Source organism: Choloepus didactylus, chromosome 9 (assembly GCF_015220235.1).
Source record: "Choloepus didactylus isolate mChoDid1 chromosome 9, mChoDid1.pri, whole genome shotgun sequence".
In the NCBI taxonomy this organism is placed as follows: domain Eukaryota; kingdom Metazoa; phylum Chordata; class Mammalia; order Pilosa; family Megalonychidae; genus Choloepus; species Choloepus didactylus.
This window is the reverse complement of record NC_051315.1, coordinates 134,328,725-134,391,385: the sequence shown is the minus strand read 5'-3', so window position 1 is coordinate 134,391,385 and position 62,661 is coordinate 134,328,725. Positions and strand designations below refer to the sequence as shown.

The 62,661-nt window shown below is 58.1% G+C and overlaps 2 protein-coding genes across 4 annotated transcripts; one reads left to right on the top strand and one right to left on the bottom strand.

Annotated features, from left to right (window-relative positions):
- Positions 1-3,748: 3,748 nt before the first annotated feature.
- MAB21L4 (mab-21 like 4) lies at positions 3,749-14,996 on the top strand. 3 transcript variants are annotated; one of them, XM_037849922.1, is made up of 6 exons: positions 3,749-3,855; positions 4,501-5,018; positions 10,060-10,282; positions 11,926-12,079; positions 13,546-13,902; positions 14,572-14,996. In XM_037849922.1, the coding sequence occupies exons 2-6, from the start codon at positions 4,550-4,552 to the stop codon at positions 14,662-14,664; spliced, it is 1,296 nt and encodes a 431-aa protein (XP_037705850.1). In that variant the 5' UTR covers positions 3,749-3,855; positions 4,501-4,549; the 3' UTR covers positions 14,665-14,996. The 3 variants fall into 3 exon arrangements, with proteins under 3 accessions (XP_037705850.1, XP_037705848.1, XP_037705849.1); XM_037849920.1 differs by having other exon boundaries at positions 3,804-3,855; positions 4,387-5,018; XM_037849921.1 differs by lacking the exon at positions 3,749-3,855 and having other exon boundaries at positions 3,934-5,018.
- Positions 14,997-24,542: 9,546 nt separating this feature from the next.
- Positions 24,543-33,642, bottom strand: AGXT (alanine--glyoxylate and serine--pyruvate aminotransferase). Its single transcript, XM_037850410.1, has 11 exons — positions 33,316-33,642; positions 33,046-33,238; positions 31,703-31,767; positions 31,062-31,162; positions 30,027-30,097; positions 28,924-29,008; positions 27,908-28,003; positions 27,203-27,272; positions 25,699-25,794; positions 25,283-25,411; positions 24,543-24,791 (listed from the first exon to the last, which is right to left on the bottom strand). The coding sequence occupies exons 1-11, from the start codon at positions 33,544-33,546 to the stop codon at positions 24,684-24,686; spliced, it is 1,245 nt and encodes a 414-aa protein (XP_037706338.1). The 5' UTR covers positions 33,547-33,642; the 3' UTR covers positions 24,543-24,683.
- Between the last annotated feature and the right edge of the window lie 29,019 nt (positions 33,643-62,661).

The window sequence follows — 62,661 nt, the reverse complement described above, 5'->3', positions numbered from 1 at the left end:
AGGTGTCCTCCTCCGATAGTTATTTTTAACCGTCCCTTTGCTCGCTCCCCCGGTCCTCTGAGGCGGCCTTCCAGGGTGCCAGGGACTCCTGACTTCCCCATGAAGCTGCCCAGGGGGAGCTGGCCCCGTGTGAGGGAGGTGACCGTGTCCTGTCCCACAAGCCACTGTGGCTACAGCTGCCCGTCCACCCAGGTCTGCTCCCGCCTTGGCCGCCCACCCGCCCTTCCCAGCAGCTCACGGCCTCTCCCGCAGCTGCCCCACCACTCCCGGCTGGTCATGGTTTTCTGAGCACGTTCCCAGCCTCGGGGCTTCCTGCCGTGTCCTCCCCTCCAACGCCCGCCCATCCACGGACGACAGGGTCAGCAAGGCCCGCACACGCCCCCCCAAGGGGCAGCAGGGAGAGCAATCAGGCACTGCTCAGCAGGCGGCTCCTGTGGGCCCCGGACTGCACTGGTGATGAAGTCACAACTCGGCAGCGAGTGTCACCCCGAAGGCACGGGGTCCTCCTCGCCTCAGCCTTCCAGGTGATGTCTGCTTCCAAAGGGCACGGTCCTGACCCCCGGAGGAGAGGGCTCCCAGTGGGAACTGAAGTCCAGGCGAGCAAGCGTGATGTTCGGCATGAGCACGTTTCACGGAACCTGCATTTGGGTTTCAGATGAATTTCCATAAAGTCCCATTTCACTGGCTGTCATGTGTCCATCCGGCCACCCTACTGCCGAGTTAGGCGGCCACCAGGCTTCCCACAGGGATGGCTGCAGGGTCCGCGACGAGTCTGGGCTCAGGGTGTGGGCTCGTCCAGGGTCAGGCGGTGTTCTAGTTTCCTAATGCTGCAGAATGCAAAACACCGGAGATGGATTGGCTTTTATAAAAAGGGGGTTTATTTGGCTACACAGTTACAGTCTTAAGGCCATAAAGTGTCCAAGGTAACACATCAGCAATCGGGTACCTTCACTGGAGGATGGCCAATGGCGTCCGGAAAACCTCTGTTAGCCGGGAAGGCACGTGGCTGGCGTCTGCTCCAAAGTTCTGGTTTCCAAATGGCTTTCTCCCAGGACATTCCTCTCTAGCAAGCTTGCTCCTCTTCAAAACGTCACTCACAGCTGCACTCCCTTCCAGTCTCTTTGAGTCAGCTCATTTATATGGCTCCACTGATCAAGGCCCACTCTGAATGGGTGGGGTCACGCCTCCATGGGAGTATCCCACCAAAGTCACCACCCACAGCTGGGTGGGGCACATTCCAAGCAAATCTAACCAGCACCAAAACGTCTGTCCCACAAGACCACAAAGATAATGGCATTTGGGGGACACAATACATTCAAACCGGCACAGGCGGCCTGGGCCCTGCCGTCCAGTCCACGGCCAGTGGAGCCACACGCAGGAGGACGTGGTGCCCACGAGCGTGGCCCTGCCCGGTTCAGCAGCAGTGCCCTCCGGCGGGGCGGGAAACGCTCCCGGGTGGCTGCCGTCTCTGTCGGAGCTGGAGGCGTCTTGGCATCTCGGGCGACCGCCTCCTTTCTCCGTCCTGAACTTTGTGCGACCGTGACTTCAGCGATCAGCGTCTGGACCTGGGCCTCCTGTCTGGGCCTGGCCCTCTGCTTCTGCCCCTGAACGCCGACAGCCACGCGGGCGGTGGCACCAGGCACAGGGCCCAGCCGAGGCCTGCAGGACCCAGTGACAGGGACAAGCGTTAGGACCCCGGGGCCGGGGGCCAGTCGACACCTGCGGGACTCGGGGAGGCCGACTTGGAACCACACCTGGGTGCTGTCCCTGGCGGCTCCCACCCTATCCGGATTTCCCCACAGTTACCTTCTTGGAGTCTGTTCAAGCTTCTCCTGGTGCATCTGGGGATTCCGGAAATACAGGCTCTGTGCTCTCACCCCTGAGTGGCCTGAAGAGGCTCAATGCACAGAATCGTGCGTTTTGTGGTGGTGTGCGTGGCCGAAACCCCTCGTGGTGCAGCCGTGCCCCCTGAGGGGCTCTGTCAGACCTGCCTGCGATGGCTGACCACGTGTGGCCTCTCCGCGCCTCCCAGCGCTGGCCACACTGCCCCTGCCGCTCCCTCTGGCCTCCTGGGGTCTCCTGGATGCCCCTTGCCTGGCAGTGCCAGCCCCTCTGCCAGCAGCTCCTCCTTCTCCCCACTCCCCCTGCTCCCCCTGACTCCCTTGCAGGTTCAGGGGGGCACACGTCCACTTCCCATGGGGCCTCTCCTCACCCACGACTGTGTGGTGCTCTCCAGGGGCCCCCGTGCTGGCTCTGAGGACACACCAAGCAGCCAACCCCGGACCACCTCACAGAGTCACCACCTGGTGAGGTCACGGACCACCGGCACACAGGGCCATGGGGCAGAGGTCAGGGGTTCAGATCTGAGCTGCCATCTAGGAGGGCACAGGGTCAATCAGGCAAAAGGGGCTCATGGGGCTGGGTCAGGCGCAGGACAGGGCAGGGCCAGCTCGGTGGCAGGCGGCCAGCATCCCGGAGCAGCACGGGGGCTGTGGGGGTCCCTGCAGGGGCTGGAAGGGTGGGCTGGTACTCAGCCAGGCAGGGTTGGGGGATGTGGGGAAAGCAGTGGATGCCTGGGTGGGGTGAGGCTGAGGGGAGCATGGGGAGACCCCATCTCTGCGTGGTGAGCGCCGTGGGAGGGGAGGGGCGGGGACCAGCTGACTGGCGGGAGGCGGAGGGAGGGGCCTGGGTCCCGGGCGTCCAGGAGGGGAGGCGGGTGGGCTTGGGGGGAGGGGCGGGTGACTCGGAGGTGGGGACTGGGGGTGCCCGCTGTGCCCTCACCGGGTTTGGGAGCCTGTGAGGTGTCTGGGTGGAGACGCACCTTGCAGTGGGGTCCCAGGGTGGGGGGCACAGCAGAGGTGAAATGGGGAGGGCAAGAGAGGCAGGCGCCGGCCTCAGCGCCCCGGTCCAGTGTTCGAGGCTGGGGTGCCGCCCAGGTGCGGGAGGGGTCTCGGGAGAGGGAGGAGCAGATGCTGGGTGTGGAGATGGGCAGCAGTTTCCTCCACCTCGGAGCCCCCGGGTGCCTGGGCTAGACTGCGGCTTACCTGGTGTCCTGGGAAAATTCAGGAGACAGCTGTGGGGTTCCGGAAGGAGCTGACTGCATCCTCCTGCCTGGGCTTCACGGACAGCCAAGCCAAGGCTCGGGTGGGGTAGTGGCCGCCTGGGCCCCCAGGGCCGAGATGCCAGGCGGGGTGGTCCTGGGCAGCAGGGCCCTGACCCCTCCAGGGGACGGCGGAGGTGACAGCTCCGTCCTCCTCCCTGCAGGTCAGCTCTGCAGACATGAAGGGGCTGTGGTGAGGGACCAAGGATGGGCGGGGGCTGCCATTACCTGAGCAGCTGCCTGCGAGGGTGACCCCAGAGCACGGGCCGGGGTTGGGTTTAGGAAGGGAAAGCAGTCTCCCTGGTGTGGTGGTGAGCTCCCCGTGCTGCCCACGGAGGCTTCGGAGGACCTGCCCTGCCCGGCTCTGACGCAGGCGCGGCTCCCGGGCACCCGAGTTCCCCGGCGTGGGTGGGGGCTGGCGGCTCCCTGGAGAGCCGCAGGGGCGGGGAGGGGGCGGATCCGGGGCCGTCGCCCGGGATCCTGGTGTCATCTGCGCTCACTGTTGACAGAGCCTCCCGCGGAGCCCACGGCCGCCCAGCGGGGCCAAGGGTCGAAGTGGGGGCCGAGGGTGGACGTGGGGGCTGCCCCTCCACCTGCCGGCTGGGACTTGCCCAGAGCCGGGAAGGGCGGGTGGGCGGGCAGGGTGCCCGGCACAGGTGCTGAGGGGCCGGCAGGGGCGGCTTTCCAGCCTGGCGAGGCGGAGCCCAGGAACCCGGCTTCTCCTGCGACCAGACGTGCTCCTCTCCCGGGCCCAGGTGGGTGCCCACTGCCCCCGGGCCGGGAGGGGCAGGGGTGGGCAGCCGAGGGCCCCGGGGGGCAGCGGCATGGGCAGGAGGCAGCGGGCTCCATGCCTGGGGCTGTGCACCCAGGGGTGAGGCTCCCCCAGAGGCCAGTTCAGGTTCTGTAACCGCGGCCCTTGGTGCTGGTTGCTCCTTGGCTGCCTGAGAGGGGCCGCGGGGCGGAGGGGCCGTGGCGGCTCCTGCATCCCGAGATCTGGGGCGTCACCTCCCTGCCTCACCCCGCCCATCCGAGCAGTGGGGGTGCCCTGCACCCCTCCAGCTCCACAGAGACCCTGCCGCCCTTCCTCTGCTGGGGTGAGCTGGGAGGAGGGTCAGACGCACCCACCCCCACGTCCGGGGACAGCCCAGGCCGGCGGCCAAACCCGGGGAGCGTGGGTGTCCTGAGGGGCATGTCCCAGGGGCGTCCTGAGCTGGACCTGGGGGGCGGAGGAGCCCAACTAGGCCCGACTAGGACCCGCCTGCCCCTGAGTCACCCCCGCTTCAAAGGCTTGGCCCCCGTTCAGGTATTTAACGGCGGCACCACGCCTGCCGGCCTCCACACTGGAATCTGCTCTGCGGGGAGCAGGTGCCCCACCTGTGACCTGCTCCTCACCTGGGCAGGTGCGTCCCCAGCAGCCAGGAGCACTCCTCAAGCCCCCGAGGCCCGGCCATGGCCGTGCAGGTGTCCCCGTGGCACCACTACCTGCAGGCCATCCGCTCGCGGCAGACGGCCCGGGTGCAGGACTTCCAGCGAGCGGAGGACGTGCTGCTGACCGTGCTGGAGCAGGTGCACGCGCTGGACGCCCGCTTCCTCGTGGATTACTCCCGTGACCTGGGGGCCTTCCAGTCCGCCCTGCGCACCTCGGAGGAGGCCCTGGACGTGGAGGTGCCCCTGTGGGTGGACGCCGAGGCCCTGATCACTGAGGAGCCCACCGAGGGCCCTGCGACCTGCCGCCTGGGCGTCCCCAGGGCCGCAGCCGGCCTGGAGCGGTGGACAACTGATGACGTCTTCAGTGCCTGCTCAGAGGGTGACACCAAGTGCCAGGGCTACATTGTGCCCAGCAAGGTCCTGCACGTACTCAGGGACCTCCTGGTGGCGGCCACTGTCCACTGCAAGCACCACGGCCTCATCACGCCAGGTAGCGGCACGCAGATGCTCTGCAAGTGTGCTAGGTGCACATGTGCTCGCTATGTGTGGGTGTGCAAGGTGAGATTGCTCACTGTGTGTGTGCAGGTGTGTTGCTCAGTGTGTGTCTTGGTGCATGCCAAGTAGGAAACACTGCTCTGAGGTTCTTTCTAGTACTAAACACTTCTAAGAAAGTTCATGCGTTTTGTGTTTTCTAATTTTTACCTGGTGATTTTTGTAACGAAGATTTAGTGGGTGTCACTTTTTAAATGGCAAGAAACATGCCAGTGTGTTGCCTGCCTGGCTACATTGCTTAGCGAGGGCCCCTGACACAGCCCTGGGCAGGGGGCTCCGTGACCCCATGGCCCACCCTCATGATCCTCTCAGCTGCCCCCACTTCTGGCATCTAGTAATGGATTCTGGGAGGAGTGTGTGAGTGTGTGTGGATGTGTGCATTGCACATGGGGCTATGTACACCCATGCACACGCATGCAGATTGTGTGTGGATGTGTGCATGGGTAAGTGTGCAACTGTCGGCTTTAATTTATGGCCAAGTTGTAATTAGTGTCTCGGGCCCAGAGCCGGCAACTCGGGACTCAGCCCCAATCTGGGGCACCTCACTGATGTGATCGAGGGGCTGGGTGGGCCCCAGGGTGGACATCCCCCGCAGGGCAGCCTGGCTGTGGGGTGGCTGGAAGGCGGGCGCTGCCTGTGTGGGGGCCAGGACGGGTGGAGGGGTGTCTGAGGGTCAAAGATTGTCCTGCTGGGGGGCTGGGGAAAGACCTCCCGTTGGCCTGGCTGGAGCAGGGACTCGGGGACCAGAGCGGAGCATCCTGCTTCCCCCGGGAGAGGCCAGGTAGCAATGGCCCTTCCTTACCCGATTTGTGCTCGAGTCACGGGGCACCTGCCCTGGCATTTGCCGTCTGACCTCCGGGAGGTAAGCAGGGGTGGTCGGCCCACCTCAGAGGGGCAGGGACCACTCGGGCTGACCCAGGCTTGGGGAGCCAGGCCCGACCACTCCCAGGCTCTGTCTGCCTTCCTGGTGGCTTGGGGGGCTTCAGCCACATGGCGACTGGGTGCTCCCTGGGCCCAGAGGCTAGTGGGGATGGGGAGGCTGAAGGCTCGGGCTCCTGGGACAGACTCCTCACCTTGGCTCCCTGGTCCAGACTGTGACCAGGGCAGGTGGCCGGGGCAGGTGGCTGGGGCGGGTGGCCAGCCTCCTGGGGCTGATGACACATAGCACCTTTGGGGGGTGGCAAGGCTTGTCATTAGGTGTCTGGGCCTGGCAGGGTCCCCTCAGGGGCACCTTATCTGGCTGTCTTCTCAGCCTTCTAATTACCAGGGGTGGCTAGGTGGCCCCGTCCCCACAGCCCCACCTGGAAGCGCGCTCCCTGTGGGGTGACCAGGAGGCCCTGCCCGCCCTGGGGTCATTCGGGTAAATCCCAGCCACCCTCGATTCACTGTTCCCAGGCTGCTCCCCAGCCCAGAAGGCAGATCCGGGGCTGGCGGGTGCACCCGTGGGAGCTGGAAGCCGGGTTGGGCCTGGAGAGAAACCCCGGCCTCGCCCTCTGACGTGAACCTCGAACGGGATGTGGGGCGGCCCCGGGACAGGGCTCAGGTCCCTGCTGGGGCTGCGCTGGGACGCTGGGGTGGGGCGGGGTGGCTGGCTCTCAGGCCGCCGATCCAGGAAACAAAAGTGCGGCTGGTGGCAGATCCAGAGACGAGGCCACCCATGGCGGCTCTGGATGACAAGACCCTCAAGAGCCTCCAATGTGGAGTTGGGGGGCCTGGGGTCACTGCACCCTCCACCCTCACTGTTGGGGAAACTGAGGCCCACGTGCAGGATGTAGCGGCCCAGGTGGCAGGGCCGGGACCTGCTCTGGGTGGGTGCTGGGAGGTGGGTGATTCTGGGGTGACGGGGTCTGCACAGCGGGGCCGGCTCGCCCCTGCAGGGTCTCCGGGCCATGGGTGCCCACCGTGGAGGCCTTTCTCCAGGCCACGTGCTTTGGGCCATCCTGGGCCGCGCTCCCAGCTGGCCGGCCTGACCTCTGTCCTGGCAGTTGGGACAACTGGGCCCACCCGAGCGGCCCCTCCCCAGACCCATCCCTGCATGCACTGGCCCCCCCCGGGTGGTCTGGGGGTTCGTTAATTCAAGGCCAGCCCCATGGGTCTCAGTGGGGGCAGGGCAGCCACAGGACGGTGCGCTGGGGAAGGGGCTTCCGGGCGGCTCCGTGAACACGTCTCGGGCAGAATGTGGCATCGCGACAGGGCTGCAGGTGATGAGGGTCTCAAATATGGAATTCGGGGTGTCGAGCAGGACCAGGCCTCATGGTGCAGAACGGCCGGGCCTGCTGGGGCCAGACGGTGCCTCCTCCTCCGGCCCCCGAGGGCTGGGTGGGCACCGCGTCTTCCCCACCCCGACCCCAGCCTGGCCCCAGCCCCGTCCTGGGCTTCCCCAGCCCACCGTGAGGCCGTTGTGTCTGAGAAGGGGTGAGTGGCAGATTGAGGGGGGCTCTCGGGGTGGCTGTGAGGGAGCAGAATGGGCAGGGGAAGAGGGCCGGGGGTGGTGAGTGGATGTTCCATGTCCACCAGAGGAAAAGCGCCAGAGTGGGGTACGATTGGGGCCCCCAGAGGCTACCCCTCTCCGGAGCCTGTCCTTGTCTGCAGGGCCCCTGGTCCAGGGATGCCCGGGGGGTTCTATCTCCCCTCGCCTCTGGGGGCTCCTCTGTGGTGCAGCCACCCAGGCTTGGCCATACCAGGCTCAGAGGGCAGAGGTCAGCTGTGAGGGGCCTGGGGTTCAAGGCTGGCCTCTGGGGTCTCTAGCAGCATGCCCACCCAGTGGCCATTGCTGAGGCTGTGATCTGGGGTCTCTGTGACTCAGTTTCTCCTTTGGGAGATGGACAGTCACAGCCTCATCGTGTAGGGCAGCCATGAGTTTGGATGAGCTAATTTATGGAAGGGGCTTGGAGCAGGGCCCTGCAGGGCAAGTCCCCCAAAACGTTAGCTCCTGGTGCTGCATCCTGTGGGATGTGGTGTGAAGAAGGAAAAGGGGCTGGAAAGACTGAGTAGGAGAGGCCCCCGCACGAGTCGGGGGTGAGCCCTGGGCAGGGGGCAGTTGGGAAAGTCTTGGGGTCGCGGGGTTCAGGGAAAGGGTCCTCGCTGCCCCTGGCCTCTGTGTGTGGGGGGGAGGCATCTGGGAGGGAAAGGTCAAAGGTCTCTCTTTAGGGCAGACCCCCGTGCCCCCAGGGCTGGGCCAGGGAGCTCTGCCCCGGCTTCCAGAACTTCTGCTTTTAGTGCACCCTAGAGGCAGCGTAACTGCTCTGCCCACATCTTCTGGGGGAGAGTGTAACAGGGGAGCATTTCCAAGCGATCACGTGTCCCGTGGCTTGTGCCACCCCTTGCCGAGGGCGGGGGCAGCTGGGCACTGGGTTGGCTTCTGTGCTTTGGTTCTTTCCCTTGTTCAGTAGATGGACGTCGGGTGGGGGCTGGCTCTGTGCGCGGCACCGACAGGGCTGTGGAGAAACGCTGCCTGCCAACCTTCCCGGAGACGGGCCAGCCTGCTCGCTGCTGGGTGGGGGCCCCGGGGACAGGGCAGCGGAGGGCACCCCCGGGTCTGGCCGCCTTCATCCCCTACAGAATCGGAAGCTCTCGCACTCCTGCCACCCTGGTTCTCGGCCTCGCATCGGGTGCACTCGGGCCCTGGTGTCCTGGCTCAGCTCGGGGTGCAGGGTGAGCTCCGACCATGTTCGCTGGGACACTGGGGAGGCCTGAGGGGACCAGGTCGTGGGGAGCTGAGGGCAAGGCGTGCTCAGGGGTGGCTCAGGGTGGAGGCTGCTTCCCCCGAGAGCCCAGTGCTCGCATCAGGGCCACCGTTATTTTTAAAGCTCCTTCCAAGGAAGAGGAAAAATTTAACCAGACCGGAGGGGGCATGTCCACTCAGCCACTATCAGGAATTAAAGCACTTCATTCAAATTATATCAGCACCTTCCAGAATGTTCTTGGGAAAGTGGCACACACAAAGACAGCCCAACGCGGGGGCCTCGACTGCGGTGGTGTGGGGCACGGGCACGGGGGGCTGAGGGAGTCCAGAGGCAGCGGCCCCGTCTGGGGGTCAGGCAGTTCTGAGGGGAGGGGTGTGTGTGGATCTGCTGGGGGCCCTGGGCAGTGGCAGGGGTGGGGGCTGCGGCCGGTGTGCACCCTGCTGGGGAGACTGCACTTCACCCTGGGCAGGGCAGAGCCACGGAGGGCTCGGGAGCTGGCACAAGAGCACCGTTGGGTTTCCTGGGATGCTGCCCTGGGCAGGCCCTCGGGGCCCTGGGGACGCTGGGCATCCAGAGCTCTAGATGGCAGCCCACCGCCCAGGCTGCAGGCAGGGGGCCTCGGAGGCACCTGGGCACCTTGGACCGCTGGCCGGGGCTCTAACTGCCCCTTGAGCCCTGCCGTCGCTCTGGCTCAGGCTGTCAGCTGGGCGGCACCAGGAGCACGGTCCCAGGGACGGGGCAGAGAGGACGGGCCCAGGGACCCCGGGTGTGGGCGAGCGAGACGGGACAGACAAACCTCACAGGCAGAGGTGGCTGTTGGACGTCACTGAGTTGACCGTTGAGCTGTGACAGGTATCATTGCGTAGGCAAGGCTGGCTGCTCGCTTGGCTGAGGTCCCGGGGCGGGGATCCAGGTGTGCAGGGGTGGACGCAGGTGTGCAGAGGTGGATGCAGGTGTCTAGGGGTGGACATGGGTTTTCAGGGGTGGACCCAGGTGTCCTGGGGAGGATCCAGGTGTGCAGAGATGGGTGCAGGTGTGCAGGGATGGATGCAGGTGTCCTGGGGTAGACACAGGTGTGCAGGGGTGGAGTCAGTTGGCAGGCGAGGAACAGCTGCCTGTAGGTGGGGAGAAGGGTGGAGAGCGGAGAGGGCTGCGGGAATAAGGAGATGATGGCGACGTGGCCAGCTGGGCAGGAGGGAGGCCGTTGGACGGATCCTGGGCTGTGGTGAGTGGGGCACAGGTGTGGGGGCCTGCATGGCAGGGTCCTCTCAGCATCCTTCTGCTTCCCTACAGGTGCGCTGAACTTGGCGAGCCTGAGGGCCGAGGAGCCCTACCTGTCCCTGCTGGTGTCCGGCGGCTGGAGGACGATCCGCTTCAGTGTCATCCCAGTGGTGAGGAAGCGTGGGGCACTCACCCTGCGGGGCGCCCAGTTGACATCCGGATTCCCCAAGGGCAGCTTGGAAAGGATCACGGCCCAGGGGGTGGACCTGGTGCCGGCCAACGCCCAGCACTGGAGGTAGGACATGTGTCCGCGGGGTCCGTGGGGTCCCGGGGAGCAGGCAGGGAGGGGCCGCCCATCCTGCTGCCCGCCCCCAGGGCTTTCTCTTCTGGCAGGAGGTTCTGCGGGGTCCCGGCCCCTCTCCCCCAGCAGTCTGACCCGAGGCTATTGGGGTCTTGGGGACACTGAGGACACGGCCGAGCAGATGGAGCCGGGCCCCCGGTTGCCCAGGGGGTGGGGCAAGCATCAACCCATGAAAGGGGGTTTATGGGGTCCCAGCCACTGAGGGAGCCAGGACTGGAGAGGGCTGGACTGGACGGGACCGTCACGGGAGCCAGCCCGGCCCCTTTCCCTTAGGGTGGGAGAGCAGGAGAGGAAGACAGTGACCTGTCCAGGGTCACAGAAGGCTCCTGGAGTGGCTGAGGGGTCCCACATGGTGAGGGGTTCGGAGTCCAAGACAACAAAATCGCACGGGGGCTTCTCCAGTTTCTTCCACCTGGGGCTGCCCTTTACAGGTGACCGTCCGTTCCCAAGGGTCCCCCCGCCTGTGGTGTTTGGTGACAGCCGCTCCTGCCCTGCCCGGGCCCTGGGGCTCTGGCCAACCTCGGCCTCTGACCTCAGTCCAGGTGACCTCTGAGCACAGAGAGGGCCTCCAGCACCCTCCCGGCACCCTCCCGGCACCCACCCAGCACCCACCCAGCACCCTGGAGACCCGAGCCATGTCTGTGAGGGAGGGGTGGGGGGCTGAGTTTCCCGAGAGACCCCAAACCAAAGGTGGCAAGCCCCAGCCCAGCACCCTGGGTGCCAGGACCTGGTGAACTGGCCAGGGCGGCTCAGCAGCCGGCTCTCGGGCTGGGGGACCAGGGTGGCAGGTGGGGCTGCCCGCACGCCGCGCTCGCTGGAGTGGGAGGAGTGCGTGGAGCTGGACACCCCCTGCTGTGGTTTTCCGCTCGTGAGCATCCCCAGCCAGGACACCCCGACTCACCTCCTCGCAGGGCAGGGGCTGCACCCCCGTCCACCCACCCCCCAAGGGAGGGAAAGGCTGGGTGGGGAGAGGTGCTTCTCTAACTGGGGAGCACACGGCCTTCCCACGCCCACAGCCACGGTCTCCGACCTTGGGGCAGAAAGTCATTCCTGTGTCCGACCCCAGGAAGAGGGGCCTGTGGGGAACAGGCCGTCCTTGTTTGCAGGGGGCTCCTAAGGGGGCGCCTCTGGTGGGCGGTGCCGTGTGCTATGGGCACAGGGGTCGCTGGGGACCCTGAGGTGAGCAGTGCCCTGCGCTATGGGCCTGGGGAGCACCTGGACACCCCGAGCCCTTTGGCTGCTGTGGCTGCCCGAGGAGGGCTGGCTGGGCGTCCCACATGGGGCGAGGAGGGGTGGCCATGCTGCTGGGCTGGGGTGCCTCACGGGACCACCCTGGGGGCCCCTTCCTGTTGACAGTAAGAGGGCTGGGCTGGCCTGGGGGCACCCCGACGCCCCTGCAGCCTGGGGGTCTACAAACAAAACTGGACGTTTCCGTCCTGGACCCCGTGTGACTGTGCAGGGTCTGGGGCGGGTGTCCCATGGGCTCGGGGGCTCCCCGATGTTGGGGCTCCCTTTCTCATGATGCACCGCAGGGTGAGGGGACACGGGTGCCGACTGATGCTCCCGTCTGGTTCCAGGGTCTCCACTGACCACCTGGTGGCACAGCTGCTCCACGCGCTGGGTGCCCTGCGGGGCCACCGCCTCGACAGCCTTTCCGTCCTGGACCGGGTCAATCTCGAGCACTGGCGGGATGGCGGCCGCAGCCCTGGGCTCACCTTCGGCCACCTGAAGGTCTGTGTGATGGGGGCCCTGCTGGTGTGGCCCTCCTCTGCCAGCGAGGGGTCTGGGCTGTGGGACATGGTGTGCCCTCCTGCCAGCTCTGCGTGGGCACAGCCTGCAGCTGGCCCTATGTCGGGGAGGATTCTGAGGCCTCGTGGGCAGGCAGCATCTGCCCTGAGGTGGCCACAGGCCCTTTGCACATGAGTGCCACGGGGCCGGCGACCCCAGGCCCTCCTGCTCTGGGATGCCCTTCGGTTGGCCCAGGAGCCACGCGCCTGCCCAGCATGCTGCCCGAGAGCCTGGGCCCTTGGTCCCAGTGCCCCCGCCGCCTCCCCTGCTGTCCCTGATCTTCCCCCCGGGGGGTCTCGGGAAAGTCGGGTCACCTCTCAGGGACGCCTCCATCCTTCAAAAGCGAAAAACACCCCTTTTGTGGCTCCTGAGCTTCTGACACTCGGGTAAAACTGCGTCCTCACGGACTTTATAAACCCCCGGGTGTGGAGAGTGAGGGAGGGGCTGTGGCCAGGGGCTTTGAGCCCCCCCGGGCAGTGTTTGGGCTCGAATGTTCCTCCACACCCACCCCCACCCCTGCCTGGGCAAGAGCAGCGTCTGAAAGCCACAGGGACTCGCCAACCCGGCCGACCCTCCTGCCCCATCACCCCTCAGCTCAGCTCGGGGCTCGGGAGCTGCAGCATGTCAGATCCCGGGTGGCGAGGGGGGAGGAGGTGGGGGCTGCGGGGTCTTGGGGGTCTCTGCCGATCAGCCCCCCCCTTGGCAAGCAGGGCATGTGGCCTGCGGACACCGTGACAGGGTCCCATGGACACCTTGTGAGGGGGGGTCTCAGCTGGCTCCTCGTTAAGGGACAGGTGTCCCAACCTGGCATCAGGGGCGCCAGGCACTTCCACAGGTCCCCATGTGACCTCAGGCCACCTGCTGCCCCCTCAGGACCTCACCCCCACCCCTGGGGTGGGGTCCTGGCTTCTGGTGACCCCTCGGGCTCTGACATACTGTGGCTACCAAGCCCCAAGCTGAGCTGAGGGGTGTTGGGGCAGGAGGAGGTGGCCAGGTTGGCGAGTCCCTGTGGCTTTCAGACGTTGGTCTGGCCCGGGTGTCGAGGGCGCACAGGCCAGGGCTGGCAGATCCGGGAGGGTGGGCCTTTTGGGTAGGGCTGCAGGGGATGAGTAGGAGTTCAATGTGTGTTGGAGCAGGGGGCAGCATGAGGGGAAGGCCCAGAGGCAAGGACGGGGAGCCCCAGAAGCCCCTGAGAGGGATCATGGTAGCCGGCATGGGCTACCCTGGGAGAGTAGGGTGAGGAGCCAAGAAGCAGATCCAGCCCGGCCGGGAAGGGGCAGCCAGAACACGCCGGCTTTGTCTCCGCAGCCAGGGCAGGGCAGCGTGCGGGGAGGTGCGAGGGTCCGGGGCAGGGGGCCGGGGGCCGGGGGAGCCGGGCTGCAGCCCTGAGTGCCGCCCGCCGCCCGCAGATGGTGCTGCTGTGGGCCGCGGCGCTGTTCCCGGCGCGCGAGGACTGGGCCGAGCTGCAGGGCGCGGTGGGCCGCCTGCTCGCGGTGCTGCGCTGCTGCCTGGGCGCCCGGAGCCTGCCGCACCTCCTCTTCCCCGAGCGCAACCTGCTGCGGGGCGCCGGCCTGGACCTGCCGGCTCTCTGCGGGCGCGTGGAGGCCTTCGCCCGGCAGCCCGAGGCCGGCCTGCGCGTCCACCCCACGCACCTGGGCCGCCGCCCCCCGCCACACGCCGGCCCCGGGCTCAAGGCGCTCCCGCAGCTGCCGGCCAGCGACCCCGCCCGCTGGGCCACCGCCCGCTTCGACGTCCTGCTGGACAAGGTGGGTGCGGCCGGCCACGCGGGTCAGGGGCCCCAGGAGCGCCGGGGGGAGGCCCAGGATCGGACGGGCTGCGGATGGCCCCCCTCGCTGCTAGCCCCGGGGCCGCTGCCCGCCCAAGCCCGCGGCCATTCCCCACCAGAATCGCCCCCAAACAGACCCTCGGGGAACCCTGAGAGACCCTCCTGCCCCTCCAGCCGCTCCGGCAGCTCCACCGCTGCCCCTCCTGAGCCCAAGGGCCCACCCGCTCAGCTGAGCCCCGGCCTCCTGCACCCCAGGCTCCTGCTCCGCCCCACCCTCACCCCTTCCCGGGCCAGCTCCCCCTCATCCTAGCAGCAGAGGGGTCCAGGGGTGTCTATTTTAGCAGGCTCTCCCTGCAGGGGTGCCAAGGGCCTCCAGGGTCACCACCCCACCACGACTGTGTAAGAATTGTTGCCCCTTGTCCACAGGCCCCGCTCTGGGTGGGGCGGGCGAGGAGGCGTGGTGCACTGTCAGCACCCACCTGGGTCAGGCCCGACTGGGAGACGCTGAGCCCGGGAGGGTGGAGAGGACACTGCGGGCGCACGTGCAGGGAGGACGGCCGGGGGGACGGGGGCAGGCTGCTCCTCGTCGCGTCGGGCCCGGCTGCTGCAGGGAGCTCAGAGGCGGCCTCTCCCCCACCCCTGCCCGCAGTTCCAGGTCTTCAACATCCAGGACAAGGACCGGATCACGGCCACGCAGGGCGTCTTCCGGAAGACCAAGGCTCTGGGCAGCGAGGAGAGCTGAGGGGCTGCCCCGTCTCTGTCCCCACCCACCGGAGAAAGGGAGGGGCGGGTGGCAGGTGCTGGGTGGTGGAGGGACGTTGTCTCCAGGGACTAACTCAGACTGTTGGGGGGTCCAAGGGTGCTGGGCAGTGCAGACCCCTTGCAGTGGCTCCTGTCCTTGGGGTGGGGGTCCGGGAGGAGGGACACTGTGCTTCCTGTGACGCCGCAGAGACCCCCGGGGATGCTGTGGGGAGACCTGAGGCCTGGGGGTGCCCGGGACGTGGCCCTGCGTGTGCGTGTGGGTCTCCCTGGGGCTGAAGCACTGCCCACTTGGTCTTTAATAAATCAACGTGCTGAGCAGACCCGAGGGAGACGGGGTCCACTCTGTGGTGTGTACCTAGGTGGAAAACAGTTTCCTGTGCATACAAGTGGAAAAGCCGTGTGTAGACAGACTATTTCAAACTCTCCATTCTCCTCCAGGTTCTGAACCCTCCCCGGCAGGCATTCTCCCCTCCCAGTCCCCCCGGCCTCTGGGTGCCACCTCCCACCCCCCTCTCGTGGCCTGGTGTCCCCAGTTCACAGCCTCTCAGCCCCCTGCACCAGGAGCCCCTCACTCCAGAGAACAGTGTGCCCAGAGGGCCCCGGGGGCCTCACGGGCCCCAATCCCATGGGCACTTCTCTTCTCCCTCCTCCTTGGCTTCTTGGGGGCATCTGCCCCTCGGCTTCTGGGACACACCACACCCGGCTCCTGTGGCAGCAGCCCCCCTGAGCCTCCGACAAGAGGACTCGTGTTCCCACGCAGTGTGACCACACGCTTCGGGAGGGGGGTGCCAGATGCCCCGAAGCCTGTGGGGCTCAGAGCCTGAGCTCACACAAAATGCCGTTGGACCTCCCCATTAAAGGGGGGGCCTGTGAGACAGAAACTTGGCCCAAATCTGACTCACAACGTGTGAGAGGGTCCGGCCCACCCTGGGGACCCTTCCCCAGGTCTGAGTCCACATTAGGATGAACAGGCTCAGCAGGAGTGACAGCCATGTGGTGGCAAAGGCCAAGGGGAAGGCTGAACCACTCCCGCCCCCATGGCCAAAGGGGTCCTCAAACAGCATCACAGCCGGGGAACAGCAGAGCTCAGAGCCACCCCCAAGACTAGCTTGCCAGCGGGCCCAGGGGAGTCAGGGGGATCCTGGTGAATGGCAGCAGGTGACGCAGATGCTGCACTGGATGTGGCGTCTTTAGCAGAACAGGGTAGCACAGTCTCGGTAGCTTGCTGTGTGGACGCCAAGGCGGGAACATATTTTCTCTACCCCCGTCCAAAAGGAGATCAGAGGTGGTTTGCATCCCCTGGGAACAGGCAGCAATAGGTCACGGTCATGCCCCAGGCCAAAGCTAGCCCCCCGCTCTGGGCCGCAGTACAGGCCTGACGGGCCTCAGCCATCGGGACACCCTGCGGGACAGCCGCTGGTTCACTCTGCCGATGACGTCAGGCTGCCCCAAAAGGCACATCCGTTCCCAAGGTGGGAAACAACCCTCTCAGAGCGTCAAGGGTCTCGCACACGGTGATTCCAGCAGTCTGGAGGCTGCCGAGATGCTGTTTCCGAGGTAAAGCGAATGTCTCGTGCCTTGCCCCCCTTCCCACCACGAGCAGGGTCTGTGCCGAGCGGGCCTCATTGGACTGTGGAGCCCGCACACGCCTCGCTCAGGATTTCCCACTTACTGGGTGACTCAGAGGCCGCTAGTCCTGGGTGGGGTCAGTGCACGATGATCTTCATCAGGTGCAGGCTGCAGTGCAACCACGTCCACGCTGCACCGGGCACCCCCTGGCCTTTGGGCAGCTCCCCACAAGGTCACTGGGCACAGGGCTCTGGAGCAAGACAGTGTCATCTGCAGCGGAGAGCTGTTTGCTGCCCAGAAGCGGTGTCGCCGTGGTGTTGGGTCCTGGTAGAGACTGGGTCCTCGGAGGGTCACCAGGCGGTCACAGGACCCAAGCAGCCCATCGTTCCGGTTTACTAGAGCTGCCATTATGCAAAATACCGGAAATGGATTGGCTTTTATAAAGGGGGTTTTTGAGGTTACAAATTTACAGTCCTAGGGCCATAAAAGTGTCCAAGCTAAGGCATCAGCAAGAAGATACCTTCACTGAAGAAAGGCCAATGGCGTCTGGAACACCTCTGTCAGCTGGGAAGGCACATGGCTGGTGTCTGCTGGTCCTGGGTTGTGTTTCAAAATGGCTTTCTCCAAAATGTGTCTGGGTTTGTCTCTCTTACCTTCTTCAGCTCCTGTGCATCTAACTATCCGAGGGTCCTCTCTCAGCTTCTCTAGGGCAAACTCTGGGCTAGCGTCTCTTAGCTTAGCATTTCCAAACATCCTTCTGTCCGCATCTCCAAGCATCAGCTTTCAACAGCATTCTCCAAAATGTTTCTCTCTTATAGGACTCCAGTGATTTAATTAAGACTTAATTTAATTTAATTTAATCACAGGTCTAGCCCATAGTTGATTGAGTCACATCTCCATGGAAACACTCAATCAAGTTTCCACCTGACAAGATTGGGTTAAAAGATCCTGGCTCTTTTGGAGGATATAATAAATCCAGCTGGCACACCCGTCATGAGCTGGGTGTCCTAAGTGACAAGGTCAGGGGAGTGTGGCAGCAAGCCCGTGTGTGACAGACGTGGTCCATTCAGGATCAGGCCGAGCAGATTGGGTGGGGACAAGTCAGATACAGGAACAGTGGCCTGAGCCATCGTGTCCTCACTTCCGGTGCACCGGGGCCCCTCAGCTCACACACATGGCCTCACCGGGGCAGCGGGGGCCGTAGACTGGCTGGTGGGGGATGGACAACCTCGAGCCTGGTTCATGGATGTGACGGCTGGTCTAGGGGAGCAAGTCGGAAATGGACTGCGGGGGATCCTGAGAGACAATGGTGAGGGGCACCCATGTGTGTGGAGAGAGAAGTGGCCCGAGGAGAGGAAACACACGGACTCCTGCACAGTCCTCGGCGTGTGGATCGGGTGCCTGGAGGAGCCCGGGCAGAAGATCCGAGACCAGGAGGAATCACGTGCAGGGACTAGTGGGGGTGGACGTAAGAGGGTGGATCTGCATATTCCACACCGAAGCCAGAAGAAATCCACCTCCGAGAGGGTGCGGGGCGGCCAGGTGGGCGGAATGACTCGTGCAGTCGGTCTCTGTCCTCGGACGCCCCCGAGGTTGCACGAGGGGCCCACGCCCAGAGCACCCCTGGCAGCAGAACAGAGCGTGTCCCCCACACTGGATTCCAGGGCTGACGCTGGACCTCTCGGCAGCCCCCCACCTGCGGACTCCAGTCGGCCCCTGGGGGAAGGTTGAGTACATTGACCCCTTGCTCCCTGACGAGGCAGTGGTTGTTATTGCTCGATTGACGTGTGTTCTGGGTTTGGGTTTTTCTGACCCGTCCTCAGCGCCTTGGCCAGCAGGGCTCCCCGAGGGCTCACAGAACACCTGTTCTATTAACACGGCACTCTGCACCACGACTCTGGTTCAAGGTGCCGACGTTATGTTGAGGGAGGGGCAACGGTGGGTGCACGGCCTGAGGCCCAGTGGTCCTGCGGCACCTGGAACCACCGAGAGGCTGCCAGCCCACAGGAGTGTCCGAACGGCCTCTTGGAGGCATAACTAGGGCACCAGCTCGGGAAAGATGTAGCATAAACTTTGAACAAATGGTCAGATGACGGTATCCCTGATAGGTGGAACAAACGCATCTGGGAAGTAAGAGCGGCTGCGTCCCCATCGTTCCCAGTCACCACCAGGGAAACGCGTCTCTCGTGCTTGTAGGATTCAGGCGCTACTGGACCCAAGGCCCTGGTTCTCGGGGGAAAGCTTCTACCAGGAGAAAGACACAGTGGGGCTCCCAGCAGGCCTGCAGGGAAGGCTGCTGCTTGGTTGTGTGGGGACTCGAGACAGCTGCTCTGGCGGGCGATGCACCCTGACCATCATGAGCGGGCAGGGCTGCTGCTGTTCAGAGGGATATGTCTGGATCTCAGATTCTCCAGACACTCCTGTGTGCAGTGACCCCTGTGAGAGGGCAGCCACAGCAGCCACAGCTGGTCAGGGCCTCGTGATGGGGGTCAGACCCTAGAGGCATGGAGAGTGGTCAAGAATGGGCATTAGACTCGGCTGCCACTCTGGGCATTGTTCTGGGTTGAACTGTGTCCCCAAAACACACACCCAAGTCCTAAACCCTGGTCCTGTGAGTGTGACCTTATTGGAAACAGGGTCTTTGAAAATGTTCTTAGCTCAGATGAGGCCAGACTGGATTGGTGGGGGCAATCCAGTATGACTGTTTTCCTTATAAGAAGGGGAGAACTGGACAGACGGACAGACAGTGGGGAGAACGCCATGTGACGACTGAGGCAAGAAGGCCCTCAACTGCCAGCAGGCGCCCGTCAGCAGCCACGGAACAGAGTCTTCCTGCAGCCTTTGGAGGCCGTGCCCTGCTGACACCTTGATTTTGGACTATTAGTCTCCAGACTGTGATAGAATAAATTTGTGTTGCTCCAAGTCACCCAGTGTGTGGGCACTTTGTTATGGAAGCCCTAGGAAACTAACACAGGTGTAGAAATGCAAGAGATTATTGTGCTTTCCCTAACAACTCAAACATTCTGGATAAGCCATACAATCATCATTTTTTAAAAATGCTTCAGAGAACTGAGGACACAAAGAAACCTCAATGAACGAAACTCCAGAAAGTAAGGAGCCGTTTATAAAAGACAAGCCTCTCCACTGCTCTCATCTCTGGTGGAGCTGTGAGAGGAGGACGAGTACACCATACAGTGGGGAAGGAAAAGCCAGCCAGACTCTGAGTGAGTTTTAGTCCACGTCAGGTCTGACATGACAGATTGTAATTCTGAGGGGTCCGGGACACACAGTGTGTCTCCCCCACGTGCCAACTCTTCCCCAAGGGTCTTCACCAAGTGCCCAGGGTAAAAGGGGCAGAGGAGGGGGCTGAGAGAGCTCTGCCCTGACGTGTGTGGAGTCTCCCTCATCTGAAAAGCAGCTGCCATCTGAGAGGCACCAAGAGGAGGGAGCACAGTACAAGAGCCCCAGGAAACCCACGAGGAGCAGGCCAGGAGATCAGGCTGACGTGGACAGGAGAACCGAGGGAGCCTGCCTCCAGCCCTCTCAACCCTCACCTAAGAAAGAGCAGACCTGGCAAGTGGCTCCCCCATCCCACCCCATGCCCTGTAGGCTTTCGACTCTAAGAACTGGGTGAGAGGAAGACAGCTGTGGGTGACCCCACCCGCAAAGCATCCCAGGCTTTCCCGAAGGGTGCTGCGTCCAGGAGGCTCAGAAAGCAGGGGAGGGCCTGGAGAGAACTACCCAAAAGAGCTCAGACCTGGGCTGTGGAGCAGGGAGAGATCTCCAGCACTCTCAGAAGCAGATCTCAAGAATCCCACTTGTGCTCAGAGCCCAGGCACAGCAAAGGAAAGTCTTTATTCTGACCTCAGAACATTTAAAGCCCATGATGAACTGGATCAGACTCAAGCTGTAACAAAGCCCCAACCAGCCGAATGACAGATTAGCGGACTGAGTTTACCTTCTAACGTCTCGACATAAGAAACAATGTGCTCCTTTCTGGTGGTGCGTGTTATTTACTTCCATCTTCACTGTTCTTTCATGCAAAATATATATTGTATAATAAAAAATCACCATAAAAATCACTTATAAGATCAAAAAAATGTGATCCACAATCAAGAAAGGAAGCAGTCACAAGAAGCAAACCTACAGATGACTTAGATTACGGAACTATCGTAAAGTGACCTTAAAATCACTCTGTTAAAAAGGCTGAAGGAGTCCAAAAGGTGGAAACGTGTAAATGGAGATGGGACATTTCAAAGAGCAGTGAAACTATAAAAAAGAACCAAATGGAAATATCTGAATTAAAATATGATATATAAATAAAGAATTAATTAGATGAGCTTGACAGAAGATAAGAACAGCAGAGGAAACGACCAGTGAACCAGAAGACAGGTCAATAGAAAGTGCACGAAACAAAACACAGAGAGAGAGAAAGCGTGAAGGAAACAGAACAGAGCATTTGAGTAAAGTAGGAAAATACTGAAAGGTTGAACATAACTGTAGTTGGAATCCTGGAAGAACAGAAGAGAGATAATGGGGCAGAGAAATATTTGAAGAGAAAATGACTGAGAACATTCCAAAACTGTTGAAAGACATCAATCCATGGAGGCAAGAAGCTCAGCAAATCCCAACAGTGATGAATACAAAGAAATCCACACCCAGGAATGTCAGAGACTACCTCTGAAAACAAAAGTTGAGGAGCAGATCTTAAAAGCAGCCAGGAGCACAAGGAGCCATACATATGGGGTGGGATGTGGGGGTGGGGGGGAGGGGAGGCTGGGGGTGTGGGGGTGTGGGGGTGGGGGAGGGGAGGCTGGGGGTGGGGGATGTGAGGGTGGGGGAGGGGAGGCTGGGGGGGGTGGGGGGTGGGGGTGGCGGTGGAGGAGGGGAGGTTGGGGTTGTGGGGGTGCGGGGGGTGGGGGGGTGGGGTGGGGGGTTGGGGAAAATGATAGTGGAGAACAGCAGACTTCTCACCAGGGACAATGCAGGCTAGAAGACAATGGAATGGTATCTTTAAATACTGAAGGAAAAAGCTGCTGACCTAGAATTCTATATCACAATGAAAATATCCTTTTCAAAAATAAAGGAAAAATAAAGGCACTCTCATTCAGACAGGAGCTGAGAGAATTCACCACCAGCACTGCACAAAATGCTAAAGAAAATTCTTAGGGCTAAGGATGAATCTCCAGATCTTCAGGAAGGAATGAAGAGAACCAGAAACAAAAAGTATCTGGGTAAATGTAAAAGACCTTTTTTAGTACTTTTATTTTATATGTACATATATGTATAGTTTTTTTCTTAAATATCTTTAGGACTATTGATAGTTTAAAGGGAAAATAATTTTTGAGGGGGTTCATAGCATATATAGTAATAAAATATAAAACAGTGATATCACAAAGTACAGGAGGGAGATAGGTGGAATTCTAGTATTTTAAGTCTTAAAATGTGTGTGAAGTAGTATAACATAATTTGAAAGTAAAAGGTGCAAAATATATCCATTGTAATCTCCAGAGCAACCACTAAATATAACATAGAGGTTTATATTGATGCAACTTATAAAATAGAAAACTATAGTATATGCAGTTCAATCAAAATAAGGCAAGAAAGGAAGAACAAAAGTATAAAGAACAAAGAGGAATAAAGGACAAACAGAATAAGGAACCAACATTTGGATTGGAGCTTTAAGCCCATGTAAATAGTCTAAACCCTCCAAATAAAAGTTAGAAAAATTCAGACTAGATTAAAATAAAAGCAGGACCCAACTATTTACTCTTTAGAAGATGCATATAAAGAAAAGGCCATTTGGATCTAAATGGATGGGAAAAAGTATATCATGGAAACATTAAACATAACAAAGATGATGTGGGATATTAATTTTGGTTGATATAGACTTTGGGACAGAGAGTATCGTAGAGGTAAAGGGGAATATTTTATAATGATAAAAAGATCAACTCATCAAGAAGATATAACAATACTGAAATAGAGCTTCAAAATTCATGAGGAAACTTTGGCAGAATTAAAGGGAGAAAGAGACATCGTTGGAGATTTTAACACCCTTCTCTCAGTAATTGACAGAAAAAGCAGACCAGAAAATCAGTAAGCAGAGAGAAGGCTCCACTAGAGCTAACACCCAACCTGACAGAACTGATAGTTGTGGAGCCGATGCCCAAAGGCAGAAGAAGATTCAACCAGGGGCTCCTGGAACAGTCGCCAAGATGGGCCTTGTGCCAGCTCAGGAGAGTCAAAAGAATCGAAATCCAAAAGGAGGATCTCTGACAACAGACTTAATTTAGAAATAAAAAACAATAAAATAAGAATCTCTCCAAATATTTGGAAATTATACAAGTCAAAATAATCTATAGTTCAAAGAAGAAGTCACAAGGGAAATTATAAAATATTTTGAAACGAATGAAAATAAAAGACAATCTGCCAATCTTCTGTAGATGCAGCTAAGGAAGAGGTTAGAGGGAAATTCATTGCTTTAATGTTGATATGAAAAAAGAAGAAACATTTAAACTTAATTTAAAAAGAGTAAAAGCAAAGGAAGTAAAATAAAGGAAAAGTAAAACCAAAAGAAGTGAAAATCAATTAAATAGAAAACAAATAATAGAGCAAAACAATGAAGGCAAACTTATTTTTTGAAAAGATTAATAAAATTGATAACCCTCCAGTTAGACTGATCAAGGAAGAAAGAGAAAGGATACAAATGACCAATGTCAGGAGGAAGAAGGGGACATCACAGAGATCCCTAGATATTGAAGGATAAAAGGGGCTGCTATGAAAAACTTTATGCCAACAAATTCAACAACGTGGGAGAAATGCTGATTCCTTGGACAACACACAGCAACAAAGCTGACTCAGGAAGAAAGATACAGATGTAAAGAACCTTGTGTCTGTTAAATAATTTGAATTCATAATTAAAAAAAAATCCTTCGGAAAAGAAAGCTCCAGTTCCAGAAGACTTCACTGGTGATTCCTACCAAATACTAAGGGAAAAAATACAAACTTTATCAGGAAATAGAGGAGGAGAAAATACTGCCCAAATCGTTTTTTGAGGGTGTATAACCTTGATAGCATGCCCACTAGAAAGGTTATTATAATAAAAATTAAAAAAAAAAAAAAAAAAGAAAACACAGGAGCCCGCCTTCACTGCTGAGGAATGCTGAATGCTCCCAGCCTTTGGGGACCCCCAGCAGTGCCTTGTAGAGTTAAACTACACCTGACTCTGACCCCACAATCCCAGGCCTGGGCATTTACCCAGGAGACGTGACGACACCTGCCCGCGTGCCCACAGAGCCTCGTCCAAGCCCATTCCTGCGGCCTTGGTTGGAACAGCCTGCGGACGGCAGAGCCTGGAGGCCCGGCCCCGAGCAGCAGCCGAAGGAGCCGCCGCCAGCGGGAGCCTCCGTTTCTCCGTGATGCCACCGATGTGGGATCCGAACAGGCCTGGCCATGGAGACAGGCGTCGGGGTGCAGGGGCCCTGGGGGCCTCCCGTGGGTGAGAATGAGGTCTGGATCACGGCCTGCACGGCGCTGTGTTTCCTGGTCCCCACTCTCCATCCCCCTCTGGAAGCCCACTGGACCCCTGGATTCTGCGCTGATGGCGGCTGGGACGGGAAGCCTGCGCCGTTGCACCAGCCCGTCTCCCCTGCTGTCCCCTACTGGGACAGGCCAGTGGTGACACGAGGGCGCAGGCTGCAATGGGACGGGGGCCACGTTACAAGGGGCCTCCTGCTGGGGGATCTCTGGACAAGCGGGAACCGGGGAGCGCAGCGGGGCTGTCACTGCCTGACGCCCATTCTGGCCCGAGTGGATCAGGGACCGCTCTGCCTGGGCCTTCCTGGGTGGGAGAAACCCCAGCCAGGGACGGTGGTCAAGGGTCAGGAGCCCGTGGGACAGGGCAGGAGCTGGGCTGGGGCTGGGCAGGGGCCCGTCCTGACCTCCAGGCCTGCGGCGAGCGGCTGAGCGGCCCCCATGTGAGCTGTGCCCTGCATGAGCCCCGAGGGTCGGGGCCCCTAGCCCTGCTGACCCACCCACAGCCCTGTCCTCCGTCCCGGGGGAGGATGCGGTGTGACTGCCCCCCAGCCCCCACATGTCCTGATGCCTGACAGGAAGTGCAGGGAGCAGAGGGGTGCCTTCCCACGAGACCCTCACAGCCCCCACACAGCGAGCAGAGAGGACCCTCCCAGGCAGCTCTTTATTGAAGGTCCCCAGGAAGGCCAGTGACCAGCAGGGGGGCCCAGTGCACTGGGAAGATGGTGTGGGTACTGGGCCCAGGAGCCTGTTTCCGGGGTCCCCTCCAAGGAAGGAGGGGCGCCGGGTCCTGGGGTGGCCGCAGCCTTGCTGTCCCGGGGTTCCCCGGCTTGGCGGTGTCTGTGTGCACCTGGGCACCCCTCAAGCCCCCCGGCGGGTGAGGGCAGGGTGGGCGGGTCACAGCTTGCCCCGGGGGCAGTGCCGCAGGGCCTCCTGCAGTGCCTCGGTCAGCCGGTCCACGTTCTCCCGCGTGGCATTGCGGCCCAGCAGGCCGATGCGCAGCACCTGGCAGCAGGTTGGCACAGGTAGGGGCGCAGGTGTCACCACCTGGCCCTGCCCGAGGGCTGGTTCGAGCCAGGGGTGGGCTCTCCCAGCACAGGACCCGCCTGGTGTCCAGGGGCAAGCTGGGGAGGCCACTGTGGACAGCGGCTGAGGGTGTCCAGTGAGCATCGCCCCTCAGTGGGGAGTCGGACCCGGGACGTCCCCTCTGAGGGAAGGACAGGCATTCCGAGGGGGAGTGGAGAGGTGCACCCCATGACCCTGCCAAGCTGGAGTGGAGGGGGTTGGGGCAGGAGGGGACACTTCCCCCCGAAACCCCCTTCATTCCACACAGAGTCTGGGCCAGGTGGTTCCTGCCTGATGCGGCTGTCCTGGGACCCCCTGGGCCTGGTGCAAAGCAGGGGTGCCACGGGGTGTGAGCAGTGGAGCCGTCCCCCTGGGAGGGGCCAGGACCCCTGCCCCTGGGCCCTCAGAGCCGGGAGCTGCTGTCCCCTCACCTTCCCCAGTGAGGGCCCCAGGCCGCCCGTGATCTCGATGCCGAAGTGGTCCATGACGTAGTTGACGAGGTCTCTCCACTCGTAGCCCGCGGGCACAGCCACGGAGGTGATCGTGGGCAGCCGGAGGGCCTGCCGGGCGGGGGGCCAGCTCAGTGCAGGGCAAGCACCTGCACGGCACCCACCCAGCACCCACCCAGTGCCCCCACCCACCTGCCCGGCCTCGGAACTGGGTGGGGGGAGCAGGGAGAGGACAGAGCCTGCGAGAGCTGTGCCCCCAGCTGCTGGCCGCCTTCTCACCTGCAGGGTCACCCCAAGATGTGTCCTGAGCAGGTGGAGACCCCACTGGGTGTGTGCCTGCTTCACAGCTGGAGTTGGGAGCCCTCTGCCCCCCCTGCCCCCCACCCCAGGCCCCTCACCGGGTCCTTCACGAAGAGCTGCAGGCCCAGCCCCTGCAGGCGCCCGTGCAGGTAGACCGCGGCCTCCCGGTGCTGCCGCCAGCTGCTCTCCAGGCCCTGCGGGGAGAGGGCACCGTGAGGGCCGGGCCGGGGACTGAGCATGGCTGGGGGGCACCCTCACCATGACTTTAGACCCCCAACCCTCTCAGGCCCTTCTGCTGGCCGCCAGGTCACAGCCCCTGGCCGGCCCCCACCCACCTCGCCCGGGCGACCGTGCCATGAGGCAGCCCTGGCATACGGCCCCCGGGGCAGCGGAGGAGGGGCGACACCTGCCCCCATCCCTGCACCTGCAGGGGCTCCATCCTCCATCCCTCCACCTCCCCCCAGCCCCCTCCCAGCTCCCGCCCTGCTCGCACCCCGAGCCCCCCGCCCCCACACCCTGACATGGCCCCCTGCCTGGCACGGGCCCCCTGAGAGCACACGAGCCCCCCCGGGGAGCCCTCGGGCCCCTCCTCCCCGTCTCCCATTCCTTTGCGTCCCTTTGCAGCAGAGCTTGAGCGGAGGCCCCCGCGGTCTCCAAGCCCCTTCCCTCCTCCTCAGCCCGCTCTGTGCTTCAGCCCCCAAACCACCGCACCCCGGCTCGCCAAGGGCACCAGCGACCTCTGGGCTGCAGGTTTTGTCTTCACCTGCAGGGCCCTCTCGGCAGCCCTGGCCGCGGCCACTCTCCACCCTGGGGCAGGACACCACTGCCCCTCCTGGGCCCCCTGGCCGGCGCCCCCTCCCGCTCGGGACCTCACAGCAAGCCCCCCACAGGCCGCCCCGGTACCCGCAGCCTGCCCCTGGCCTACCCCCTCCCACACACACACAGCGCTGCGCGTGTCACATGCGTCCTCACGGATTGTTTTCATGTTTTTTGCTTTATTTCCTGGGGCCCCTGAGGGCCAGGACCAGCTTTGCCGCTTCCAGCAACTTAGAGGGGCCTTGGAGAAAGCTCACGGGGGCGTCTTGGAAATGGGAAAATTAAAACTGAAGAGAGGCTCTTTAGTGCTGCTGGCTGAGCAGGGGTGGGTGGGTTTTAAAGGGCCCTTGGGGACTCATCCACCATCCGGGGTCCCAGTACCAGCCCCTTGGGCTGCCGAAGGCCTGCTCTAGTCCTGCTGGCCGAGCAACCCTGTCCCGGGAGAGCAGCGTCCATCCCTCCCGCTGGCACCCCGGGCCCAGCACACCGTCCACTGCGGGGCGAGGCCCAGCAGACGCTCGCAAGGAGGGAGGGCCAGCGGGGGTGGTGGGGGAGGGAGGGCGGCCTGAGCGTTTCAGGGACCACGGGGCCGTCACCCTCAGCCGGGCAGTCCGTACCTGCCCTCGCCCCTTTGTGTAGCCTGAGTGCGGGAGTGAGGGCGGGAGCTGGGTGGCCCTGTGCCCTGCCCACGCCTCCTGTCCCCCATCCACAGGCACTTGTTGGGGAGGACGTGTCCAGCCAGGGGGAGTAGCCGTCCCACCCCTGGCCGGCGGCCCGAGCACGCACCTGCTCTGCGAGGATGGCCAGGCTCTCCCGCAGGCTGTACAGGCCGATGACGGGGGTGGTGTGGTGGTACCTGAGGGACGGGGGGCTCGGTCTGTCCGGCTCTCATGGGGAGGGGTCGCCTGGGTGGCTGACAGCGGTCTCTCCCCCATGGGGGACGCCCAGCACATTCGGGATCATGTACTCATGGTGTCGTGAAGGCGGCTACATCACAGACAGCGAGCCTCGGGGCACAGGCACGGCCGGACACGCAGTGCGGGACAGGCTCCCGCCACCCCGAGGCTGCCCCTCTCACCCCAGGGGTCCCGGGGAGCCACGCTTGCCCACTGGGCTGAGGCACAACCCCAGCTTCTGTCCTGAGTGTAGCGTGAGGGGCCGTCTCAGAGACGGGATTTCAGAACATCGTGCCCAGTGGGATCTGAGAGCCCCCGGCTCACCCTCCTCTAGTGCGAAATGGGTAAACTGAGGCCCAGGAGAGGCGGGCGTGGCCAGGCCCAGAGTGCCTGAGGTGAGCCGGCACCTCTCAGAAGGGCGGGGCCTGGGGAAAGGTGGGTGGGGCACCTGCCAGGTGAGGAACAGGTGAGCCGGGGTGGGGCACCGAGGCCTGGCTCCAGGTGGGGGGCTCGGGGCCCAGTGCACGGAGCTGGTGAAAGCCTGGGGGGCAGTGAGAGGTGCCCCCGCCCCATCCCCGTCCCCTCCCACTCTCACATCCTGGGTTTGTCGTCACAGCCCCACAAGCTGGCCAGGAACTTGAGGTCCAGGTAGAAGGACACGGGCTTCGTCTTCCGAGAATAGACCTTATCCCTGCGAGGGAAGAGGCTCTCGTCCAGCCTCCCGCTTCCCGAAGGGAGGGCAGAGGGGCCCCCAGGAGAGCTGTGGTTCTACAGCCTGTCACCTGGGGCTGAAGCCCCCAGCCCTGTGGCCTCTTCCCTTCCCCCGGGAGCTACCAGCCAGAGAGAGACCAACCCATAAAATGACAGGGAAACTGAGGCTCAGGGTCTGGGGCTGTGGCCTCGCTGCTCCCGGGGGCTGTGGCACCTTGGGGTGTGCTCGGGGGCCCTTGCTGGGGGTGAATGCGCAGCCAGCTGTCTCCCCTGCCCGGTCCTGCTCCCGTCCCACTCCTGGGGACCCGGGGCTCAGTCGGAGTCCTCTGTGCTCACGTCCCAGGCGGTACCAGCCGGTGTTGCGGCTGCAAGTGCATCTGTCCTCCAGACGCCACCCCGGCGGGTGCAGCCCAGGCCGCCCGAGCTCCGGGCCAGACCCGGGGCCCCTGCAACTCCCCTGAGGCCCCAGAGCCTCTCAGCACCCCGGCCCGGCTCCAAATCCCCGATTTCACCCAAAGCTGTGTCCGCCCTCCCAGCCCGGCTCAGCACTGGACACTGGGGGCAGTGGGTGGCCCTGGGCGCAGAGGGCAGAGGTGGCCTGGCCCACCCGAGGAGCGGCTCCCGGGTCGGTTCCTGGAGGCAGAGCCGGGGTGGAGGGGGGTGGGGCCTGGTACCCTGGTCCTTGATGGGCCGCCGTTGGCTTCAAGTCGGGGAACTTCCAGAAGGCCCAGCCTTCCCTGCACCCACAAAGCCCAGGCCCGGGGAGGCCCCCAGGCGTGGCCCTTGCTGCACCCCGTGAAACTGGGCCCTTTGCAGGAGGCTGCTGCCTTCACCGGCCTGCCGAGGGTGGGCAAAGGGGCCCGTTCCCCACGGGGCCGGGCGAGGGTCCGCAGCACTCACCTGGCCTTGTCGCTGAAGGAGATGAGTGAGGTGCCCGGAGGGGCGTTCAGGACCTTCTGGGAGCCCGAGTAGAGGACGTCGATGCCTGTGGGTTTGTGGGTTGGGGGGCCACGCTCAGCGGGCAGCCAGGCGGGGGCCCTCCCAGCAGGGGCAGCCCCAGGCCCCTTCTCAGCTGGCAGTGGGGGCTGGGAAGGGAAGGGCAGCGAGTCCCAGGTTGGAACCTCCGTTCTGCTGCATCCTGGCCTGTGACCTCGAGCCCCGAGCCCCTCAGGCCAGCTTCTGCCCCCACCCAGCTCCTCCCTCCTCCCAGCTCCTCCCTCCGCCCAGCTCCTCCCTCTGCCCAGCTCCTCCCTCCATCAGGAAGAGCAGCCCAGCCTGGGCAGGGGCAGCCCGTGCATCCCAGGGCCACACCCCCACCCCCAGCACCTTGCCCCCTGGGACCCCTCCCCAGGCCCTTCCTTTGATAGGAGCTTTAGGGTCAGCCCAGAACCCTCTCCCCTCTCTGCCTCAGAGCCCCCTCATTGGGACGGGTTCTGCAGAAGGGGGAGCAAGCCGGGAGGAGCGAGGCGGGGTGGGCTTCCCCAGGGGGGAGACCCCCGGGGCCGGCCTGGCTGCAGTTCCCTGCAAGGCCGCTGTGCCCGAGCACTCCCTGCTGTGCAGCCACCTGGTGGGGTGTGGGCATCTGGGGAAACTGAGGCTCTGTGTGGCCAGTGGCCCAACTGGGACCCGAGCCTGCCCCCTGGTCGAGAGGGCTCTCCGGCACTTTCTTTCCCACCCCGTCCTGCAGGGGCCTGAGAGCCTCTCCGGCGCAGCCCTGGAGTGGCTTCTCCCTGCACCTGCCCGCCAGGCTCCGGGCGCCCAGCCGAGCCCCCGGCCGGGGTCTGACAGCCCAGCGGTGGGCTGTCCACTGGTTAGTGGAGCCCGACCTGCCCCCGCGAGGAGCTGGTGCTTTCCCCAGCCTTCAGGAGACAGAGCCTCACCCAAAGGCGTGGTGTCAGGGGGCCTTCAGGTGCAGCGGGAGAAAACCTTTCCAGCAGGGGCCTTTCTGAGCCCCCCGGGCCGAGCAGGCGAGCGGCGGCCTGGCTGGGCACCGGGGCCCTTACCTTGCTGGTCCATGTAGATGGGGACCCCCCCCAGTGACGCCACAGAGTCCACCAGGAGCAGACACTTGTACCTGGGGTGGGAGAGCGGCCAAGTGAAGCGGGGAGGCCTCAAGGGTTCAGACTTCCCGGCCTTGCCTGTGTGTCTGGAGGGGCCTTGAGAGCCTTTAAAAGGCAGGTGGGGAAGCAGGGGCAGCGTCCACCCCCACCCCCACCCCCCGTGGCCCCTCCTGAACTCGGTCAGGGTCCCTGGGACCATCAGCTCTTTCTCTTCCCAGCCAGTGTCAGAGCCTGAGCAGGCCATGGGGCTGGGTGGATGTCGGGGCAGCGGCCAGGGGTGGTCACGACACTGGCTGGCCCTGGCCGCAGGGACCCGCACACAGATGTGCACTCAGGCCGCACTGGGCAATGGCCACTGTCCACCGGGTCCTCGGGTGGGCTGGGGCCTCTGAGCACCCTGGCCCAAGGACTTGTGTGGGGTTAGGGTGGTGCCAAACCCACGCCTCCCTCTGCCAGCAGCTGCCCAGCCCAGAGCCCGGAGAGGATGGAGCCTGGAGATGCTGAGCAGCAGTGACAAAAACGTGCCCCACTCCTCGTCCTCTCTCCCCAGGCAGGATGGGGACGCTTTGGTGGGAGTCGTGGATCCTGCCCAAGACTGGACCTGCACTGCCCACTCTGCTGGCCCCGGGGGACCTGTCCCCTGTGGTGGGTGGTGGCCTTGCCAGGGCGGCCCCCTGGGGCACAGTCTCTTGTCCTTTGGCCACAGGAGTCCTGGTCCCGTTTTCCCCAGGGACCCCACCGAGTTCCATCGAGGCCTGGCCCCATGTGCCCCGGGCAGGGGTGGGGGCGGAGGAGGGCAGGGTGTGGGCGGCGGGGTCTGGGCCGAGCTCTCCCTTGACCCAGGAGGACAGTGGGGTCAGTGGGGGTCCACCCAGCCTCAGCCCCAGCAAGGGGGATCCCCAGGGTGCCCTACACCCACACCCACATGGGAGGGGTGTGGGGCAGGACGTGTGCCGCTCCAGGCCTGGGGGTGCTCACCGGTGGCAGAGCTCCCCGTAGCCATCGAGGGGCTGCAGGACGCCGGTGGACGACTCGCCCTGGGTCAGGAACAGCAGCACCGGCTTGTGCTGGGCCAGGCCCTGGGCGGGGGGCAGAGGGCGGCTGTGGGCAGAGCGATGGGCTGGCCTGTCCCAGGAGGGCTTTCCCCGGGGGCAGGGGAGGATCCAGGCAGGGGCCTGGCAGCCTCATCCCCCACCCCAGCGTCCATGTGGGTCTCTGAGCCCTCAGAGGGGGCGTTTGCCCTGTTGGGGGGACAGAGGCCTGAGCCTCTGGGAGAGACCAGCTGTGCCCACATCACTGGGGCTGGATGGGGACCACCTTGCTGGACAGGACCAGCACCTGAGGGTCAGGGTCGAGCCTGCTCCCTGCCCCTACCCCTGGCCCTGCCCTGGCCCTGCCCACAGGACTGGGATCCTGACTCAGTTTCACCTGCTCGCAGGTGTCAGGTGCTCTTCTGCAGCCATCGCCAGCTCTGAGGCCAGGGCAGGCCCCCCAGTCCCATCCTGATTCCCCCGCCCTGGACAGGCTCCCCAGTCCCGTCCTGAGCCCCCCGCCCTGGGCAGGTTCCCCAATCTGGTCCTGAGCCCCCCGCCCTGGGCAGGCTCCCTAGCCCCCCGTACCTTCTCCACTTCCTGCAGTGTATAGTGGCCCCCGGGGTCCTTGACCATCTGGTGCACATGGGCTCCTGGGCAGGGCAGGGTGGGCAGTGGGTGGGAGGTTAGTGGGCCCAGGACCCCCCACCGCAGCCCCAGGCTGCCCAGAAGAGGGCGGCGAGGAGGGGCTTAGCGGGAAGCTGCTTGTCCGCGCTGAGAAGGCACCTCCGGCCTCTGGGCTGTAGGACGTGAGGCTCAGCTACAGGTCGCTCCCCAGCCCCCCCCTTCCCTGCACTTGACAGTGTGTCCCAGGAGGGGCAGCTCCCAAGGGGGCCTGACCAGCCTCGGATGTCCCTGCAGTCCCCGCACCTGGCTCCGGGCCACGGATGTTGGATGAATGACTGACTGACCGAGTGGTGAATGAATGAGGGCGGTACAGGCCTGGCCGCCTTCAGGCTGGGGGCTCCGGGAGGGCGGGCTGGGCCTACCCCCCTCTGACTGCAGCTCTGCACGGCCGACCTCCAGAGTCACAGGAGGAGAGGAGAGGCAGGGACACCCAGCCTCAGGACAGGGTCCAGGGGTGGGGAAGAGTGAGCCCACCCAGGTCACCGGGTGCCCTGCCACCCCTGCTGGGGTCTCTGCCCGACTCCGGCTTCCCTTGCAGGGCGTGGGCATGTGGCCTGAAGGGGCCCGGCGAGGGGGTCGGGCTGCCTGTGGGGGCCGTCAGGGGTTGTCCATTAACCAGGACGAAAGTGGCCTTGTGGGGCACCAGCCAGGCAGGGAAGGGCCCTGGGAGCGCGGACAGTTTCCAAACCAAACGCCGCGATCAATCATTAAACCCAGTGGACATGCTGCTTCTGGATTTTCTCTCTCTAAAGGATTTCACTCTGATCACAGGGTTATGTGGATCCCACAGAGCTTCCGGAAAGGGGCTATTTCTGAGATTTGGGGGTGGGGGTCCTGTCTCTGAAAGCCCACCCCAACAGAGCAGAGCCGGAGCCTGGGCACCCTGGGGAGCTGCTGGGGCTCTCGGGGTTCGTTCTGAGACCAGAGGCCTCCCTGCAGAGCACCCCCTTGTGCCCCAGAAACACCCATCCCCAAACTCTGGGAGACCAGGGGTCGGGGCAGCTGGGCCCACAAGCATTCAAGCTCCTCCTGAGCTGCCAGCAGGTTGGGGCCCCAGCCTGGCAATCACCCTGCTGCCTGCCTGGAGGAGGCGGCAGGCTGGTGGGGAGATTGAGGCAGGAAACGTCACACTTGGGAGTGAGCGGGGACAAGGGCTGGGGCTAGGCACCATGGAGGGGTCCCCAGGGTCCCCGGGAAAGGATGGAGCCAAGGGTCGCACCCCATCCTCCCTCTCTGGCCCTTACCTACGCGCTCCCCGATCTCAGCAGCCCTCTGTCCCCAGATGCCGTTCACCCCGACCAGGAAGGAGTCGCCGGGCTCCAGGACGTTGAAGAGGGCTGCCTCCAGGGCGCAGTGCCCCGAGCCGCTGACGGCCAGCGTGAGCGGGTTCTTGGTCTGGAACACGTACTGGATGCCCTGCTTGATCTCGTCCATGATCTGGGGGGGCAGGCGTGTGCCGGTCAGGATGGGGGGAGGCCACCTGCACCCCCCCCGTGGCGGCCCGCTGCACCTACCTGGAACATCTCCTTGTGCATGTGGCTGATCATCTGCAGCCCCCCGGCCGCCATGACCCGCGGGGCCAGGTTGGAGGGGCCGGGCCCGAGCAGCAGGTGGCTGGGGACCGTGAACGGCCTCCGCAGGGCCTCCGGCGGGGGCACCAGGAGCTGGTGGGAGGCCATGGTCCGTGCCCAGCCTGCCAGTCTGGGCCCCAGGGCCAGACTGCCCGTGCCCAGAGCCTGGAGCATCTCCCAGACGGCCTTGCACCTGGTGGCCGTCCCCAGGGGTGCAGGTTGGTGGCCGTGGTCACTGACCCCGTTATCAGTGCCTGGCCTGACAGCTGGGGTGTTGAACCTTTGGCTGGAGGAGGAGGCGTCCAGACCCTGTCAATGAGGAACAGAGCCGCCCCCAGCCCCTCCCCTGCACCCTACCCCCACCCAGTCCTGCTTAGCTCAGAGGACAAGCAACGTTGCTCTTGAAGGCCCAAGAGCAAATATTTTTGGCTTGGCAGGACATAAAGTTTGTGCTGCAGCTCCTCAACCCTGCCGCAGTGCTATGATATGACTTATTTCCGAAAACAGGCCACTGGGCCTCAGCCCGTGATTAGCTGACCCCGGCTGACCCGGAGGAAAGGGTCCTCTTAGGAGACACAGAGCACGGCGTGCACGCACCCGCACGCACCCGCACGCACACGCACTCCCTCGCTGAGGGAAATTTGGAAATAAGTACTTCCCCCACCCCGCCGTGCCCGACGGCCCCTCTGCGTGCCGCGTGCCACGTGCCCTCCCTCGTCCGCTCACCCCGCCCCGGCGGGACCTGCGTCATGCAGCCCTGTGCGCTCAGGGTGGCCCGTGGCAGGGGTGGGTGCAGCGGGGCCTGCAGTGCTCCTGAGCCGGCAGGTGTGGCTCCCCTGTCCTGGGTGACATAACCGGGGCCTCCGCACCTGAGGGTGTTTCTTCATCCTGGAGGCCGACGGGGCCGCAGGTTCACTGACGACAGCAGGACACTTAACCGACCTCTCAGAGACGAGGGCCTCCGGGCAGGTGGGCCAGGCAGCTCCGGCTGTGATGCCAAGGGGCAGCTTCTCATTACTGGGTGACCAGGGGCCGTGGCGCTGGGCTGGCTTGCCCACCCCCTGCCGGGGACCTGCGAGGGGCGTGGTCTGGCAGCCCTGGGGGTTCGGGCGAGCGCCCGACTGGCCTGGACCACTCCGTCTCCCCATCGTGGGCGGCCTCAGGCCCAGCTGCCCACGGGCCCCGCACACATGTCTTGGTTCTCAACGCAGAGTCATGGATCCAGCAGGGCTGCCCCTGCCCAGCCAGCTGCAGCAGAACATCTTTTTTGGGGTTTAATGTCTGACTTTTTAAAATCAAGTGTCCACAGGCAGCCCCACTGGGCCCAGGGAAGGGAAGGGGTTGGCTGAAACCTGCAGCCTCTGCTGGGGGCGCAGGAACTGCTCCCTAGAGGTGTGGGGGGGGGTGGGGTCCAGGCCATCGGGGGCTCTAAGAGGCAGGACTGGGCGTCTGCAGGGGAGGGTGCCGTGCAGCCCGCGTGAGAGTGGGCCCCGGCGGAGACATGTTCCCGGATGTTTGTCTTGGGGGAGGTGGGAGGCACCCGAAGGCCAATGTTCCCTGACATCATCTGTTAAACGACCCGCCGCCCCAGGGGGGGTCCAAGCTGCTTTCCCCCGGGTGAAGGGCCTTTGTCCAGGGGCCCAGGGCCTCCGCATTTGTGGGGGAGCAGGAGACGGAGCTGGGGAAAGGCCGGGAGCCGGCCCGAGGGTGCAGGCCCAGCACTGCCCCTGTCAGAGGCCGTGGGGCCGGCCAGCGAGCTCCTCTCGGTGCCTCCCGCACCCCAGGCCCCCAGGCCCCAGGCCTCTCGTGGACCCCACACTTTCCCCGACCCCCACACCTCCCCGTGGGTGGAGTCTCTAGCCTGGCCATGTCCGAAGTCCCCCGGGTCTCTCACAGACTCTGTCCCCACACATGGAGCTGGGACACCAGCTTGGCCAAATTTAGCAAGAAGTAAAGAGATACCTTTGTGCGGCTTTCATAATTTCAAACACAGGGTGTTTTTAATTGATGTTTGGACTTAAAATACTGCCCTTTCACCAGAAACTTGGTCCAGGATGACCCAGCTCACACCCCACCCCTCGTACCCCAAAACAAGTAAAGCAGTTATTTGCATTTTCTATCTCCAAATCTCAAAAAAATGATTGATGCTGACTTTAGGCAGAGATTGAATGAATAAATCCAGGTTTTTACCAAAGTTGGAATTGATATATTTACACCCCTGCCCCATGCCAGGGAAGTATCCCCCCCCCCCCCCAAGCTGTCACAGCCCCTCACTCTCCTCTCCGGGGTGACCCATGGAATCCAAACCAGAGGGGGAGCTGCCCACAGGGAACCTGCTCAGGGCGGGTTTGATGCACCTGCCCCGGCTGCCGGGCCTGTGCCAAGGCCAGTGGTGCCAGGGATGCAGGTGCCACCTTCTCAGTGGTAGGGGCTATTGGCTAACTCTCCTAGTGCCTAGAATTTTCATCTAGGTTTTAGCGTCAAGAGCTGCGGAGCTGCCGGCTGCCGGGCTCACAGCCCAGGGCCGCGGCTGAGCTGCCGTCCATCCAGCCAGGCCCCGTGTGCTCACCCCGCGGCCCTTCCCCAGACCCCCAGCTTTGTTCTGGTGCTGCTGCCTGACGGGGGGCCCTGAGGGCTTGCCAGCAGTCCCCTCACCATCTCTCCCTGCCCTTTCCATTCCTGCACCTCCCAAGACTTTTGCAACTGATTCCACGGAGTCACCCATGTGGAAGCGGTGATTTGGCGAGTCCCAGAAGGACACGTGATTACCAGCCTGGGGGCAGGGGATGCACTCACATGGGGCAGGCACGGGGGTCCCAACCAGGCCTGGCACTGAGGGAGCACCCAGAAATGCAGGCCCCTGCCCCAGCCCAGCCCGCAGGAGCACAGCCCGGCTCCCCATGGAGAGAGCATGAGCTGCCTGCAGGGTTTCTACGGGATGAGAAGGCGGAATGTCGCGGGAGACTTCAGACCACAACCAGGAGCCCCCGCGCTCCCACGCTGAGGAAGCCTAGGCTTCTGCCCTACTTGCTTCACCTTTCAAATTGAGTTTTTTTTTTTTAATGATAAAGGTATTGTGAGCTCACTTTGGATAAGTTTTGAAAGACACAAAAATAAAATTTAAAAAACCAAACGCCTAGAAACCCTCTCTTTACCTCAGCCACTTTCACAATGGCGGGGGGTGGGTCACAGGACTTTCCTGTGCTCATTTTGCCACATTTTTTAAAATACGATTTTATTGCGATATATTCACACACCACATAAACCATCCAAAGTCTAAGATCACTGTCTCCAGGTAGCATCACATAGTTGTGCACACATCCCCATGATCTATTTTAGAACATTTTCAATTATTCCAGAAAAGAAATAAGAGTGAAAAAGAAAACCCAAATCCTCCCATACCCCTTGTCCCACCCTATTAATGACCTATGGTGTTGGTGTAGTATATTTATTACTCTTGATGAAAGAGTATTAAAATATATTGTTAACTATAGTCCATAGTTTGCAATAGGTAATTTTTTTTCATATACCCCTCTATTATTAACTCCTTGTAATGGTCTCATACATTTGTTCTAGTTCAAAAAAGAACTTTTTTATTCATGTACAGTTAATCACAAACATTGTCCACCACAAAGTTCACTGTGTTTTATATTCCCATGTTTTAACCTCCCACTTTCCTTCTGGTGACATGCATGACTCTAAACTCCCCCTTTCCGCCACATTCATACACCATTTAGTACTGTTAATTATTCTCAAAATAACATGCTACTGTCACCCCATCCATTTCCAAACATTTACAGTCAACCTAGTTAAACATTCTGCACATATTAAGCAACGATTCCCCCTTCTTTAGCCTAATTCTATATCCTGGTGAACTATAGTCTATATTTTATGTCTATGAGTTTACATATTACAATTAGCTCAAGTCTTCTGTCCATTTTAAAAATTGGGTTGTTTCTTTATATATTCTGGATATCAAACTCTTAACAGAGTCATGGTTTCCAAATAGTTTCTCCCAGTGATTAGGTTGCCTTCTCTACCATTTGGAAAAGTCCCTTGAAGCACTGAAGTATTTCATTTTGAGGAGTTTCCATTTATCTATTTTTTCTTTCATTGCTTTTGCTTCGGGTGTAAAGTCTAGGGAATTACCACTTATCACTAGACCTTGAAGATACTTCCCTACCTTTTCTTCTAAGCCTTTTATGGTACTGGTTCTTATATCTAGGTCTTTGATCCATTTTGAGTTAATTTTTGAACAGATTGTGAAATAGGGGTCCTTGTTCTTTCTGTTGGGTATGGATAACCAGTTCTCCCAACACCAGTTATTGAAGATACTGTTCTGTCCCAGTTGAGCAGACTTGGGACGCTTGTCAAAAATCAATTGATGAAGAAGATGGTGGCATCTAGAGGAGTGGAAGTTAGTTAGTCCCCCTGGAGCAACTAATACACAGCCAGGAACAACTAGAAAATAAGCTGGAACAACTGCGGGGGCAAACGTGACCATCCACTCATCATACACCAACCTGAATTGGGAGGAATGCTCAAGATTGCAGCATAAAATCTGTAAGTAAAACTGCGGACCCAAGCCGGGAGCCCCCTCCTCCCAAGGCCCGAGCTGCAAAATCTTGCTGTGCTATAAAGAAGCTCTCTCTCAACAAGTGAATATAGCTCAGCTGAGCTCCAACTGGGTTTTAATTAGCAGATGTGGATGGCTCAATACAAGCTATGAATCCCCAACAAGCAGACAGAGGCTTGTGGTGGCAACTGACCTTGGAGAGCCAGAGGACCTCTCTGGGAGGAAGGGGGAGCCCAGAGGACTGGGTGCTGTCTCTGGCTGACAGGTGAAACTGAGGGGGGCTGTGGACTGGCCCTGGCGGGGGTCTTTCTGTCCCTTTTTTGGCTCAGTGGAGAAAGCCTCAGCCATTTTCAATTCCCAGCACTCAGACCCAAACAAGGGTGGAGATAGCAGGGTCAGAGACAATTCAAATGCAAATGACCTCTCCCCAGGGGTATATCTTCTCTAAGAGGAAAGAGGCTGTGCTAAGCTCCACTACCCACCTTCCATTCAGAACCAGACCCCAGAGCCCGGGGAAAAACAGCCATGGGCCACACCTCCTTACAAAAGTCAGGAGCTACAGGCTGACAAGCACCACCTGCTGGGCAGAAAAGCACAGTGACTCGAGGCCTCACAGGGTGCATTGATTTTCTAAGACACCCCCAGGGAGACCTGAAATTATAGCCTCCTTCCAAGACCTGAGCCCATTCTGGTCTAGGAAAACCTGACTGGGGTAACCAAGGAGGCCAGATGCCTAGACAACAGAAAACCACAACCTATGCTAAGAAAAATGAAGTTATGGCCCAGTCAAGGGAACAAACTTACACTTCAACTGAGATACAGGAATTTAAACAACTAGCGCTTGATCAATTCTAGAAAGTTTAGGGAAGATAAGGCAAAAGAGATGAAGCATATAATGAAAACACTGGGCATACATAAGGTAGAAATCGAAAGTTCGAAAAAACAACTGACAGAATCTATAGAAATGAAAGGTACAACACACGAGATGAAGGACACAATGGAGATACAACAGAAGATCTCAAGAGGCAGAGGAAAACACTCATGAACTGGAGAACAAGACACCTGAAAACCTACACACAAAAGAACAGATACAGAAAAGAATGGAAAAATATGAGCAATGTCTCAGGGAACTTAAGGACAAAATGAAATGCAGGAATGTACATGTCATTGGTGTCCCAGAAGGAGAAGAGAAGGGAAAGGGGGCAGAAGCAATAATAGAAGAAATAATCAATGAAAATTTCCCATGTCTTATGAAAGACATAAAATTAAAAATCCAAGAAGCACAGTGTACCCCAAACAGAATAGATAGGCTTATGCCAAGACACTTAATAATCAGGTTATCAAGTGTCAAAGATAAAAAGAGAATCCTGAAAGCAGCAAGAGAAAAGTGATTCATCACATACAAAGGAAGCTCGATTAGACTATGTGTGGATTTCTCAATAGAAACCATGGAGGCAAGAAGGAAGTGGGGTGATATGTTTAAGATACTGAAAAAGAAAAACCACCAACCAAGAATCCTATATCCAGCAAAACTGTCCTTCAGATATGAGGGAGAGCTTAAAATATTCTCTGACAAATAGTAGAAACACTAAAGGGAGCACTACAGACAGAAAGGAAAAGACAGGAGAAAGAGGTTTGGAACACCATTTTGGGAGATAGTAGCGTAGCAACGTAAGTACACTGAACAAAGATGACTGTGAGTATGGCTGAAAGAGGAAGGTTAGGAGCATGTGGGACACCAGAAGGAAAGAGGAAAGATAAAGACTGGGACTGTATAACTCAGTGAAACCCAGGGTGCTCAATAATTGTGATAAAAGGTACAAATATGTTTTTATATGAGGTAGAACAAATGAATGTCAACATTGCAAGGTGTTAAAAATGGAGTGGGATTGGGGGAAAAATACAATCAATGCAAACTAGAGACTATAATTAACAGAAACATTGTACTATGCTTCCTTTAATACAACAAAGGCAATATACCAAAGCTAAATGTATATGGGGGGGACAGAGGGGAAGGGTATGGGACTCCTGGCATTGGTGATGTTGTCTGACTCTTTATCCTACTTTAGTTTAATGCTATCTTTCCTTTTGTTGCCTCTTAGCTGTCATGTTTTGTTTTGTTTTTGTTTTTGTTTTCTTTTTTTCTTCTTTCTTTTTTTCTTTTTCTCTTGTCTCTCTACCTTCTTTGAGTCTTCCCTCTCCTTTGTGGAAGAAATGGAGATGTCCTTATATAGATAGAGGTGAGGGTGGTGAACACACAAATATGTGACTATACAGCGAACCATAGATTGTTTACTTAGGACAGAATGTATGGTGTGTGAACAAAACCGTCTTAAAAGAAATGGGTTGATGAAGAAACCTCGAGGGCACTATGTTGAGTGAAATAAGACAGACACGTAAGGACAAATATTGCAGGGTCTCACTGATATGAACTAATTATAACATGTAAACTCGTAGACATGAAATACAAGTTACCAGGATATAGAACGAGGCTAAAGAATGGGGAGCGGTTGCTTATTATGAGCAGAATGTTCAACTGGGGTGAACTTAAATGTTTGGAAATGGACAGAGGTGATGGTAGCACATTGTGAGAATAACTAACAGTGCTGAAAGGTGTGTGAAGGTGGTGGAAAGGGGAAGCTCAGAGTAACGTATGTCACCAAAAGGAAAGTCTGAGGTTAAAAGATGGGAATGTATAAAACAGTGAATCTTGTGGTGGACAATGTCCGCGATTAACTGTACAAATGTTAGAAATCTCTCTCACAAACTAGAACAAATGTATATCACTATAACTAGAAGTTAATAATACAGGGGCATATAGAAAAAAAAAACATATACCTATAGCAAACTATATACTACAGTTAGTAGTATTTAACATTCTTTCATCAACAGTAACAAATGTACTATACCAAAACTATGACTCAATAATGGAGGGGGGTTGGTTAGGGGTATGGGAGGATTTGAGTTTCCTTTTTTGTGTGTCTTTATTTCTTTTCTGGAGTAATGAAAATGTTCTAAAAATTGAAAAAAAATTAACTGTGGTGATGGACACACAGCTCTATGTTGGTACCATGGGCAAATGATTGTACACTTTGGATCTTTGGATAATTGTATGGGATGTGAACAATCTCAATTAAAAAATGGAAAAAAAATCAATTGACCCCAGACCTGAGGGTCTATTTCTGAGCTCTCAAATCGATTTCATTGATGAATATGTCTGTCTTTATGCCAGTACCATGCTGTTTTGACCGCTGTGGCTGCGTAATATGCTTTAAAGTTAGGAAGCGTGATACCTCCCACTTCATTCTTCTTTTTCAAGAGGTTTTTGCCTATTCGAGGCCCCTTCCCTTCCAAATAAAATTGATAATTAACCTCTTCATTTCTGCAAAGTAGTCTATTGGAATTTTGATTGGTATTGCATTGAATCTGTAGATCACTTTGAGTCGAATTGACATCTTAAGGACATTTAGCCTTCCAGTCTATAAAAAAGGAATGTCTTTCCATTTATTTAGGTCTTCTTTGATTTCTTTTAGCAATGTTCTGTAGTTTTCTGTGTACAAGCCCTTTACATCCTTGGTTAAGTTTATTCCTAGATATTTGATTCTTTTTGTTGCTATAAATTTCCTTCTCCATGCTGCCTTGGCTGCATCCCATAGGTTTTGATACATTGTGTTCTCATTTTCATTCATCTCTGGATATTTACTGATTTCTCTTGCAATTTCTTCTTCTATGACCCACTGATTGTTTAGCAGCATGTTGTTTAACCTCCATATATTTGTGTATTTTCTGGTTCTCTGTTTGTCATTGGTTTCCTGCTTCATTCCATCTCATCACAGAAAAGTGCTTTGTATAATTTCAACCTTTTTAACTTTATTAAGACCTGTTTTGTGCCCCAGCGTAGGGTCTATTCTTGAGAATGTTCCATGAGCACTTGAGAAGAATGTCTAGCTTGCTATTTTGGGGTGCAATGTTCTATATATATCTGTTAGTCTAGGTCAGTTATCATACTATTGAGGTTCTCTGTTTCTTTATTGATCCTCTGTTTAGATGCTGTATCTAGTTGAGAGAGTGATGTGTTGAAGTCTCCCACTATTATGGTACAGTTGTGTATTTCTCCTGTCAGTTTTGCCAGAGTTTGCCTTGTGCTTTAGGGCGCCTTGATCAGGAGCATAGATGTTTATGATTGTTATTTCTTCTTGGTGAATTGCCCCTTCTATTAATATATAGTGTCCTTCTTTATCTCTTGTAACATTTTTGTATTTAAATTCTATATTGCCTGATATTAGTATAGCTACCCCAGTGTTTTATTGGTTACTGCTTGTGTGGAACATCTTTTTCCATCCTTTCACTTTCAACCTATTTGTAGCTTTGGATCTAAAATAAAACTCTTGTAAACAGTGTGTAGAGGGATCCATTCTGCCAAACTGTGTCTTTTGATTGGGGAATTTAATCCATCAACATTCAAAGTTGTTAATGTAAAGACGGCACTTAATTCAACCATTTATCCTTTGGTTTTTATTTGTCAGATCTATTTCTTTTCTCTCTTTTTATCTTTTATTGACCCTACCAACACTCGTGAATTCTGTGCCCTCCTCCAGGCCTCTCTCTCCTGAAGTTTTAGCTGGCAGACTGCCCTTTCGTAGTTCTTGTAGCGCTAGTTTCTTCTTATTTTTTTTAAGCAGGCAGAAAATTTATCAAGTACACATACAGAGGTGAGGGGCGAGAGGCCCCGACACTGTGGTGCCATCTGGTTTTATAGATTTTTGTTCCCTTAGTAACTTTTTTCTATTTTTTTAACTATTTTCCTGCCCTCCCCCTTGTCTGTGGCTGCTGCCCGCAGATGTCTCACTCAGGTGGGTCTGTTGACCCAGGTGCTGCTCGATGCTGCTCTCCGCCTTGAGGCCCGGCTGCTTTTTGGACTTTGCCCTCTGCTCAGCCGCCAGCCGCCGCCCTGATCCCAACTCTGCCTCAATTCCCTCAGCGAGTCCCAGCTCCCTTCGTGTTAGGGAGTTTGGGCTGATGGTCCGACTTCTGTGGCTGCTTCAGGCTGTCGGGGGGTTGCAGCCCGACTTGGGGGAGCGCAGGGTCCCTGGCTGTGCTGCTGAGGGTGGCTGGTGAGCGGGGGCCTCGGCGAGAAGCCCACGACGAGAGGCTTCAATCGGAGGAAGCAAACTGGGTGAGCAATTTTAATATACACACTCTGAACAGGAGCAGGAGCAAAACAGAGCTCGGGGTTTTGAGTTTTCAGGAACACCGTTGGCTGGAGCTTGGTACACAGTGGCTGTTTGCAATATTTGGCTGGAATTTGCATAAGCGTAACTTCTAGAATGACTTTTCGACTCTATTTGAAATTTCTCATCCACTGAAATTTTATTTCCCTTTTTTGGTTAACTAATTTTACGGAGCAAGGGCAGGCTCATGGCCCATGTTGCCAGGGAGACTTACACCCCTGGAAGTCATGTCCCACATAGGGGGAGGCACTGAGTTTATTTGTAGAGTTTGGCAACAAAAGAGGTTCTCTGGGGTTGACTCCTAGGCGTTAATTATAAGTGGGCTTAGCTTTGCCATTATCGACATAAGCTTCATAAGGGCAAACCTCAAGATCGAGGGCTTCGCTTATTAAATCAGGAGCCCCTATTATCAGAAATTCCCCAGGTGGGAGAGTTTAATAGTTTTATGTTTTTATCTGGTCTCTTAAGGGACTTTGCAAATATTTTTATTTTCTGATTAAAATTTTATTCTTTATTTTTTTCTAGGTTCCACATCAAATAAAGCTGAATTAGGTTGTTTAAATAAACTGCTAAAGAAAATTAAAATTTTAGAAACCCTAGAGAAAAGTAAATTTGGTTGTTTTTATAACATGTAATTTTTTGAAGAATAACTAAAACCATAAGAAACTACATCTAACATCATACAGATCAGTGTCAGGATATAACATGGACACTGAGAACATTGTCAAGTTTTTGGGAATTTTAAGGAATCTCTAAATATATGAATAACATTTCACTTATACAAATTTAGATCAACACAAGGATAGAAATTTGCTTTTAATTATTGTAGTACTCAATATGTTAAACTATTTCAGCACTTCACTTTTACAAGGTGAAAGAAAAAATCCTTTGTAACAGTTTTCCTTTAAGAGTGAGATTTGGTTTCTGAAATAAAGGATGAGAAGAGTAACATAAACATCACAAGGATATTATTCTGAAATGATATAAAATCTCTGTCTTCTGGACAGAATACTCATGCACTTAAGAAAAACATTTTATAACTGTTCATTAAGAGTAGACTAACAATTTACATTATTCTAACAGAGAAAACTAACTCCAGTTTGTATGATTACACAGTTTCACACAGAAGCTCTTTTTTCTCTAAAAGAATATTATAAATAGGTTTATCAAATTTTGGTCGGCATTGACTGTGAAAGTCAGAATCCACTTTTTAACCCTTCTACATATCCATTCAGGGCTTTTAGTCAGCAATGACAACAAGCAAAATTCACTTTCCCAAACCTTCTACAGCTTTCCACACCGTTCAGGGCTGGCAGGCGGCAACGACCGCAGCAAACTTCCTATAACTTCTGCGTCCATCTCGGGCTTGCAGTCGGCGTTGCCCACAAACGAGGGTCTCATTCACGCTGGGACCGCGTTAGTCCACAAAACGGACGACCCACCTGCTGTGCTCTGAGGCAGTGGGGGGCAGGGAGGTGGCGGCTGGGGCGTCCCCAAAGGCGCGGGGATTGTCTGGAAACCCTGGGGCAGCACCAAGTGAGAGGCCAGGAATCCTGTCCCCAAGTCCCTGCATTTGAAAGCAAATACGTACTGGGGGTCAGGGTGGGAGGGATGCAGAACACGTGTCCTTAAGATGCAGACTGAGCCTGAGGGCAGACGGGGCTACTGGGCGGCTCACCCTGGGGTGCCGCCATCCCACAGGGTCTCCTGGATGCCGAGAGGCCCCCACCCAGCAGGGCTCGGGGCAAACAAGGGGTGAACGCCAGCCGGGTCCGCTGGTCCTAAGGTGGCCCCCGGGAGTGAGGAGGACCCCTCCCTAGAAGGGGGGTGGGCGTTCAGGGGCGGCGAGAAGCTGACGGGACACCGGAACGTCCTCAAGCCTGCGAAGCAGAGGGCCAGTGAGGGGTCTGGCTTTGGCTTTACATCACTCCCATAACCAGGCGAGTCCGAGTGGAGGGAGGCCCACGGTGGCAGCTCAGGACACAGTCAGTGGCTGTGGTGTTTAATTAAGAAATCGATAATCTTACCTGCCACGTCGAGTGTCACTGAGGCTCCTCTAGGCTGATGGTCGTGTGAAGACAGCGGAGCCGTATGCGGCCTCGGGCACCCTCAGTCTTCACCTGCTGCGAGCAGGGCTTGGGGGTATCTCGCCCCCTCTTTGGGAGACGGTGCAGTCCCTGGCCCACACCCCTGTTGGTGGCCCCTGGGGCGAGGCCCCTGTGGGTCCCAAGGTCCAGGGTTGTCTTGAGGTTTCCGGCACTCTCTCTCCCAGTGACCCTTTGACCCGCAGTTGAAATGAGTTCCCTGAGGCTGGGAGCCCCAATTCGGGTGACCTCGAGGGCACAGGGCACCTCCACCAGCGGCTGCAGTAAGCTGAGCCCGTTCCTGGGTCTCCTGCTCCCCTCTCTCCCTTCTCCTCCTCCTCGGCCTTGTCCCAGTTGTTAAAGACGGAGAAGGCAGCTGCTAGCAGGTCATCACTAGGAGTCTGCAGGCCCAGGGAGAGCCTCTGCAGCTTTCTCCGAATGCCAGGGCAGAAACGGGTGCCCAGCAGAGTCTGACCCTCCTGGGAGCCTGAGCTGACGTTAGTGAACTTCTTCAGAGCCTCCCCCAGCTCACCTGGAACAGGCCCGGGCTTTCCTCTTTCTCCTGAGTGATCTGCCTTGGCAGACAGTTGACTGTGTGGTTCCTATTCTTGAGTTAAGCTGAGACACGGGCACAACACAGGCGATGCGCCCCTCTCAGGCCCTTGTCTTGATAGAGCCGTGAGCACCTGGCAGAGGGGATCCCTGATCACTTTCCCTGTGTTCTGCAGATTGTAATTGAGGGTCCCACTGGAGGGCCATGTTTACCCATCTTTAGCTTATATCAAGTTCTTTTGATCTTCCATGGTGAAATGATCCTAGTTCCTTAGGAGGATACTGTTGGCATTTCCCATTTTCTCCGGAAAAGGACATAGAGGAGCCTCAATAGTGCCAGTGTGACCACGTGGCATCCCAGTGCACGTCAGAGCTGGGCATCTCCCTCTCCGCTGGCCCCATCTCTTAGGAACATAGAGAGTACAGTTGCTGGACATTCCTGGGACTCCTTTCCTGAGAGATGCCTGGACCTGGCTTCCAGGGGTTTTCCTGGGCGTGCTGGTTTGAATCTGTTTTGTACCCCACAAGACCATGTTCTTTTAATCCACTCTTGTGGGGACAGACCTATTGTGGGTGGGATCTTTTGATGAGGTTGTTTCCATGGAGATGTGACCTTGCCCAATCAGGGTGGGTCTTGATTAGTTTACTGGAGTCCTTAAGAGAGCTCAGGGAGAGAGAGAGCTCAGAACCAACACAGACCCAGATGCTTAGAGATGCAGACAGAAATTGGAGATGCTAAGCAAAGAGATGAAGCAGAGTTTGCCCCAGAGAAGCTAAGTGAGAACCCAGAGATGCTTAGAGACAAAATTCCCAGAGACATTTTGGAGACAGCCTTTAACACCAGAACCAGGAGAGAAGCTAAGAGAGGATCCCAGGTACTTAGAGAGAAACACCCTGGGAGAAAGAAGCAAGGATGCACAGGAGCTGAGAGAGAGACCTAAGACAGACAGAAGCCCAGAGACATTTTGGAGAAAGCAATGGAAACCAGATGCCGACCTTGGGACAGGCCCCCCAGACTCCAGCCATGAGACTTCCCATGTGACAGAGGAACCCCAGGTGCCATCGGCCTTTAGAGAAGGTATCGCCCTGTTGGTGCCTTAATTGGGATATTTTCATGGCCTTAGAACTGTAAATTTGTGATCTCATAAACCCCCATTGTAAAAGCCAATTCAACTCTGGTATTTTGCATTCTGGCAGTTTTAGCAAATCGGAACACTGGGCCTTGCCTGGAGGAATCCGAGGAAAATGCTCTCGAGTCCTTCCTCTCTGCTGGCCCAATGTATTGGGAACACTGGGAGTAAAGTCACTGGGCATCCCTGTGCCGAGTCGCCGGGCATCCCCGGGACGTTCCTCCCTGGGAGTTGGCTAGATGCACACTCCTGAGGCGGGGGTGCTCGGCTCACCTGAGAGAAGTCTAGGACAGTGCTCTCGGGAGTAACTTTGTCCTCTGGTTTCCTGTTCCCTGAGGGCTGAAAGGCGAGTGTGCTCCAGAAGGGAACTTTATATTCGATTGCAGTGGGTCTCAGTAGAGACTGAACGATCCAGGCCTGGAGGGGAGACGTTCCCACTGGGAAATACTCAGTTCCCATGAGTGGGGCCGGAGGTGACTCCCTAGAATGCCAAAGGTGACACCTTGTTTGGTGCAAGGATCCTTAGCCCAGAATCCTGTGTTATAAAAGATGGAATGTCACAGAAGCATTGAAAGCCAGACAGAGGAGAAAGAGGGAGATCTCAAGGAGGCCAGGAGACGTCCCCTTGGAAGAGGTGGAAAGAGGACTCAGCAGGAGGCAGGGCCTGGGTCCCCAGAGGGAGGGAAGGAGAAAGTGTGGGGAAGACTCAGAGGGCTGGAGGCAAGGAGGGAGAGAGACACGGGGGGATTTGGTTCAGCTTCCATCAGACTCCTGCACGACACGGGGAGAAGGCCCCAGTCAGGTCTCAGAGGCAGCATCACCCACCGCTCTGAGTCTCCTTGGATCTGCACGGCGCAGAGACAAACTTCTGCCACCTCCAAGGAGGGAGCCAGAGAACTCAGAGTGGGCCAAGACTGTGTCCTAGGGGAGCCATGTCAGAGCCCCCAGATTCCTAGAGATACAGAGTTGCATGAGGACATAGGAGAGGAAAGCAATGAGCCAAGTGAGAAGAAAAATCAAAAGCATGTGGCCAAACCTCCTGGTCAATAGCCATGATTTACCAGTTCAGATGGCCAGAAAGAAGGGTCTCCTGCCAGACTCGCCAAAATATGTTGCCAGATTTGGGTCTAGGTTCTTGGTCATTCCATGAGAAAGAATTCAAGAGCACAGCACAGAGTAAGCAGGCAGAAAATTTACTACATATGCATGTAGAGAAGGAACATGTGGGCACTCTTGCAAAGAAAAAGGTGAGAGACAAGAGGCCCTCGTCTCTTATTTACAAACTCTTTGCTGGATGGAGAAATCATGGCTGGCAATTTTTCTCTTTCCGTATCATAAATATATCATACTACTGCCTTCTTTCCTCCATGGTGTTTGATGAGAAGTCAGCACTCATTCTGATTTGGCTTCCCTTTTAGGTGGCAAATTGCTTTTCTCTTGCTGCTTTCAGAATTTTCTCCTCTTTGGCATTTGACAGTCAGATTACTATGTGTCCCGGAGTGGGTCTATTTGGATTCATTCTGTCTGGAGTATGTTGGGCTTCTTGGATTTGCATATTTATGTCTTTTATAAAGTTTGGGAAATTTTCAGCCATTATTTCTTTGAATGCTCTTCCTGGTCCTTTTCCTTTCTCTTCTCTTTCTGGGACTCCCGTGATGTGTACATTTGTGTGCTTTGTGTTGTCAATCATTTCCCTGAGACCCTGCTCAAATTTTTCCATTTTTTTCTCCATTTTTTCTTTCGTCTATTTGAATTCAGTTGCTCTGTCTTCTAGCTCACTGATTCTTCTGCCTCTTCAAATCTGCGGTTGTGTCTCCAGTGTATATTTTTATTTCATCTACAGTCTTTCATTTCCATAATGTCTGTTAGTTTTCTTTGTATTCTTTCAAATTCTCTGTGCTCTTCTAGTATCTTCTTAATATCCTTTATCTCTTTACACACATCTTCCTTCATTACTTTGAGTTGATTCAGGATATTTGTTTGAACATCCTTGATTAGTTGTTCCAGATTCCATTTCTCCTCCAACTGTTTGATTTGTTCCTCTGACTGAGCCATTTCTTCTTGAGTTTTAGTGTGCCCTGTGATTTTTTGCTGAAATCTGGTCATCTGATTATCTTGATGGGTCTATTACAAAGGTGGGTTTCTCTCTCTTGTCTAGGATTATTTGTTGCCTGGGTTTGTATTAGGGCCCTGCTTCGACAGTTGGGCCACCTGTATTTCTCAGCTGAAACAGAACCAAGTACCCATGCATGGGGTGGAGCGGTGCAGACCAGCTCCAGTGGGCCTGGGACAGGGTCTGGAGAGGCTCTGAGAAGCCCTGCAGTTCCCCTGCACTTCCTGGCCTGCCCAGCAGATGGCGCTGTTTGGCAACTAACTCATCCTCAGAAGCCATTTACTTCCTGGAGCCCAGGCAGCGTCTCACCAGGTGGGGCTGAATTACCTCCTGGAGCCCAGGCAGCATCGGACCTGGTGGGGCTGAATTACCTCCTGGAGCCTGGGCAGCGTCTCACCAGGTGGGGCTGAATTACCTCCTGGAGCCCAGGCAGCATCGGACCTGGTGGGGCTGAATTACCTCCTGGAGCCTGGGCAGCGTCTCACCAGGTGGGGCTGAATTACCTCCTGGAGCCCAGGCAGCATCGGACCTGGTGGGGCTGAATTACCTCCTGGAGCCTGGGCAGCGTCGGACCTGGTGGGGCTGAATTACCTCCTGGAGCCCGGGCAGCGTCTCACCAGGTGGGGCTGAATTACCTCCTGGAGCCCGGGCAGCGTCGGACCTGGTGGGGCTGAATTACCTCCTGGAGCCTGGGCAGCGTCGGACCTGGTGGGGCTGAATTACCTCCTGGAGCCTGGGCAGCGTCTCACCAGGTGGGGCTGAATTACCTCCTGGAGCCCAGGCAGCATCGGACCTGGTGGGGCTGAATTACCTCCTGGAGCCTGGGCAGCGTCTCACCAGGTGGGGCTGAATTACCTCCTGGAGCCCAGGCAGCATCGGACCTGGTGGGGCTGAATTACCTCCTGGAGCCTGGGCAGCGTCTCACCAGGTGGGGCTGAATTACCTCCTGGAGCCCAGGCAGCGTCTCACCAGGTGGGGCTGAATTACCTCCTGGAGCCCGGGCAGCGTCGGACCTGGTGGGGCTGAATTACCTCCTGGAGCCCGGGCAGCGTCGGACCTGGTGGGGCTGAAACTGGGACCTGGTGGGGCTGAAACTGGGTTTCTTGTACCCTCACTTGGCCGGCCAAGATCTGGCTCAGTGTGGGGCTGTGTCCCCCACTTTATTTGGGGTGAAGGACTCCCCCAGCTGCCCTTCACAGCCATCCCCCAGGCAAGGATCAGGCCGCCTGCTGCTACTTCCCTCAAGGGTGGGGGTGGGCACTGGGACCCAGGGCTGGGAACACAGACTGTGTCCACGTTTTCTCAGACTCTTCGTGCCTCACTGAGATGTCCCCCCCTGTCCCCCAGTCCCCAGACGGTTGACTTGGGAGTCTCTGCCTGGTACTTGCTGCTTTGCGGAAGGAAGTAGCTTTGCCGTTTTCTCCCTACTCCTGCCCTTTGGAAGCTCCTCCTTGCTGCCCTGTTGTATTCTGCCCTCCCCTGTGGCTTGAGTCCTGCAGTGGGTCCCGGTGGGCCTGGGTCTCTGTGTCTGGATACAGGTGGGTCTGTCTTGTGCCGTGAGAGACTTCACAGTCTGTGTCCTGGTGGAGGTGGGAGGGATCCCGGCCACTGCCTCTGGTGCTTCCCAAACTGCCTGGAACCGAGTGAAGGGAGGGGAGAGGACCGGCCGGAACAGGGACAGACGTTTCCTCCCTGATTCTTTTCTCCCTCTTCAGTTCACTGTTAGTGGGGTCCTCCTGCAGACGACACCTTCCTCCGGAGTTCTGAACAAGTCACAATTGTCCTGTTTTCGCTGAATCTCTGGGGAGAGGTTTTCAGTAGCTGTTCACATCATCACATTGATGATATCACCCCCATTTTGCCACATTTTGGTCCAAGTCACTAAAATCATTTGCTATGTATCCTTAGTTGAGCAGTGTTGACCATGAACAGTCCTAGGTTCCCAATGGAAGAGAAGATGAAGAACGAATCAGTGTCTCAGTATCTGCCAGTGGCAGATTCATCAGCTTCTTTCATAGCAATTTTTTTTAACAGACGGGAAAAGACAATGTCTGTGTCAGTCAACAGAATTGAAAGATGGAGAAGCTTGCCACACCCGTTGACTGCGTGTGCTCCGAGCCCACCTGTCCCCTTTGGCATCTCCGTCTGCACAGCCCCCGGCGTGGGGCAGGCATGGAGCCGGGTGGCCCTGGAACTGCACAAAATGAGCAGAAAACAACAGCCCCAAAACTCATGGCCCGGTGGGCTCTCCTCGGAATACAGATGGGGCATGGGAGACCACGGGGTCCGTCCCTCTCCTGACGGTCACTGGAAGGAGAGCATCTTCTGGAATCTTTTCGAGGAGGGAGCAGAACATACAATGACTTCCTGTTGTCTCCACACTTAACTGTCCACTTGGGTGGGTATAAAATTATGGGGCTGTGGTTACATCTACCTAGTCGACATTTTGCCTGAAAATGGTGTTTTTACTAGACCACACAATCAAAACTCTGGAATAAAGCCTTAGTGCATAAAAACAAACAAACAAACAAATAAGTGATGGAGGGTTGCGGTGAAGCCAGGAGTGCGGCGTATAGACTTACATCCATAGGTACTACGTCCGAACACAGAGGTTCTGAGGGGACGAGAGGCTTTGGTCAACATGTAAGATGACGGATCCCCAAAAAGGAGGAGGGAGGGCTCTGTGTTCTGGTCCAGGGTTTTAAACCGTCTGCGCTGAAGAACCACCAGATGCCCTCAATCTGTTGAGACTGACTTCGGTATCAGTTCACATCAAATGTGACTCACATCAAATGCAACATCCAAGCTGATTTGAACACTGCTCAGTGAGATGTGTCCACAGGCCACACTCTTAGACATCAGGCGACGCCAAGTCACCACAACGTTTCTAAACGCTCCCCCACCTGGGTTTCTGTATTTATCTCATCAAGGACTAGAGAGAACTTAGCAGATTGGGGCCATCTGTGGCCACATTTGAGCAGCTGCGGGATGACCTTCCCCACGAGACAGCGCTGCCCAAGCCACGCCGCCAGGACACGGGTAAATGAATGATAAGTAAAACGATGGGCTGCGTCTGCTTTGTCTTCAGGATGTGGACCACTGTCCACCATCTCCTGGCACGTGATGCCGACGAGAGACGGCGGCCTTAATTGGGTCCTTCGAGTGCCATTTTTTATTTCTCCCTGAATAAAAATCCCTTTAAATCCAACATTTCCCCCTGAGATTTCCTGTGCTGTTTCCTTTTCATTGGCTCTGCCAGATGCCCACTGAGCCGTTTCCATCTATTGTGTGGCAAAGGGCCCGACAACTGCCCGGAAAGGCCGGCTTGCAGGGTGGGCCTGGGCTGGGGTCTGGGAATGTGGATTCCACTTCAGGAGGGTGCTCGGCGGGCCCGTGAGCCCCCGCTGTCCAGCAGACGGCCATGTGTGCCGAGTGCCGGCCTCCCCTCGGGGCTCTGGGGTGCGGGTCCCTGCCCGGCAGAGGTGCCCACGTGACCAGCCCCCCGTGCAGCCCTGGGCCCGAGGCTCCGTGGGCTTCCCAGTGGGCAACGTCACACACAAGCTGCCACAGCGCGCTCTGGGGGAACTGGGGGCGTCCCCATGACCCCATGGGGAGGGGATTCTGGGGCTCGCACCTGGTCACCCCCAGACCCTGCCCCACGCGTCTCTTCCCTTTGCTGACGGTGGCTGGGGTCGCCACAGGGACGGCTGGAGGCAGAGGCTTCTAGGTGTCACCAGGCCTGGGGGTGGTCCGGGGGCCCCAGCACACCTGCATAATCAGACCTTTATAAACTCAGGGAAACCGTTGGGAGCCTGTCCCCTGGCACTAAGAATTCTGGGCTGGACGCACGCTCTGTCCACGCAACAACCTTCCGCCTCATTTCTTTCCATCCTGGGAACGGTTCCGGGGCTTTGCTCGTTAATCCGTCTCTGCTCATTTGCCCTCATCTGTGTCCGTGGCAGCCGGTTACGGGTACAGTGCCGGGAGGGGCACACCCCCCGGGGCAGCGTGGGGAGGAGACGAGGGTGTGCCTGCAAACCGTGGTGTCGGGGAGCAGGCCACGGTGAGAGCACCCACGGCAGGAGCAGGCAGGCGGGAAGGCTTTCAGGCTGAAGCCACGTCTGACCGGGATCCAAAGGGGGGGAAGGTTTAATCAGGGGCAGAAAGTGGGGTGCAGAACAGGGCACAGCACCAGCCAGGCCCAGGGCAGGGGGCGCGGGCACGAGCAGGGCTGCCGGCCAGGGTGGCCACAGGGGGGCCAGGGCTGGGGTCTGCCCCGGGGGCCCCGTGGACGCAGGGACAGGTGGCCTTGCTGGAGGGCAGGGACAGATCCCAGCAGGGATCTCCAAGCAAGGGACGTGCCAGCCGGTCTTTGGGGGTGACAAGGAGAGAGAGGGCAAGTCAGGGATGCACTTGGGAGGCAAACAGGCCTCCTGTGGCCGCCGGGAGGCCAGGAAGGGGGCTGGTGCGGTTCGGGAACTTGGTTTGGTGCCGGGGCCGCCCTTGGCGGGGATTTTGACTCTGCGCTCTCGTTGCCAGCTCCTGTCCTCCTTCCCTCCCTCTCGCCGGGGCCTGGGAGGCCCTTGCTCACCAGCTGTACACACCCGGGACCCCTGCAGAGTGGGGCGCCCTGCTGCCCGGCTCCCCTGCCAGGGAGGGTTGTGGGGAGCAGACCGGCAGCGTGTGCAGAAGGCTCTGGAACCCCGAAGCGCGCAGAGCGCACACTAGCAGCTCCTCCTTCAGGGAGCAGCCCCGGGCTGAGGCCCTGTGTGGTCTGTGTCCTCCGCCTGTCCCAGCCCCGAGGAGGACCAGGGACGGCCCCCATCTGCCCTCCCAGGAGGGGCGGGAGGCGGTGCCCAGTGCCGGGCTTGTCCTGCAGAGTCACGCCGGGTCCTTGCCCTGCAGCCGCTGGGCGCCACGGGCTCACGGAAGGCGCCACTTCCTGCCCACACGCGCTGGTCTCTCGTCTCCCAGACCTGGGGGTCCCTGAGGTGCTCCGGGCCTCAGAAGGCAGTGTCCCCAAGGCCCTGTGTCCCCGCCCCAGGGACAGCGGTCTCACCTATAGAAATGATGAGCCCACCTTCCCAAGGTGGAGGCCGCCCTGTCTGTGGGACCCCCGCCCCACCGTGCACCTATCTCTTGATGGTCCTGGGGGCACAGGTCCCCAAAGGTGAAGGGGGTGGGAACCGCAGCACCCTGGGGGGCCCCAGAACCCGCACCCCCAGCGAGAACTCAGGCAGAGCCATCGTCACTCTCGTCCTCCTGCCATCCCTGACCAGGGCCTGGCCCACCCACCCCTACGTCCCTGAAAGACCCCTGGAGCCCTTGCCCCAGATGCCATGGCCTGACATGGTCACACAAGGGGATGTGCCCATGTCGTGGAGAGCCCGAGACACCCCGACACCCAGGAACAAGCTTGGCGGGGGTGGTCTGGGGGCAGAGGCCCCCCAACTCCAATACCTGTGCTCCAGACCCCTGCCTGGCTGTGGGACCACCACCCAGGGCTGGCCCAGAGGGGACAGAAGGGACGGCCTCCTTGTCCTTGGGAGCAGTGATGCCCGGAGCCCACCGCGGCCCCCAGCGGGCAGCCCACATCCCTTTCTCCAGAGCAAACAGCCTTCTGGTTCCTTGCGAAGGTGAAAGTGACACAGATTCATTGTCCCCGGAGGGTGGGGCCATGGGAAGTTTTGGGGGCATCCCCTCCCCAGGCCCCCAGTGTAGACAGAGCCATGGAAACAGCCATGAGGGTCAACCCTGAGGCGGCCTCTCCTCCACCCTCCCCATGCAGGATGCCCCAGTGGGGGACAAGAGTTGGCACAGGTGGGCGGCTGGGGGTCTCACAGAGGAGGCCAGGCCCAGGACAGTGGGGGGCTGACCCCCCCACATGGACGAGGACCCAGCTGGGGTGTGCCCAGGGGTGTGGAGTCTGGGTGCAGGTGGAGAAAGGCAGGGGGAGCGGGATGGGGGGCAGATGTCGCCTTGAGCCATGTGGTCCAGGCAGGAGCTCCAGGAGGATGAGCAGGAGCAGGGCATGGGGCGAAGTCTGAGGACATGGGGCGAAGTCTGATGGGGCTGGGCCTGTTTTATTCTGGAGGACACAGGGTGGGGTGGGGGACATAGGGTTGTTTCAGAGCCCGGCACGTCCCCCGTCCCCCATGCTCTGGAAGGCAGTCAAAGCTCTTTGGTCACCAGATTTCCTGGTGTGTCCCTGGTGGCGGGGAGGGGAGTTGGGGGGCAGCGGGGAGGGGGAGGCCGAGGGCCGTGACGAGGATGATGACAGCATGGGACAGCCTCAGCCCTTACGGATCCTGGCTCGGCCACCCTTGCACCCCTTCAAGGAATGTCTGCTGTTGCCCCCCATGTACAGATGAGGAAACCGAGGCACAGAGAGGGGGAGGGTCTTACCAGAGCCTAGTGTGGGAGGGGTGCCAGGGAGGCAGGGGGTCCCCTTGACGATCCCCCTGGATGCTTCCATGTTTGCACCGGTGGGCTCCCTGCCCTCAGCCCCAGTGGTCCAGTCACCCCCAGAAGGGGTGCTTTTCCACAAGGGCTGTGGTGGGTCCCCTGGGTGCCTTGTCCTCAGGAAGGGGGCTGGGTCTGGGGAAATGGGTCCCCCGGGTGGACCCTCCTGGCCTCTGCACCCCAGGTCTGCACCATGCTCTCAGGGGCAGGTTCCCAGTTGCAGCCACTACCCCGTGCCGGGGGCTGGAGCCCAGGCAGCTCGCCCACCCTGAGCTCGCGTTTGCCCCAGTAAAAGTTCTCCAAACCACAGGATCCTCAGCATTGGACTGGCTCTTGAATAAAAATGGAAAAGATATTGATCCCCAGGTTCTTTTCCTCCAAGGTCAACCCCTCTTCTGCCAACATCTAAGAAAAGATTTCATTTCAGCCACTTCTGCTGCCAGTTCTGCTTTTGCAGTGTCATCTTCCCGCCTCCCAGCCTGGGCCGAATCCTCCTGCATTGGCCGAGCTGCAGCCGAGCTGGAGACCCTCTGATGGAGCCTGAGAGGCAGGGGCTCTAGAAGGTTCCTCAGTGCACCGATGGGGAAACTGAGGCCCCAAGAGGCGGGTGGCCTGTCCAGAGCCACACAGCCAGTGGCAGGGGGAGCTGGGAGTGGGACCCACGTGGAGCCCAGGTGCCCCTCCTGACTGGGGCAGGAGACAGACACCGGTGTGGCCGGGAGAGCCCCCCTTGGGTGTTGTGCCAGGAAAGGGATCCCTAGAAAGGGTTTGTGGGGGCCGGAGCAGCTCAGCACAGGCGGTGCCTCCCCTCTCTGGCCAGCCCACTCCCCTTCCACAGAGGACCCCGAGGCCCTTCTGACTGGACACACTGACCAGCACAAGTCCCCTGGCCCCCCCAGACTTCGGGACCAGAGCCCCCAATGGCAGGCCCAGAGCCCCAGGTGAGGGGGGTGCTTGGCCACCTGGAGAGCCTCCGGTGGAGCCTGCCCCCACCCCCAGAGGAGCAGGCAGAGGCTCAGGACAGGGGAGTGTGCAGCCCGACCCCTGCGGCCCCTCCCCACGTGCAGGGCCCAAGGGGGCATCATGGGGCACATCAAGCCCACCTGTGGGGTGCAGGACATTCGGCATTTAGTCCCGACTGCCAGGTGGGGCAAGAGGCCCGGGCTCCTCAGAACCCACTGGGGCTGTGAACAAGGGGCACATGCCATGCTGCACGAGGGCCACTCTCACCCGCCAGGCCCGGGCCTAACCGATGCACTGAGGGGACCCTCATCACGGGGACCCTCCGCAGACATGTGGAGATGTGGTGAACGGGCTGCCCCGGGACCGCGTTCGTTGTCCTTTTAGTTTCCTGGCTGCTAAAACAAATTCCATGCAGTGGGTTTCCTGACACATGGGGATTTATCGGCTCACGGTTTTGAGGCGGGAGAGGAAGACTGGGGCACCCACAAGGCGATGCTTTCTTCCCGGCGGCGGCACTGTCCTGGAGCTGGTGCCCGCTGATCCCCGGTCCCGGGGTCTCCCGCCGCCTGGTGAATGCACGGAGGCCTCCCCGCTTCTCCCCATCGGCCTGGGAAGGACTCCAGGAACTCCCCCCGATTCGGGGGGCCCTCAGCTGCGAGTCGTCCCCTAGAGGACCTACTGACAAGGGTCCACACCCACCAGAACGGGGACGAGACCAGGAGTATGTCCACACTGGGTGCCCAGTTCAACCCAGCCTGGTGCTCGAGCCTGGCTGCCCACCCACCCCACTCCGGCCAGCAGAACTGGGGGCCCCCAGATGGGCGTCTCCAGCATCCCCGGGCCAGGTCCCCAGGCCGGCCCGCTCCTCGGCCAGCACCAGCACATCCGGAGAGACGTTCCCAGCCCCGGCCCTCGGGGTGCCGTTGAGCCAGCCCCGTTGTGGGGAATGGGGGGTGAACAGGGTGTTCTCCTTCCTGCGAGGCCCAGGACCCTGTGGGGAGGGTCCCCGAGGCTGGGGCACTCGGTGTGGCTGCTTTCCCCTCCCGCCGGCCCTGGTTTCCATCACGGGTGCGTCTCTCCCTCACGAGGGGTGCGTCCGTCTCCTCTGTGGTCTGGGGGTGCCCCATGTGGCACCCCAGCCCTGAGGAAGACAATGAAGCGTGGACAGCTCGTCGTGGCTGCCTGCACCCTGCTCCCCACTTCCTCCTCCTTTCTGCAGAGGGAAAGCCACAAAGAAACTTCTGGAGAATTAAGCGAGTGCTGCCGCAGACCCGGGCAGTGGCTGCTGGTGCCCTGAGGGGGCAATAGGAGCAGACACCTGGGCTGGGTGCAGGGCCGCGGCCGAGGGGGGCGCACAGCGGACAGCACCGGCCTCCCCAGCACCATGTGCTGCCCCCACCCCCAGCGGACCTGCAGTTACCCAGCATCAGCCCTTTAGGCCCGCGGCCCCGGGAACGGACCAGGCTGCAGAATCTCCGGGGGGAGCCCCATTGGAGCCCATCAGGGGTGGATGGGGGGCAGCTGCGGTCCCCAGCCCTGACAGGAGCCCGGGATGGGCCCGGGATAGGACCTCACAGGTGGTCGCCCCATCCCAGGAGAGCAGGATCCCCAGGCCAGGAGCCCCCACTCCTTCTGGGTGAGACGATCAACCTCGGGTCCGAGTCCGGGCTGTACACAAGCAGTTTCTCCACGTGAAAGGCATCGCGGATGAGCGACTGGTTCCTTAGAGAAGTGAACACGCATGGCACAGAGAGGGACACGGATTTGGAGAGAACACGGATAAGAGCTCGTTAAGACTGAACTGCGTGGAGGCGAGTAGCCTGCGAGTAAAGAACGTGTGTGTCCGGGGAATTATCCCAAGGAGGTCCACCGAGGCGTCTGACTGGGCTGTTTATAACAGGCAGTGACAACATCGGCCCGACAGTCACAGAACATCGGGTGAACCACCTCCGGGATGTCCACGCAGGGGTCAGCGAATCCGAGCGGCCACGCAGCCTGGTGGAGTTGGACGACACAAACGAGACAGAAGGAAGGCCGTGCGGGCACCATGGCTAAGGGAGAGCAGCAGGTCACAAAAGAACATGTGGGCAAGATTCCACTTTTAAAATGTGCACAAAAGCTAGTGGGACAGAAACCAAACATCTTTGCAAACAGTTGCCGAAAGCGCTGGTTCCCGGAGTCCCTCTGGGAGCCCTGAGGAGGCCCAGGCCCCACGACCGGGGAGGCTGCCACGGGTTGGGGCGAGGTGCAGGCGTCGGAGTTTCCAGAGCCGCCGGGTTCCAGCTGCAGCCAGGACGAGACCCACGACTTGAAAGCGTCGCAAGGCGCCAGGGACGCCAGGCTGGCGCTGCTGGTGCAAATTGCATCAGTCAGGCTGGGGCGAGGATGCCTGCTGGCAGGTTCAAGCGGAAAGGGGTCTATTGCAGGGAGATGACCCCCATTTGGGACCCTGTTTGGGACCTTTGTGGGCCTCCCCGTAAGGAAGCAACCCCTAACCACGGCAGCCACAGGCACCGGGACCCGGCCGCTCACCAGGCCGGGCAACAGCCAGATCCGGAGGTGGCACCTGTGCCCGCTGCCGCGGAGAGCCCGCCCCAACTCAGGGGTTCTCCTCGGTGGGTCCCTGGGTCAGCAAAGCCCACCTTGCACGAGGGCTTCTGAGAAATAGTGGGTTTAGGTTTGGGGCTCAGCAGGGCGGAGAGCACAGAGCTGGGAGCAGGCTGATTCGCGGTGTCCCTGTGTTCGTCCATTTCAGTGTTTAGCTGTGACAGATGGTGCCCCAAGGCTAAGAGGAGTCAAAGGTGACGGATGCAAACCACACGCACAGACACCCACAAACACAAAGCAGCGGCTGCTCAGGCACCGAGGGTCCCAGGGCCCTCAGGAAGAGGGTCTGCACCTACTGACCCCCACCCCCGTGGAGGGACGAAGCAGGGTCTCGATGGGCTGCACCTGCCACCCGCTGACCCTCAAGGGGCTCTGGGGAGCCGGCTCTGACCCTCTGACTGGGGGGAAGCTCGGAGGCCCCGCTCAGCCATCCGCCCGCCTTAGACGGTGGTCTGCTCCCAGCCCGGACTCCTCCTCGGACCCGCGGGCCCCTCCAGGACGGCCGGCCCTTCACCGGCTCCATCCCACCAGCGGGGGTCGGGCTGCCCAGGCCTGGGGCACTGGCTGCCTTGGCTGCTGTGGCACCCGGAAGAGGCTCAGTGGCCAAAACACCAGGCCTGGCTCTCAGCCCTGGGGGCTGATGTCCGAACTCCACCTCACTGGGCTGAAGTCGGGGGTCTCAGGGCGGGCGCCTCCTGCAGGCTCAGGGGGGAAGCTGCCCCTCGCCTCTCCCAGCCCCCAGCAGAACCCACAGCACCCCCTCCTCCAACTCGGACCCCTGCCCCCTCTCCTAGGGGCCTGGAGATGGCCCTGGGCCCACCCGCACCATCCAGGGCCACCCCCACCTCTGGGTCCGTCACCTACCACGTCCACATCGCCCCCTTCTCCTCGTCAGGTCACACGTCCACAGGTTCCGGGGATTGGGGAGTGAGAACCCCTGGGGTACCAGCGTCCTACTCACCGCACCGCCCCACACCCTGCCCCACAGACGGGTGCTACGGGGAGGGCGGGTCATTCCACTGGCCTCACGGCAAGTAGGGGTCCCGAGGCCCTGACATGCGTCTCCCCTCGCCTGCTTGGCCAGCCCCCTCCCCAGGAAGCCCCGACTCCCAGGTGGGTGGGGGGTGTCTCCCAAGTGGCAACGGCCTTGATTTTCTGGGTTCTGGGGCCACTGCTTTTAAATCCTCAGACTTTGCAGATTTTTTTTTTTAATTGTGTTCTTCTATTTCTTAAAATACTTCATCGCTTTCACAAGCTTTTGTAAAACATCCAAACATACTAAAAGGTTGGTTTAGCATGTAGGGGTGTTTCGCTATCATGTTACTGATAGAATGTCTTATGTGTGTTGCTAACATTTGGACCTCAAGTTCTAATTTCCTATGAGCCCAAATCTGTGGGGCAAATCTTCGTGGCTCTGGGTTCCATACGTTCTGCGGGAAGATCCTCTGATCCAAGGAAGTAAAAAATATGATTTGTATTTTTCTGGTATAAAAATAACCAGAAGTTTTATTTCTTATTTTAGATCTGGTGTCCATCTGGGATGTATTTTTGCATACGCAATGAGGAAGACACCTATTTTTTTCTATTCTTTCCATAGATATTTTACCCCCAAATGCAGTTGAGAAACTTGGATGAGTTTTCCCTATTGAAATGCCATCTTTCCCATATCCTAAATTCACTTATCTGTTTTTTTAATTCCATTTACTGTTTGGTCAGTTCCTTCACCAGTTTTGAATTGTTTTAATTACTATAGTTTTAGAGTCGATTTGCCATAAGGTAGGTCAATTCCACCTCGTGATTTTCCTTTTACTTGTTTCAATTTTTTTCTTGCTGTCCAATCTTTTTCATTTTGCCTAATTAATTTGAGAATAAAATTAAATTCCTAAAATATCTTTTTAATTTTTATAAAAATTACATTAAATTTGCAATACTTAGTCTTTCCTTCCAGAGAGATGCTTTGCCTAGATTAACTTGAGAATAAAGTTCAGTTCCTAAAATATCCTTTTGTGACATTTATAGAAATTGCATTAAATTTACAATAGTTGGTTTTCCAGTCCAGGAAGATATTATATCTCCCAATTTTTCAGATTAATTCCATGTCTTTCAATAACATTTTACAGGTCTTTTAAAAATAAAGATCATATCCATTTATTGTTTAAATTTCTCCTGGGTATTTTAAAATTTCTGTTGCTGCTGTGTTTGGAAACTGTTTTCTAGTACATGTTTAATGAATGTTTTAAAATATTTTGAAATTTGACATCCAGGTACTTTTCACCAGATTTAACAAATGCTAACATTTTCCTATGTTCAGATATTTCTTTTTAAATAATAAAGCATTCTAGAGAACTATAGTAAGCAGGGTAGTGTGGTATTGGCAAAAGAAAGACATATTGGTCAACGGAACAGAAAGAGGGTCTAAAAAACAGACCCAACACATTTGGTCAATGAGTTTTGGCAAAGGTGCCAAAGCGATTCAGGGGGATGGGGGCCCCTTCAACAAGTGCTGTTTGGTCAACTGGGTGCCAGTCAGGGTCCATCAGAGACGTGAAGACAAACGCTGAGACAACAGAGCCACTGGAAGTGACACGAGAGGCTCTCTCTGCAGCCCGAGGCAGCAAAGATGTCTTAGGAAGCAGAAAGCACAAACCGTGGAAGAAAAAAATGATAATATGCTCTTCATCAGAATTAAAAACTTTCACTCACCAAAAACATCATCATGGAAATAAATAGGCAAACCACAAATTGGAAGAAACATTCATAGCACATAAGATAGACAAATGAGTTCTGTCTATAATATATCATGAATCGTGCAACTCAATAATAATAAGACAAATACGAAATTTTTTTTACATGGGCAAAGACTGGAACAGACCCTTCTCAAAAGATAAACAAATAGCCAACATGCACATGAAAAAGTTCTTAATGCTATTAATCATCAAGGAAATGCACCTCCTAGAATGACTAAAGTAAAAAAGGATTACAAAACCAAATGCTGGTGAGAATGTCGAGTAATTAGAACTTACCACACAGCTGGCGGGAGGGGAGAACGCTCCATCCACTTTGGGAAACTGTACCGCAGGTTCTTGAAAAGCTAAACCTATATCTATTCTGTGATCCCTTCTAGGTATTTATTCATGAGAAGTTAAGACTATATATCCCACAAAAGCCTGTCCAAGAATGTTCAAGCTTTATTTATAATAACCAATGACTGGAAACAACCCAGATGCCCATCAACAGAAGAATGGAAAAGCTGTGGTCTCGCTGCGTCATGGATCTCTGCTCAGCAATAAAAAGGACCAAGCCACATGCAACTCTACACATGGACGAATCTCAAAGACGCTATGCTGAGTGCGAGTCCAGGCACAAAAGAGGCCATGCGATGTGCTGAAGCTGCCGGAGGTCCTAGCGTGGCAAGAATAACCAACAGCAATAAAAATCAGATCAGCTGTCGCTTCTGGTGGGACGGGACAGGCAGGAACTTCCTGGGGTGACAGAAAGTTGCCCAGTCTTGCTCTGTGTTTGTCAAAACTAATCGAATGGTACACTTAAAATCTGAGCATCTCACTGTATG

What these genes read in the sequence shown, in the direction of transcription:
- MAB21L4 (XM_037849922.1), top strand. Translation starts at nt 4,550, where the DNA reads ATGGCCGTGCAGGTGTCCCCGTGGCACCACTACCTGCAGGCCATCCGC. An exon ending in CCACGGCCTCATCACGCCAG is followed by an intron (nt 5,019 to 10,059) that starts GTAGCGGCACGC and finishes GCTTCCCTACAG; the next exon opens with GTGCGCTGAACTTGGCGAGC. An exon ending in TCACCTTCGGCCACCTGAAG is followed by an intron (nt 12,080 to 13,545) that starts GTCTGTGTGATG and finishes CGCCGCCCGCAG; the next exon opens with ATGGTGCTGCTGTGGGCCGC.
- AGXT (XM_037850410.1), bottom strand. Translation starts at nt 33,546, where the DNA reads ATGCTCCAGGCTCTGGGCACGGGCAGTCTGGCCCTGGGGCCCAGACTG. An exon ending in CACTGCAGGAAGTGGAGAAG is followed by an intron (nt 31,163 to 31,702) that starts GTACGGGGGGCT and finishes CCCCCCGCCCAG; the next exon opens with GGCCTGGCCCAGCACAAGCC. An exon ending in TACGGGGAGCTCTGCCACCG is followed by an intron (nt 30,098 to 31,061) that starts GTGAGCACCCCC and finishes CTCCCACCCCAG; the next exon opens with GTACAAGTGTCTGCTCCTGG.